Consider the following 67,787-nt stretch of genomic DNA (forward strand, 5'->3'; position numbering starts at 1 on the left):
ACAGAGCGGCCGAGCCTCGAGGCCGGCCCTGCGGCTGCGGCCGGTGTGCGGTGAGAACGTGGCCGAGCAGACCCGGCGGCCACGCACTCGGCAGCCACGCGCCAGGGGCTCCCGCCGGCATCGCCTCCGGTGCTGCGCTCCGCGACGGCTCGAAGCCCGGCTCCCCGGCTGGCCGGCAGCGGAGGAAAGCCGCTCGGCGTTCAAGCAGGACGCACGCGTTTTCACCGAGCCGGCCTCGACGGAGCCCTCCCCGCGGGAGGGTCTCACCGGCAGAGCCGTTTCCCTGCCGGAGCCTCTGCGGTCCGTCCGTCCGTTCCCGCGTGTGCTGTGGAGATGGATGCTAACACGATTGTATGGTCCTCACCCATGTCTCAGGGCTCACTGCTCTGCAGCTTCTCAATATTATCTCACTCAGAGGCACTGAAAACACGTAGTGTGGGCTCTACCTTATTTTCAACGACGGAGACGTGAGGGTTTTTAAAATAACTACAAAATCCAGCTGAAACCAGTCTGGCTCCGTGGATAGAGCGTCGGCCTGCGGACTGAAGGGTCCCGGGTTCAATTCCAGTCAAGGGCACGTACCTTGGTTGCGGGCACATCCCCAGTAGAGGGCGTGCAGGAGGCAACTGATCGATGATTCTCTCTCATCGAAGTTTCTAACTCTCTCTCTCTCTCCCTTCCTCTCTGTAAGAAATTAATAAAATATATTTTTTTAAAAATAAAATAACTACAAAATCCATACTTTTAACTCGGGGGCTGGCCTGCACGTAGGACATCCATTCTTGCTGTTTAAATTGTTGAATGTGCGTGAACCACTCTGGGTATGGGTGCCTTGTTGTGTGTTTCTTTAGTACAAACTGTTCATAACTGTCATTACAAACGGTTCCTTCGCTGGTCTGGAGAGTCACACATTTTAACGGGGAGAAAACCATCGCCTCAGGGGATGCTGGTGTCCGAGGCGCTGCTAGTGCTGCCAGCCGGGCTTTGTCCGGGGCGTTGGGTGTGAACCAGGATGCTGCGGGGTTTCCCCAACCACAGCCCGCCCATCGGAGGGGGAGGACTTCAGCGTCAGAGTCTTCCCCGCCCTCTGTCCCCGACGCAACCACGCCTGACCCCGAGGCTGGGCTGGCTGGTGGCACCCGGAGCGGAGGTGCGGGGGGGGGGGGGGGGGGGGGGGTGTGTCACCGCTCTGCAGCCTCGTCCCCGCAGGGTCCTAATGCTGAGGGGAAAGGTTTGCCTTTAAAAGAAGAGATCCCGCCGAGACCGGTTTGGCTCAGTGGATAGAGTGTCCGCCTGCGGACTGAAGGGTCCCGGGTTCAATTCCGGTCAAGGGCATGTACCTTGGTTGCCGGCACATCCCCAGTGAGGGGTGTGCAGGAGGCAGCTGATCGATGACTCTCTCTCCTTGATGTTTCTAACTCTCTATCCCTCTCTCTTCCTCTCTGTAAAAAATCAACAAAATATATTTTTTTCAAATTAAAAAAAAAATTGAAAGTAAATAAAAGAAGAGATCCCCTGGGGTGGATTGGAAGCCGAGGATGTGGGGTGCCCCAGCGCTGTCTGCAGCAGCGGCACTCCGGCCCCCTGTGGTCCTCTCCTTGGGGAGGGCTGTCCAGGGCACCATCCCTGTTGGGTTGGTGGGAACGCCCCCTCCCCCCCCATCGGCGAGGAGCTGCCCTGGGAGCGGTGGCAGGAGGGGCAGGCTCCATGGGGAGGGCGGGGCTGCTCCCGGTTCCGACAGGCTGGTCCCGGCACGCAGCCCCCACCCCGGGAGAGCCAAGGCGCTGGGCCAGGCCGGGGCAGACCCCCTCACACAGAGCCTGGGGCGCGTGCTCATGCCCATGGGCTGCTGCCTTCAGCAGGCCTGCTTCCCACACACTTTCTGTGAAGCCCGGGAGCAGGCAGACACGCCGGAGCTATAAATACCATCAGCGGCCCAGACACGGCCACGTCTGGAGCTCCCGGTGCCGCGAGGCCGCCCCCCCCCCCCCCCCCCCCGTCTGCTGCTGCGGGGGAGCCGGGCGGGAAGGAGAGCCCCAGAGCCGCGGGTGGCGGCGGCAGGGTGACTCAGGCTCCGAGGCGCCTGGGAAGGTGCCCGCCCCGGGCCCCGGACCCCGGGCCCCGCCCTGCCGTCTATCCGGCCTCCCTCCTGCCAGGAGCCGGCGTGTGGATGGTCCTGTGGTCCCTTCCCGGAAAGGACACACGTGCCTCCATCCCCGGCGTCCGTGTTTCTGCTTCTGTGCACACGGACGTGCCAGCGGCGTGCGTTCGCTCCTGGCGTGGTCACAGGGAGAAAGGGATCCGGCATCCGACAGGACGCGGCCCACGGGAGGCTGCGCGGCCTGCCCGGGTGCGCCGGCCTCCGGGCCAGAGGGCGGACACGGGCCCGGGAAGGAGCCTGAACGCGGTGTGAGGGGAACGGGAGAGGCCCGGGGCGCAGTGTGAGATGCAGGGCTTCCTCCCTGCCTTCCCGAGCCGGCTTGCCCTTCGCCAGGACTGCCTGACCTTGACCCTGGCTCCCGGACAAGAGGCCATCGGCAGATTGTTAATTAAAATGTTCTTTTTAAAAATATATATTTAAAAAAAATAAAAAATAAAAAATATATTTTATTGATTTTTTTACAGAGAGGAAGGGAGAGGGAGAGAGTCCCAGAAACATCAATGAGAGAGAAACATCGACCAGCTGCCTCCTGCACACCCCCTACTGGGGATGTGCCCGCAACCAAGGTCCATGCCCTTGACCGGAATTGAACCTGGGATCTTTCAGTCCGTAGGCCAACGCTCTATCCACTGAGCCACACCAGTTTCAGCTTAAAATGCTCTTAACGTTCCCCGAGAATGACAGCAGAGCAGACCGCGGGCTGAGGAGGATGCGGCCGGCAGGAGGAAGCCGCCGTGACCAGCGCCTGACTTTCCGAGTCACCGGCTCGGGAGGCGCTGACTCAGAAGGGAGAACGAGGGGGTTTGCATCCGTGATCCCGTGCTCCCGGCATGTGATCCCCGGAGGACTGGCCGGGAGCACGCGTGTTCTGCGTTCACAGCCGCGTTGCTCTTCGGCAGCACCGAGGGCGTCTCCTTTGGCGGCTGGCGTGGCTGCCGCTGAGCGTGCGGCCACAGACCCCAGCGTCCTGTTCCTGGAGCGGATGGGAGGTCGGTGTGATGCTCTCCCCACCCCCTGCGCTCTCTCTGCCCGGCCCCCACCTTTCCTTCCCGGTGCCTCTCCGTCTGTCCGCGGTGCCGCCGTGTGCTCCTCTCCCGCTGCCCTCCTGGGACACGGGTCCCTCCACGTGTGTTTCATGTGGAAGGAACTCGCCGACCACACGGGGCAGCGACGAGACTGGCAAAGGCCTCGTGGGAAGTGACAGGGACAAACATCACCAACGAAAGCATCCTGGGTCCCCTTCAATAAGGACTTTGGTTAATAACATTTAAAAAAATATATGTTTATTGATTTCAGAGAGGAGGGGAGAGGGAGAGAGAGAAACATCCATGAGGAGAGGGAATCATCGACCTGCCGGCTGCCTCCTGTACATCTCGCCCCGGGGATGAAGCCCACAACCCGGGCTTGTGCCCGGACCGGGAATCGAACCAGGGTGTCCTGGTTCACAGGTCAACGCTCAGCCCCTGGGCCACACCGACTGGGCCGGTTAATACAATTTTTGTTTCAAGTGTCGGTTTAAGAAGCCAGGGGACTCTGAGCGGTGAGAGTAAGAGAGACATCTCTGAATTCCCCAGGGACTCTGCATGTGTACTTTACAATGAACACGTGTGCCCTCTGTACGCAGAGGAAAAACATTTTTTAAAGCTAAATAGTGTTCAAATCATCTTAAGGTTTCTACGGGAAATGTATAGGCAATGACAAGGAATCCAGATAAACAGACTGGCTTGCTGACATCACCCCCCTGCTCCACTTCCCCCTCCCCCACCCCACATCAGGCTGGAGCCGCTGGAAGCGGTGAGTGGGCGATTAAATGGCCGTCTTGATGGTGTGTGGTGCGCACTGGGAGGATAACTCATAGTTTTCCGTCCACTCACCACCGCGCAGCACGTGTAAGAGCCACGCTCGCGAGGTGACTTCGGTGGTTCTGCTGGAGACACCCTTAGGTGCGTTCACCAGGAAAGCTTAGGCCAGCTGCCCGGACTGCAGACGGACGGACAGGCGCAGGTGCGGGGAGACGCATCCGAGTCCGAACCAGGAGAAAGCGTTTACATCATCGCAGGACAGGAGCCTGGGCGTCCGAAAGGACGGAAGGAATAGCATTTGGTGTGAGTTAGGAACTCTTTACCATCAAAAACAGATCCCACTCACTAAACGTAACTTTAAAAAACACATATTTTTATTAATTTCAGAGAGGAAGGGAGAGGGAGAAAGAGAGAAGCATCAGTGATGAGAGAGGATTTGGAGAGGAAGGGAGAGGGGAGAGAGAGAAGCATCAATGAGGAGAGAGAACCAGTGAATGGCAGGTGTGCCAGGTGAGGGGACAGAACTCGGAAGAGGATGGAGAGGAGCAGAGCCCTGCGATGGGGCGAGTCAGAGGTCCGCTCTGCAGAGATGGGGTGGGAGCCAGACCTGGGGAGCTTCGAAGGGGGGAGGGGGGAGTGAGGGAGTGGGGGAGCGGGTGGGCCCTCAGGACCAGGGGTGGGGCTCCCACCTGTGTGGGGGAAGGCAGAGACCTCGCTTCGGGGTTCCGAGGAAGGGGCTAGAGCTGGCCTGCCTTTGCAGTATTTTGCGAAGTGACCGTTGCAGGTGAGGGCTCTGCATCAGCTGCGAGGGTGATGCTGAATGATAAGTGAACCATAGCACCCAGCCAGGGTGGCTCAGTGGTTGAGTGCCGACCTTGTTGGACTACCCAGTGCAGGGGCCTCTCTCATCATCGATGTTTCTATCTCTGTCCCTCCCTCTCCCTTCCTCTCTGAAATCAATTAAAATATTTTTAAAAAACAGTAAATTAACCATAGCAAGAAAAAAACCAAAACATAGCAAGAAGACAGGCATTGACCGTGGGGAGAATCTTGTCAAAACACAGCTATTGCCCTGACCGGTGTGGCTCAGTGGACAGAGCATCGGCCCGCGGACTGAAAGGTCCCAGGTTCGATCCAGGTCAAGGGCATGGACCTTGGTTTCTGGCACATCCCCAGTGGGAGGTGTGCAAGGGGCAGCTGATCCATGTTTCTAACTCTCTCTCCCTCTCCTTTCCTCTCTGTAAAAAAATCAATAAAAAATATATTTTTAAAAGGCCACAGCTAGCCAAAACCGGTGTGGCTCAGTGGTAGAGCGTCGGTCTGCGGACTGAAAGGTCCCAGGTTCGATTCCGGTCAAGGGCATGTACCTTGGTTGTGGGCACATCCCCCATGGGGGGTGTGCAAGAGGCAGCTGGTTGATGTTTCTCTCTCATCAATAACGTTTCTAGCTCCCTATCCCTCTCCCTTCCTCTTTGTAAAAAATCAATAAAATATATTTTATTAAAAAAAAAAAGTCTCAGCTATTCCGAGGCCAGAGGAAGGGGCGAATAAAATATATTTTATATAAAAAAAGTCTCAGCTATTCCGAGGCCAGAGGAAGGGGCGAATAAAATATATTTCATATAAAAAAAAAGCCACAGCTATTCCGAGGCCAGAGGAAGGGGCGAGGGCGGCGGGGCCAGGACACGCCCAGGCGCCCAGCAGCTGGCTCTCGCGCACGCGCACTGCCGCGCCCTCCGCCCGCCCGGGGCGTGGCCACCGGAAGCCCCGCCCCGCGGTCACGTGAGCTGTCAGTTCGGGCGGACGGGCAATGGCCGCCGGGCGTGTGAAGGGCGCCGCGCTCCCGCCGTCTCCCGTCTGCTGACCGCGCCGCGGGCTGCCTTCCCGGGCTGCCCCCCGGAGCCGCTGGGCCGGCGGCCATTCGGTCAGTGAGGCGGGCGGGCGGGCGGCCTCGGTGCGGGGCGAGCGGCGGGCTGGGCGGGGAGGGGCCGCGGGGAGCCGGGCGGTCGGTTCGGGCGGTCGGTTCGGACGCGGCGCCGCTTGTTCCTGGGGACGGAGTCGGGGTTCCTGCCGGCGGCGCTGTCACCCCCCACCCCCGGGCCCTCCGAGCCCAGGCCCCCGGACCCAGGCCCGCCGAACCGCCTCGGAACCGCCTCGGAACCGCCTCGGAACGCCCCGGGCCCCGGGCGCCCTGCAGCCCTCCCCGCGGCCGCCAGGGGCGCCGGCTCCGGTGCCGCCCGCCCGCCCGCCGGCCCCGCGCCCCCCGCGCCCGGGGTGGCCAGGCCGCGCCCTCACCCGGAGGCCGGTCCCTCCGTCCGCTCCCGCCCGGGGCGGAGGCCGGGCTGTGTCCGCTCCCGCCCGGGGCGGAGGCCGGGCTGTGTCCGCTGGAGGCCGGGGCGGAGGCCGGGCTGTGTCCGCTGGAGGCCGGGGCGGAGGCCGGGCTGTGTCCGCTGGAGGCCGGGGCGGAGGCCGGGGCTGTGCCCGCTCCCGCCCGGGGCGGAGGCCGGGCTGTGTCCGCTCCCGCCGGGGCGGAGGCCGGGCTGTGTCCGCTGGAGGCCGGGGCGGAGGCCGGGGCTGTGCCCGCTCCCGCCCGGGCGGAGGCCGGGGCTGTGCCCGCTCCCGCCCGGGCGGAGGCCGGGCTGTGTCTGAGGCGCCGCCGGGCGGCCGGCGAGCAGAGGCCGGTGCGCCCTTTGTTCTCGGCCCGGCGCTGGGTCTGAAACAAAGACCGGGCCGCTGACGGCCAGGGGGGCGGGACCGGGCCGCGGGGACCAGGCCGATGACGGGGGCAGGGCGGCGCGGGAGGGAACGGAAAGGCCTGTGCGGGGTCCTGGACCGCAGTCCGGGGACAGGGGAGGAACCAGTGCTGTGGGCAGTAGATGACCGTGCCCGTCTGCACATGTGCCAGGCACAGCGTCAGCCCCTTTCATCACTGAACTGTGCCGTTATTTAAAGATGGGGATCCCCGGACCCCGCGGCCAAGAATCCAGCCCCGGGTGACAGAACAGCAGGCAGGGAGCTCGCAGTGAGACCCCGGCGGGCGGCGGCTGGGCCGGGGCCTGGCTCTGGGCCTGGCTCGGCCTGGCTCTGTGCTTTGGAAGAGAGAGCATTGCCGGAAGGTGGGCCAGGGCCCTGCTTCTGTCCGCTCAGACCTGGTTTCCAAGCGGCTTTTGTCCCGCATGGCGGTCAGAGCCGCCGCCTCTGGTGCTGGTGTCCTGGGAGGTCATGTTCCCGCAGGGCGGGCCGTCCCCGCGAGGGCCGCTGTAGGCAGGCACCCCGATGCCAGGGGCGAGGCGGCCCTCCCTCAAAGCTGTGGCGGAGGGGAGTGGGTGAGGAGGATGGAGGGTGGGGTGGGGTGAGCTGAGGTGTGGGCAGCCTGGAGCGTCCCTGCCTTGTGTGGCGTGAGTGGGGCCAAGCAGGCTCCGGGAGGGGGGCGGCCTGGGGCCTGCTGTCCAGGCTGCACTGGGTGGGCTCTGGAGGAGGCGGGGCATAAGCAAAGGCCTGGAGCGAGCAGGCGCGGGGAGATGGGTGTGGCTGGAGCGGGTGTGTGGCTGAGCGTGGGGAAGCGGGTTTGGGTGGAGGGGAGAGGAGGTGGAGGGAAGGTGAGGGGCCAGACTGGGAAGGACCTGCATCCCTCCCACCGTCATCAAGACCCTCACCGCTCTGCGCAGAGCGAAGCCCGCCCTAGAACCGCGGCGCCGCCTCTTTACGGCGCTTTGGAGGCCTCAGGGGTTCGGGTCCGAGAGGCACTGTGAGAGCACAGCCACGGTCTCTGCTCCCGGCGGGAATAACGGGCTGATGGAAGGGTTTTCCACTCCTCAGGCTCAGTGTGGCACTGGACTGGAGGGAAGGACGGGAGAGGGGACGCGGGGGGGGACTCATGCTGACTCAGGTGACAGGCGTTGCAGGACAGGCGCCTCGACCACAACAGTCTCCGCTTTGCTGGAAGCAGTGCCCGCACCATGTGACCTGTGATGCCTCCCAGCCTGTGGCCGTGACTGTGACTGTGTGACTGTGACTGTGTGACTGACTGTGTGACTGACTGGCTGTGGCCGTGACTGACTGTGATTGTGTGACTGTGGCCATGACCGTTACCGTGATTGTGACTGTGTGACTGTGGCCGTAGCCATGACTGACTGTGACTGTGTGACTGTGTGACGGTGACTGTGACCCTGGCCGGGACCGTGTGACCGTGGGACTGTGGTGGATTGGTTGCGGGCTGGCACCTGACCCCATCTGAGTAGCCAGACCTTTTCTGGGAGGTGGAGTTGGGGACAAATCCTCACTCCCTCTGGTTGTAGAGAGCGATGGACTCGGGCTGGGCAGCTGCTGCAGCCATATCCCCGCTTGTGTAGGCGCTGGTCTGTACGAAGGGGGTTCGGCCGATAGAGGGAGAATTCTGCGGACACGTGCAGTCTGGGCGCCCGCCTTTCCCACGGCGTGGTGAGGGGAAGGGAGCCAGTGCCTGCTTGCTGAAGTCTGCGCCTGGCACGGCCAGGAGTGCTAGTTAAGTGCAGATGGAAGGCTGGCGCTGAGGGGTGGATGGCTGATGGCGGACACAGGAGGCCAATGGCAGAGAAATGGCACCTGCTGGGCCCTGAGAGGAGGTGCTGCGTGGAGCGGTGTGAGCGCCGTGTGCAGAGTGAGGGCGTGGCCTGCCACGCGAGCAGGGGTGCAGCCGGGCCGAGGGGCCGCTGGAGCGTCAGCCTGGCAGGCTTGGGGGGGTGGGCGCTGGTAAAAGGGAGAGGGAGGGAGAGCCAGGCCTGGGAGCCTGACAGGCGTTAGATGTGATCCTGTAAGAATGGGAGTAAATGGAGGCCTGGATGTGGTGATGACTGTTAACAAAGTCTCTTACTGGCTTCCAACTAGGAGATTAGGAATTAAAGGTCCTAAAGAAAGTAACACTGACATTGATGTCATTTCTGTATTTAAAAATAATTTTTAAAAATGTAAATCTATATAATTGAGATGCTGTATAGATAGTTTTCTTAGTTAATTTTTTCTCCTAGTTAATGTATCACAAGCATTTTTCTGTCAGGACATACTTTGGGACCATTTTGATGACTGTATTTTTTCCACTGTGCGGATATATCATAATTTATGGAATCCCCATCTCTAAGATTTTTGTACTCACGACTAAAATTGTGATGTATTTAAAATCTTTCTCCATGTGTCTGTGTTTCTAGAATTGATTCTTAAAGTTACTGGATCAAGTAACATAACCTTTATTGATGATTATTTAAAAGTAAGGTATCACTCAGGTATAATTTACATAGACTATAATTCACGTTTTAGTGTCAAGCTTTGAATTTTGGCAAAGCCATATAGTGGTGTGATTACCACCACAGTGAGGACACCCGACAGTCTGCTCCCCGGATTCTCCTAGACCCCATGGTAGTCATCCCCTCGCCCCTTTAAGCCGACCACTTCGGATCCGGTTTTGTCTGTCTCGTGTTCCCTTTCTAGAATGTCATGGAAATGGAATCATGCAGTGCAGGACCTCCTGTCTCTGGCCCCAGAGAGAGGCTTCCATCCCACACGCACCCCACATTCTCCCCATCCCAAGGCCCCCAAAGTCTCAGCGCACTGCAGGCTCAACTCCGCGTCCAAAGCCTCATCTTCAGCTTAAACGTTCCGTTCCCACCCCCTACCTCAGGCGGGGTGAGGCTCTGGGTGTGCAGTCCGTCCCGTGGCCGCTTCCTGCCCACCTGTGACCTGTGACCTCGAGGCGCAGTGCGGTGGGCTGGGAGCCGGCGCAGAGCCCTGTCCGAGCGGGACGGTTGTCCCCAGTCCCGAACAGGTTTCTTCTCTGAGCAGAGCAAACGCTTTCATTTTGGTGAGCTCTGATTTCTCAATTTTCTTTTTTTAATAAAACACGCTTTAGTGTTATATCGAAAAAAAATCTTTGCTTAATCCACAATAGCCTGTTTTCTCCTGGACGTTTTGTGCTTTTGGTGTGACATGTAGGCCCACTTTGCATTAGTGTGTGTCTTTGGTGTAAGGCACGAATGAGCTGCGGTTTGTTTGTTTATTCGCCTTTGAGAGTCCGGTTGAATAAAAGGAAGTTCCTGCACTTTGGAGCTTGTGTTCTGGTCGTGCTGAGTGGCAGTAAACGCACCCTGTTGTGTGGTGATGGTGGCAAGTGCCACGGAGAACAGAGTCGGGCGGGTGGGGGGCCGGGACCGCTGTGCAGTAAGTGTGAGGTCCCTGTTTTACCGGGCATGGGCAGCCGGTTCTGGTGAGGGGAGTGAGGCTGGGGGGCGGCCGTGTGGGTCTGGGCAGTGCTGTCCGCCCACGAGGTGAGATGGCGAGGGGGGAGGAGACGAGGTCAGAGTGGAGCTCCAGGCCACGCAGGCCGAAGGCAACGGGCAGGGCCGCCTTGTTGCTCTGAGGGGCCGCTGGAGGGCTGGGAGCACCGAGGGGGTCGTCGGGCTCAGCGCGGCTCAGGTGGCTCTTCAGCAGCGGCTCCGCTCAGCACGGCAGGGAGCTGGCTCCGCTGGTCACAGACCCCAGACCTGTGCCGGCTCTGAGCGACGGCAGGCCGCTGCGGCACACGGCCTGCAGGTGCTTCTGGCGCAGCCGTGCTGCTCCGGGCCCGGGTCCTGTGGGTGGCTGTGGGGAGGCGACGTGGGCGCAGGTCACGGCTGCTGGCCCAGGGGTGGGGATGGTGGCGAGGAGCCATCGGGCCTGAGATCTGTGCTCGGTGGGACCAGGAGGGTGTGCTCGGGGAGGGGCGCAGCGGAGAGGCTGAGGGAGACCTAGGCAGGCCCGGGCCTGGAAGAAGGAGCTGGAGCTGCCTGGACTGAGGCGGGAGGACGGCAGGGGAGCCGGGGAGCGCTTCCTTCACCGGGAAGACGGGTGGGTCTGGAGTTGGGAGCCGGGGGGGGGGGGGGGGGGTTGAGTTGGATTGAGGGGAGCGTGAGCCTTGGAAAGCCGGGGCGGGCATTTCGCCAGCTGAGCGGGCGCTCTGCCGTCCGTCCGTCCGTCCGTCCGTCCTGCCGTGGAGGGGATCTGCACAAGCCGAGGCGCTGTTTTTCTGATCACAGGTTCTGTGTGTGTATCTGTCTGCTCACACAGGTACTGGGATAGACACCACACTTCCTGCCAACATGTCGGTTCTGATATCGCAGAGTGTGATCAATTACGTGGAGGAGGAAAACATCCCCGCCTTGAAAGCTCTTCTGGAGAAATGCAAAGACGTGGACGAGAGAAACGAGGTGAGGCCGCGGATGCCCGTGTGCAGGCCGTGTGCCCGTGTGCAGGCCGTGTGCCCGTCAAGGCGTGCTAGGAAGCAAGATGGTTCCTCCCTCGGTGACACTGACTTCAAATAATGACCATTTCTGGTAGTTAACGTACTTCCAACCCCATGTTTTTGGAATGCATTTGAACTTACATACATTATTGTGCATTGATGTCAGTTGGCCGGTTAGCTCAGTTGGTTAGAGCGTGGTGCTAACATTATTGTGCATTGAATTTAGATTTATGATTGCCTTTTTTTGCAGACGGAATAATCAATATTCAGGAAGTCTGAAATCTGAAATCTGAAGGGCTTCTAGGACGCTTCAGAAAGCTTCTATAAATAGATGAGCCAAACAGAATTAGGACTCTGAAATGGAGCCCCAGTTACCTTTCTGAGTTGTCCATGCCATACGCCTTGGGATTTTAAAGGCCCTGTACCATTAAGAGAGAGTTAAGTTCTATAATATTTAAGAAGACAGGGAAGTATACACTTACCATTTCATTGATGTATAGTAGATATTTCTAGTCAACAGTAGACTGGGGAATATAAATAGTGTTGATCTTAGCTCATCATGAACAGCTGCAACACTTTATGGGCCCATAGACTTTCTGTATGAATTCTTAATGGCCAAGTATGTACTCGTTTTATAAAACATAGTAATAAAAATAATTCTGCGTCTAAAACTGTATTTTCCATGTAGCATAATTTTTTTTTTTTTTTTGCCAGTGGATAAGATCAAAGTTATTGTAGTTTTCACATATACATGTGTGTGTGTATGTGTGAGCCTTTCTCCCTTTAGTCCTGACAGTACACCTAACGTGTTATTAGAGCCACGTTGTGTATCATAATGTAACTCAGTGTTAGAGTTTGGTTCATTGATGCCCTGAGATTTTTGTGACATTGTGGCAGTTACTTTCAGAGGCTAGCACTAACCATATTTACAGATTCTGAGTGACATTGCAGGACTGCTAACAGGCTAGTCATGCTGTGGTAAAGAAAAGCTTTGTCCTCTCTCTGATTTTCACATCGTCAGTAAATGGAAAACTTAAGACTTCCAAGGTGTTTGTGAGTTACAGACACCCTGTTCACAGAGCTGGCGTCTCGCTGTGGAAGGAGAGCATGTGCTCAGGCCTCTCGGCCCTTCACAGCCTCCACCAGCGCGTGTCCTCTCTGTCCCCAGTGCGGCCAGACCCCGCTGATGATCGCTGCCGAGCAGGGCAACCTGGAGATCGTGAAGGAGCTGATCAAGAATGGAGCCAACTGCAACCTGGAAGACCTGGTACCTACCGCACGCGTGCATGCACGGGCGTCTCTCTTTTCCTTAGCTGGCTGTTTGCTGGGTGAAATGATTCCAGACTAATAGGTGACCAATTACACTGTCTGTTACATAGCAACTTCGCCTAATCGCTGTTAATTTTTTAAAAAGGGAGAGAAATTTTTACTTTGAATGCAAGTTCTCAGCTCTCCGTGTTGTCATATGTAGAAGGCACTGTGAATAGGGAGCACACACACATGAAATCAAACGCCTGCCTGAGAAGTAGCCACGTGTGAGTCATTATCAGTTATTTCTCCTAGCACTAGCTGCTGTTATAAACGTCATGACATGATTCCAGCTGGAGATGCAGAGCCTTCTGACCCCACTTCTGGGGGTGATCACTGTTCCAGAGGCTCTCCTTTCTCTTGCTGTTTCCCAGGAATTATTTTTTTAGGGTTACGTACCTACATCTGTTTATTTTATTTTATATTTTTATTGATTTCAGAGAAGAAGGGAGAGGGAAAGATAGAAACATCAATGATGAGAGAGAATCATTGATCGGCTGCCTCCTGCCGGGGGTCGAGCCACATCCTAGACATATGCCTTGGCCAGAATCAAACCTGGGACCCTTCAGTCGCAGGCTGATGCTCTATCCACTGAGAAAAACTGGCTAGGATTACATCTGTGTGGGTTTTTTTTAATAGATTATTTTCAGTTGATGATTTTTATTGGCCATTTGAGTTAAATTACACACATTAATAAAAGTTAGGATAGGATACTTATAGCCTTTCCTTAAAAAGTAAAGGAGAATAGTGATTTCTTTATCGCACGGTTTCTAAACTCATCATGGATCGCTTTAGTTTGCCCGTCTGCGAGCGTGACCTTAAGCCTCTTCACGGTCTTTAATTGCCTTCAGAGCGACGGCTGGTAGCCACAGGAGTAGCTGAGGTTTTGCTAGGCATCTCCTCTCCTTAGAAAGCCAGGGTGTGATTAGACGTCTGGGGAAAAGACTGAGCCAGCAGTTGTGGAGCCGTTCTGCACGCTGCGGTGGTACAGGCAGACGGACACTCCCTCCCCCCTCCCCGCTGGGCCCTCAGAGCCGCGTCAGAGTCCGTGGTACACGGCGCCTGGCGTGACCCTGTGCTGATGCGCAGCCACCTCTCCGGGGCCTCGTTTTGTCCGCGTTTTGAGTGCCACTTGGGTTTGAAGCGGGAAACGTGTCTTGTGTTCCAGGACAACTGGACGGCGCTCATATCGGCCGCCAAGGAAGGGCACCTGCACGTCGTGGACGAGCTGCTGAAGTGCGGGGCGAACCTGGAGCACCGCGACATGGTGGGCGCGGCCCCTGTGACGGACCGTTCCCCGTGACGGACCCGTGGGAGAGCGCTGGCGGGTGGCTCAGCTGTCTGAGGCTGTCACTGGAGGGACCTCAGAATGTTTAAGCCCGGGTGGTGTTAAATCCACCTCTCTTAGATGTCCTCTGTCACCATCTCCAGTTCATGGTAGAGGTTAAAATTCAGAAATATTGTTAAAAATACTCACTGCCGTTTAGTATGTCAGGGTTTTAGAACTTGGGAGAGAATTTTTCCCTTAAGAGGAGTTTTAAGAGGGACATAGTACGTTTTAAAAATGTTTTCAGTTGTTTAGTCATAATTTTCAGAATTACGTTTATAAACTTAATTTAAAGTGTAATTGTGTTCGGACATGCCATCTATACATTATAAGCTCAATAAGATGTGAATCTTAATTATCTTAGCTCTTATTTGATCTTGGCATCTGCTTAAAGCATAAGGGTTAAGAAAGGGTTGGCTTATTTCTGCAGAATTTTTGGTCTTTTGGGAAGTTCACCGTGATACTAGAGGAGCGAAGGGAGCCGCTCTGCCCTCATAAAGAAAGCGTGGTGTTTGCCGTGCTGCTTCGGTGCAGGTGGTCTGAGCTTTTAAGAATCTGCAGCCTCCCACCTCGCCCTCCCTGCTGCGTTCTAGAGGGTTCCTGTGAGCAGTGCCCGGGGCTGGGGAATGAGCCCGAGGGCGCGCCCTGGGCCCAGGCCCTCAGCGATGAGCAGGCAGGCTGAGTTTGGAACCCACGTCTGCAAGGGAGTCAGGAAGAGCGCGGACACACCATGAGCGTGCAGAGTTCAGTCAGACTGTAACAGATGGTCTCCCAAGCCCTCAGGTTCTCCATGCTTCTCATTCCCCCGAGTAATGATCACCACGCCTTTCAACGTGCAAAGGTCTCTGTAAACCTTTACACAGAGATCGGGGAACAGGACCGTGTCTCCCTCAGTATCGGGGGGGCCCGGGGAGGGGGGGTGGCAGTAGCCGCCGAGCTTCGAGGGAAGGCGTGGTCCTGGACTTGGTAGGAGAGGAGCTCCCTGGGGTGGGACCGTCAGCGTATGATGTCAGGAAGTCCATGGGGTTCTTTCCTGAGAGACCTTCAGTGGCTGCCCTCCCACAACTTGTGCTGAAGGCGGTCGGTTCCAGACTTTTCACTTTGCAAACTTGGACATGGTTTTCTCCAGATAAAATTTTTATCTCGTAGTCTTGCATAGGATGACATCGTATAAATTAAAGTGGGCATGGAATTAAAACAATGTGGGCAGGCATTTTAGAGATTAAAGATTGGCGATGTGAGACTTGCCTGAATCCAGCTCTGTAATTCCTGTCCTTGCTGTGCTGGAGACCACCCAGCATCGTGCCCCTCCTCCTCTCTCCAGGGCGGATGGACGGCGCTGATGTGGGCCTGTTACAAGGGCCGGACTGACGTGGTGGAGCTGCTGCTCTCGCACGGAGCCAACCCGAACGTCACCGGCCTGGTAAGCAAGCGCACCGCGTCTGCCGGCCGGGAGGGTGCCGGAGGGCAGCGGACGCTGAGTGACTGGGCTGCAGGGCGGCAGAGTGATCCGGGTCTGCTAAAGAGAAGCAGAAGAGGGGAACTCGAGCTCATGAGAAGTTCATTCCCAAGCTCAGCTGTGGCTTACTTTGTATCAACATTGAACTTCCATGTGAATGACAGCCATCTGACATGGGAAGGAGTCCCGAAATGCCTGAGCCCTCCTGCCTGTGTTCTGTGGGCCTGGATCTCGATCTACGTTTTTTTTTTTAAAGAAAAAAGACATTTTTCTGTGTCTTACAGATGCGATATATTCGTTACTACTTTGTGTGTGACTTGATCTCAGATTGCAGATTAAACTTTTATTGATGGTATATCAAATAGTGTACACTTAACTCGCTCCCAGTTTTGTCCCCTTTGCCTCAATAAAGTTGAAACAAAGAACTTTTATTCAAGTTAGTGGAAGGATTACGTAAGAAAAGTTGCACATGCCTGTTGGCCAGATAATCCGTTAAATGTGCCGAAACAGAATAAGTGCGCTCAGGGCATATATTTATTTAAGGCGGGCTGCGTCTTAGTGCCAATTATGTTAGAGTGCTGTGTGTTTTTAAAGCAGAGAATGGTCTGAAACCTGATTTTAAAAATATTACTTCATATTATCCATTTATTATTTACTTTTCTTAGCAAACGTGTGTTGTCACATCTGCCTAAAGGTTTTCTTTTCCTCTCTCCCTGCCATTCCCCCCGCCCCCTCTGTCTCCCCCCTGCCCACCCACCTTCCGCCAACAGTACAGCGTCTACCCCATCATCTGGGCAGCGGGCAGAGGCCACGCGGACATAGTGCAGCTGCTGCTGCAGAACGGCGCCAAGGTCAACTGCTCCGACAAGGTAGGTCAGCCGCCCCTCGGGCTGCCCATGTGGTGTCCCTCCGGGTGTGAGTCACAGGGCTCCCCGGTCTCAGGCTGCTCGGACGCGGGAGGAGATCACTGGGCACGCTTCCAGAGGAAATAAGGGAAAGAGGCCCGCAGTACCCGCAGAGCCGTTAGGTTCCTGGGGAGAGGGCCAGGCTTTGGGAAAAGGGAGACTTTCTGAGGCGGTCCAAGCACCACATGCAGGAACCCTGCGCAGTGAGAGCCCTGCGGAGTGGGTGAGGGCTGGGGGGAGGGCAGGAGGTGGGTGTGGAGCAGATGGTCCGGGGTAGGCCGCTCTGGAAGAGAGGAGTGCCAGAGGAGGAGTGCTCAGTCGCAGCACTCTGAAGATGTCCAAGAATTTGGAACTGAGGAAGTTCACTATTCCTCTTCCATCCATGGGTGGCCTGGACCACTGCCCGCCCTCCCTCTGCAGGCTCCTCCCCCCACGGGCATGGCGCCAGGGCTGCCGTCAGAGCCTGCCCCAAGGAGGGCCGGCTGCCGCTTGTAGCTGTGGTTCCTGGGGTGTCTGATGTGACCACGAGTGGTACCTCCGCTCAGTGGCCACCGGCCGCATAGCTGCCTAGACTGAAATCGGCTAAAGTAGGTGAAACGAAATAGTCCCACCTGCCCAGCTCAGGCCTCAGGACCGTAGGGGACGGGCGGCTGCTGTGGGCTCTGCAGAGTGATGGGCGTTTCCACAGCACAGCACCCGGGCGCAGTCAGAGGCTCGTGCGGCCTGCGGGCTCCTGGAGCTGAAGGTCCCTGTGGTGGTCCTGGCCTGGCCGGCGCCGCGCTCCCCAAGGCAGAGCATGGCTGGCTCCTGCCGGGTTATGTCCGATGCCTTCTGCATCGTGTTCCAGCCAGAGGGTGTGAGTGCCGCTCCGAGGCTGCAGCTTACCTTCCGGGGCAGAGCGGATGGGGGCGTGGGTGAGAGCTGGACTGAGCCAGGCTGCGGTTCAGGGTCCCACTCCACCTCCTAGTTAATAGCTTTAATTAATGGTGACGTGGAGCCCACCACTGCGTCTGGGCCTCGTTGCTGATCGGGGAAACGCGACATTGCCACTTGCACTTGTTCGCATGACCTGACCCGAGCCCACGGGCTTACACATGAGGTCGGGAGAACGTGTCTGGCACTTCCTGATACGGTTTCCCCTGGAGGCACACTGTGAACTTTAAACTGTGCTTCACACGATGTGGAAGCAGTGGGGGCTTGTGGGAAATCAGAGCGTATGACTATGATGGGAAACTCAGTCGCTCATTATAAAAGGTAAAGCTGGTTAAAGATACTTCACGCAGCGGTTAATCCCCTAGCCTGGATAAATAAAGGGGGTTATGGTTTAGCTGCAATGAAAATTGCGATGCTGTCCGCAGTAACCTAGGAACACTGCAGTCTGACGCTCACCCCACTGCAGGCTCGCTCCCTGAGCGCGCCATGACGTTGGCCTGTCTCTGCCCTGCAGTACGGAACCACCCCTTTGGTCTGGGCCGCGCGCAAGGGCCACCTGGACTGCGTGAAGCACCTGCTGGCCATGGGAGCCGACGTGGACCAGGAAGGCGCGGTGCGTACCCCCCGTTCTCGCCGCCGTTCACGCCTGTTTGCCGTTTTCAGAGTCTTTTCCTCTTAGCCCCCGAGACACAGCCTACGTCCTCCCTGACTCTTAGAGAACCAGCGTCCTTTTTTTTATTTTTTCTTATTAAATATATCTTATTGATTTTTTACAGAGAGGAAGGGAGAGAGAGAGAGAGCTAGAAACGTCGATGAGAGAGAAACATCGACCAGCTGCCTCTTGCACACCCCCTACCGGAGATGTGCCTGCAACCAAGGTACATGCCCTTGCCCGGAATCGAACCTGGGACCCTTCAGTCCGCAGGCCGACGCTCTATCCACTGAGCCACACCGGCTCCGGCACCAGCGTCCTTTCTGTGAGGCTGATCAGAGGTTACATTACAGATATTTTGTGAGTTTTGCTCTGAAGGATCTGCTGCTAATGCCCATAAAATGTGTGTTGGTGATTTCCTGTTATAAACTAGATGTGCAGTTTTTGTTGTTTTTTTTGTTTTCTTTTTTAACTTTTTGTTTTTTGTTTTTAATATATTTTATTGATTTTTTACAGAGAGGAGGAGAGAGGGATAGAGAGCTAGAAATGTCGATGAGAGAGAAACATTGACCAGCTGCCTCTTGCACACCCCCTATCGGGGATGTGCCCACAACCAAGGTACATGCCCTTGACCGGAATCGAACCCGGGACCTTTCAGTCCTCAGACCGACACTCTACCACTGAGCCAAACCGGTTTCGGCAAGATGTGCAGTTTTTTTTAGAACCTCTAGAATAGGGGTGTCGAACTAAATCAGAGAAGGGGCCAAAATCTAAAATCCAGCCTAAATCGCGGGCCGAATGGTTTACTGAACAGTCATAAACTGTCATTGTGATGGAAATGCAGCGGAGTGCAGTGATGACAGCGCTGTGAGGGCCACACTGCAAGGCCTGGCGGGACGGATTTGGCCCGCGGGCCTTGTGTTTGACACATGTGCTCTAGAATCAGAGTCTTTGAGAATGGGCTTTCTAGATCTCTGTAAAAAGGAAGAATATACTTTTAAAGAAATAGTCTGTAGTTATTCAGTCTTTGTTGTCAGTTTTCCCCCCGTAGATTTTGTTATAAACAGTTCTTCGTTTGAAGTCGGAGAGGCCTTATTGGGATGATTTAGTTTAGAACGTGTTTCACTGTGGGTCATCCTGCCAGCTGTGCTCTCTCCATCGCCTGTGGGAGAGTGTGTTCACGGTGGACGGCCGCGGCCGGTCCCACTGAGGGCGCTGACTGAATGGGATCCTGTGGGCTCGGAGGACGAGCTTTTTCCCAAAGCAGGAAGCACGCCTCCTGGCACGTGGTTATTTCTGTTGACGCTTTGTTGTCAGAAACAGCCGTTAGGCCACCTTCTGGAAACACGGGTGTGTTCCTGTGGCAGAATCACGTTTTCTGGGAGACACTCACTTCTCGGCGGGTTTCTGCTTAGAACTCCATGACCGCCCTCATCGTGGCTGTGAAAGGCGGCTACACCCAGTCCGTGAAGGAGATCTTGAAGAGGAACCCCAACGTGAACCTGACGGACAAGGACGGGAACACCGCGCTGATGATCGCGTCCAAGGAGGGCCACACGGACATCGTGCAGGACCTGCTGGACGCCGGCACCTACGTGAACATCCCCGACAGGGTAGGCGCCGGCGCCGGCACGCGAGGGGCCTCCCGCCTCACCCCTGAGCCGCCGCCTGCTCCGGGGCTCCCTCTGGGCGTGGCCGTCAGTTCCTCCGAGCCCTCCCGCAGAGAGAGGCCTCTGCAGGGGCGGCGTGCTGTACGTGCTGACCTAACCTCAGCGTGCCCGCCGCCTCACCCCCCGTGGTCCTGTCTGCAGAGCGGGGACACCGTGCTGATCGGCGCCGTCAGAGGCGGCCACGTGGAGATCGTCCGCGCGCTGCTCCAGAAGTACGCCGACATCGACATCCGGGGGCAGGTGCGTGCGGCCGCGGGGGCGGGGGGCGGCGAGGGTCCCATGCTTCCCGCCACGCTGTGGGTGCGCCTCCCACTGCTGTCCGGCAGGAAGGTTCCTCATGTGTGCAGTAGCATGAAAAGCATGTGTCTCGCAATCAGCGATCACTGACTTTGTATCCATAGGACAATAAAACTGCTCTGTACTGGGCTGTGGAGAAAGGAAACGCGACCATGGTGAGAGACATCCTGCAGTGCAATCCCGACACGGAAATATGCACCAAGGTAGGCCGGCCTCCGCCCCCGCCAGCCCGTCAGGCCTGCGTGCTTGACGCTGGAAGGACACTGATGTCACCAGGGACTCTCACCCGGCTTTGAGGAGGGCTGTGATCCCGTCGGGTTGTGTGTCACAGGAAGGCGCAGTGTTTCTGGCGTTAGTTAAATACGTCCAGAAAACGCAGAGTCAGCGGGGACAGTCGTCCCCCAGAATTGGCTCCTGCCCGCGTGTGGGGCACACACATGTCCTCCGAGGCCCTGCGAGCGGGCATGGCTGCCAGAGCGGGCGCTGCGGGCTGTCACTCACACCAGGCGAGACCGTGGCACGGAGCGCCTCAGCTGAGTGACATGTGAGAACTCTTATTGACACGGCCATTCGTCTCCGGGCGGACGGCACCTTTCTGAGGCAGAGATGCCGCCCTCCGCCCAGGGCGGAAGGTCCCTGACCTCCGTTCTTCTCTTTGACACATTTTCCCTGACTTCGGGGAGGAAGGGAAAGTCGGCCGCAGTGCGGGCAGTAACGGGCCCATCGCACACGCGGCCGAGTGACAGCGGGTTATCCTGACACGGAAGACTGGTTGTGACAGGCAGAGCACGTGCTGGTTTTTACGGCTGTTTCCTGGGGAACATTAATGTAGAGTGCTGCCGGAGTCCCATGACGGAGCTCCTACAGATGTGTGATGTGACCTTCCCACGTAGGAGGGAGCTGTCCGGTGACCCCTTCCTCTGTGCCCGCAGGACGGCGAGACGCCGCTGATAAAGGCCACCAAGATGCGGAACATCGAGGTGGTGGAGCTGCTGCTGGACAAGGGGGCCAAGGTGTCTGCCGTGGACAGGGTGAGCGCGGGGGCTGGGGGGCGGCAGCTGGTGGGCGTGTGCGGAAGAGATCGCCTGTGAGGCACCTGGGGGGTGGGGGGGTGATGCCAGGCGGACAGCTTCCTGGCGGGCCCCAGGCTGCGGGCCAGGAGGCCGTGGGGGCAGACTCCAGGGCCCGGAGAGGAAGTCTCGGAGAAGGCGGCCTGGCGTCCCGGAGGGAGGGGTTCCCCTCACCTCGCCGCCGTGCTCCCTGCTCATGGCGGACGGGCGGCAGCAGGGGTGTGGGGAGACAGACAGGAGCAGGGGTGAAGCAGTGGACACTAGCTGAGGAAGCGGCTGGCACCCGTGGACAGAAATGCCGGGTGCGGGGTGGTTACTCGCCTGGGGCGGGAGTGGTCCCTTGGGGGGTGGGGGGAGCTGCTGCTTTGCTTGTGACCCCAGCGGCGGAGGAGAAGGGGGGCAGACCGTACGGGGCGGGGGTGGGGGGGCAGGAGGAGCCTCTGCTTCCTTGTGACCCCCTCCCCCCGCGGAGGAGACAGGCAGGTCCGGGGGGGGGGGGGGCAGGAGGAGCTGCTGCTTTTCCTCGTGACCCCGCGGAGGAGAAGGGGGACACACCATTTTGGGGGGTGGGGGCAAGAGCGGGAAGTTCCCGCGCTGGGTCTGGGCAGGGCGCAGGCGGCCTTGGCAGTGGTTTTTGGAAGGTGAGGGCTGTTCCTCTGGGCGCCTCCCGCTCCCCCGCAGAAAGGAGACACTCCCCTGCACATCGCCATCCGCGGGAGGAGCCGGAAGCTGGCGGAGATGCTCCTGAGGAACCCCAAGGACGGCCGGCTGCTCTACCGGCCCAACAAGGCGGGCGAGACGCCCTACAACATCGACTGCAGCCACCAGAAGAGCATCCTGACACAGATCTTCGGGGCCAGTGAGTGCGGGTGGTCCCTGCGGCCGGCATTGGGGCACTGGTTTGAAAAGTGTTTGTGTTAGCATCCTGGGCGGGTTCTGTGATGTGTTAATTACGGTAACTTCACGGACAGCTGCTTTTCGTAGTCTTTAACATTGTTTCTTACCTACTTCCACATGTCTTTGCTTTTCTGTTTTTAAAATATTCTCTTGGGTTTTGATGAGAAGTGCCTTAAAGTGATGGGTGAGCCTGGGGAGAGCTGATGCCTGTCAGTCCGGGGGCCGGGTGTCTCCGGTGGGCGGAGCCGCTCGACGTGTGCAGCTGTCACACACATGTTTGTCACACACATGTTTGTCACACACGTTTGTCCCGGGCGCACCGTGCTCCGCACTCCGCATCTCAGACTGGGTGCGCCTGGCGGCGTCGGGGCAGGAATTCCGCATTGCGCCACAAGTGGGAGCGTTTTTCCTCTCCTGGTTGTACAGGATCATGCTGCGTCCTACACTCAGCAGGCATCCTGAGGTCTATAAAACGTGGCATTAATTTAAGAGCATCGGAACCTGTCTTTACACAGGTCTAACCATTTAAAATGGGTTTTTACTGATTAAATAAACGATAGATACCAAGTGATGCTTCCTTCTAACATCTCTCTCACGTAAGGCCCTGGTGTTTATCCTTACAGGACACCTGTCGCCCACGGAGACGGACGGCGACATGCTGGGCTACGACCTGTACAGCAGTGCGCTGGCGGACATCCTCAGCGAGCCGACCATGCAGCCGCCCATCTGCGTGGGGCTGTACGCGCAGTGGGGCAGCGGCAAGTCCTTCCTGCTCAGGAAGCTGGAGGGTCAGTGTTCCCGTCCGTGCACGGCGAGGCTCTCGCGGGCCGTGTCAGTTTTGTGAAGAGTTTTGTGTGCGGGCACCTGTGCAGCTTGCTAGGAAGAATGAGTTATTTGCGCTCCCCTGGGCTCAGCACACCTTTAGGAACTGTGACTCTCAAATGTGGCTGGCAGGAGAGGGCTGAGGAGGGTTCAGGGAGGAGTGGATGAGGTGTTACTTGTGAAGACACAGCAGAGTATGAGTGGTTTTCCATTCACATCCGGAGACAGCAGTTGTTGCTGGTATAATACAAACCACAAAACACAAACACGACAACACCGTGACCGAGGAAGCGCCTGACAGGGATGTGCGTCTCCCCCGGGAGGCAGAGGGGCTGGTAGGTGTGTAGATGTGGAGCGAGGAGCTGGTGCCTAAAGCGGGACTAACGCGGTCTGCCCCCCTCCAGATGAGATGAAGACGTTCGCGGGGCAGCAGATCGAGCCGCTCTTCCAGTTCTCGTGGCTGGTGGTGTTCCTGACGCTGCTGCTGTGCGGGGGCCTGGGCCTGCTGTTCGCCTTCACCGTGGACCTGACCCTCGGCGTGGCCGTGGCGCTGAGCGGCCTGGCCCTGCTGTACATCTTCTTCACCGTCATTTACTTCGGCGGCCGGAGGGAAGGCGAGAGCTGGAACTGGGCCTGGGCGCTCAGCACCAGGCTGGCCCGGCACATCGGCTACCTGGAGCTGCTCCTCAAGCTGATGTTCGTGAACCCGCCCGAGCTGCCGGAGCAGACCACCAAGGCCCTGCCCGTGCGGTGAGTCCCTGCGACCCGGACGGGGCACGGCGAGGCGCCGTCTCTCCCGGCTCGCTTCCGGAACGTGGGCCCTGGGACTTTCCCACGAGCAGTGAGACCAGCGCCTGCCCCGGTCCGGGACAGGGAACACGCCATGTCCATCTCCTTTGCACACCCAGTCAGAGCGCCTGCCCTGAGGAAGCCTGCTGAACTTGGGTTTGGCAGGCTTCATGTGTGTGCCCATTCTCCCGTGACGCCTGCCCTCCGGGGGACACTCGTGGAGAGGGTGTGGCCCCGGGCGGGCGCGGGGCCTCCTGTGCTGGCTGTGACCCGGGCAGCTCGCTCTGCTCCCTCCGCTGCTCGGTCCGCACCTGTGGGCACGTGCCCCCTGCCTGTCTGGTTGTTAGTAATGGCAGGTGGGAAGCTCTGGGGAGACAGTGCAGGAGGGTGAGAACAGGTGGGAGGGGGCGCAGGCGGGAGGGGGCATAGATGGGAGGGGGCGCAGGGTGAGGGGCACAGGCGGGCGGGGGCGCAGGCACAGGGCGGGGCTGCAGGGAAGCAGTGGAAACGGCTGAAGCAGGAGGAATCAGTGGAAATGAGCAGGAGCACTCAGTGAGCACTGAGGAAGGAGTCCCTGTGACTGTGAGATAGCAACGTGCAGTCGTAGATGAACACAAACAGGCCAAAGCCACCAACTACCGCGGCTGTGACATGAGAGAAAGGGAGCCATACGCCACGGTTTATGTACAAGGGAAGGATGTAAAAGTCGGAAAGGAAACGTGGAGAGTAGAATGAAGTAACTGGGGAAATGTTTTTCAGGAAAGAAAACATTCTAAACTAACAGAGGGTGTTATTTTGACAAGTTAGGTCACCGCACCCAGCCTCAGCGGGCGCAGGGCGCGGTGGGTGAGGGGGCCCAGGCGGCGCGCAGCGGGCTTGTCTGCTGGGGGAGGAGCGTTCCTGGGGGAGGGCGGGGCGGGGCGGGGCGGGGGGTGCACATGCTGCTCACCAGGCATTAACACGCAGCAACCCCCGTTCCTCAGAGCAGCGCCGATGGAATCTGTTATGGCTTGTTTTTAAGTCTCTGGTCGAGGTTTAGCTGTAAGTGAGACATGGTAAAGCCTGCGTTTCCAATGGCATTAAATTCCCAGGGACGACGTTTCCGCTGGCTCTGGTCTCCCGGTTGGTGCTTAGGAGCCTTCTGGAAGTGCAGCTCTGCATCCTGATGTGGGGCCGCCTTCTCGTTGCCCAGGAGACCTGCCACACGTGTGCGGGCAGCCCTGGCTGGGCTCTCCAGCCCGTCCCCTCTGCTTCCTGTCAGAGCTGCCCCTGCAGCGTGGCTGCGCTCCATTTGAATTGTCTCCACAGAGAAGTGCGTGAGGTGCTGGGAGCGGGAGACGCCGAGTTTCTGGTTCTTTCCCTCCTTGGATTCATAGACAGCCGCCCGGGAGAGGCGTGAGGACCGGTCAGGGCCTGACCCAGGCCTCGAGCGCGCAGGGTCTGGGGACTGAGACGGGCTTCTTCCCGCAGGTTCCTGTTCACGGACTACAACCGCCTGTCCAGCGTCGGCGGGGAGACGTCCATGGCGGAGATGATCGCCACCCTCTCGGACGCGTGCGAGAGGGAGTTTGGCTTCTTGGCGACCAGGCTTTTCCGAGTGTTCAAGACGGAGGACTCGCAGGGTAGGCTGCCTCCTGCTGCTGGCGCTGCCTTGCGTGGGGCCGGGAAGGGAGGCAGCGGGAAGCCGCCCTCAGAGCCCCCGGCTCCCTGTGCCGGCGGGGCGTGCGGGTCTCGGCGTGAGGCCGTCAGCCCGCCGCTGTCTCGCAGGTAAGAGGAAGTGGAAGAAGACGTGCTGCCTCCCGTCCTTCGTCATCTTCCTGTTCGTGCTGGGCTGCGTGGTGGCGGGCGTCACGCTCCTGGCCATCTTCCGAGTGGACGCGAAGCACCTGACGGTGAACGCCGTCCTCATCGCCATCGCCGCCGTCGTGGGGCTGGCCCTGCTGCTCAACTGCCGCACCTGGTGGCAGGTGCTGGACTCGCTGCTCAACTCGCAGCGGAAGCGGCTGCACAGTGCGGCCTCGCGGCTGCACAAGCTGAAGAGCGAGGGCTTCATGAAGGTGCGCCGGGCGGTGGGGGCCGGGCGCGGGCGCGGGGGACGGCCGTGTGCGGCCGGGCCTGTCCTCGGGCCGCGGGGTGCGCTCCCGGGCCCGCGCTGTGTGGCTCCGGCTCCCGCCCCGGTTTCCCCGGGGAGGGCCTGGTGGTAACGAGCGCGGCTTTGTAACTAGAAACCACAGGAGCGGGCGAACGGGTGCCTTCACGGTGTCCCTCCTCCTCGTGGCGCGGGCCTCGGCCTGTGGGCCAGCAGCTGGGCCGGCGGAGCGGGCACCGAGGGCATGTCCCGTCAGGAGCCGCTGGGCGGGTCACTGAGGTTTTCACTCCGAGGCCTGCGGAGCGTGATCTGGGCAGCAGCCACTCAGCCTGACAATCCCTCCTCACAGGCTGTCCGGGCCTCCTGGGCGGGGCCTCGCTCCGGGGCCAGGGCCTGAGGCTGAGGGAGCCGCTGTGTCCTCCGCGGGGGCTTCTGTGAGGCGCTCGGAACGCACCGCCCTCAGCGCACCTGCCTGTCTGTCTCTGCAGGTTCTCAAGTGCGAGGTGGAGCTGATGGCCAGGATGGCCAAGACCATCGACAGCTTCACGCAGAACCAGACCCGGCTGGTGGTCATCATCGACGGGCTGGACGCCTGCGAGCAGGACAAAGTGCTGCAGATGCTGGACACGGTGCGTTTGAAATGGAAATAACCGTCGTCGTGCAGGAACAGCGGGTGCATGCTGGTAGACAGGTGTAGATGCGGGAAGGTGCTGGCGGAGTGAGGGGGGAGTGGGGGGCTGGTGGTCCCGCGGGCGCAGCGTGTGTGCAGACGTGGGGCTGAGAGGAGCAGCGCACAGTCCGCCGTGTTTGTGGAAGTCGCACACCGCGCCTCTGAGGTGCGTGCTGAGCCACAGCCTGGGCCGGCTGAGACCGGAGCCCGTGCCTCTCGCGTGTTCCCGAGCGCCTCCCGCGTGCTGAGCCCCTCGCCTCAGGCCACAGCGTCCCGGGGGCGTCACTGCCCGATGGTGCAAACCGGATGGAGACTTCAGTAGCAGCGGTGTTCAGACAGAGTAATGCTTGGACAAAAAACAGTTTTTAAAATTTTTTTATCGATTTCAGAAGGGAGTGATAAGGGATCGAGAGAAACATCAGTGAGGAGAGAGAATCACTGATCGGCTGCATCCTACACCCTCCCTACTGGGAATCGGGCTGCAACCCAGGCCTGTGCCCTTGTCCGGAATCGAACCCAGGACCTCTCAGTTTGCAGGCAGACACTCTATCCGCTGGGCCACACTGGCTGGGGCTGAAAAACAGTTTTAAGAAATACCCAGTCACCAGAGGGAGCACTTGTCTGTGGGCTGGTGACTTAGTTTGTGCGTCCACGTTCCTCCTCCCGCAGGTCCGGGTGCTGTTCTCCAAAGGGCCCTTCATCGCCATCTTTGCGAGCGACCCGCACATCATCATCAAGGCCATCAACCAGAACCTCAACAGCGTGCTGCGCGACTCCAACATCAACGGCCATGACTACATGCGCAACATCGTGCACCTGCCCGTGTTCCTCAACAGCCGGGGCCTGAGCGGCGCCAAGAAGTACCTGGTCACCGCCACCAACGGGGACATCCCCTGCCCCGACAGCACAGGTGCGCGCAGCCCTGAGTGCGCGGAGTCCTGAGTGCGTGCAGCCCTGTGTGCGGAGTCCTGTGTGTGTGCAGTCCTGTGTGTGCGGAGCCCTGTGTGCGGAGTCCTGAGTGTGCGCAGCCCTGTGTGCGGAGTCCTGTGTGTGTGCAGCCCTGAGTGTGCGCAGCCCTGAGTGCACGGAGTCCTGAGTGTGCACAGCCCTGAGTGTGCGCAGCCCTGTGTGCGCGGAGCCCTGTGTGCGCGCAGCCCTGAGTGTGCGCAGCCCTGAGTGCACGGAGTCCTGAGTGTGCACAGCCCTGAGTGTGCGCAGCCCTGTGTGCGCGGAGCCCTGTGTGCGCGGAGCCCTGTGTGCGCGCAGCCCTGTGTGCGCGCAGCCCTGTGTGCGGAGTCCTGTGAGTGTGCAGTCCTGTGTGCGCGGAGCCCTGTGTGTGCGCAGCCCTGTGTGCGTGCAGCCCTGTGTGCGCGCAGCTCTGTGTGCGCGGAGCCCTGTGTGCGCGGAGCCCTGTGTGCGCAGCCCTGAGTGTGCGCAGCCCTGAGTGCGGAGCCCTGTGTGCGCGCAGCCATGAGTGCGCGCAGCCCTGAGTGCGCGGAGTCTTGAGTGTGCACAGCCCTGTGTGTGCGCAGCCCTGAGTGTGCGCAGCCCTGAGTGCGTGCAGCCCTGTGTGCGGAGTCCTGTGTGTGTGCAGTCCTGTGTGTGCGGAGCCCTGTGTGCGCGCAGCCCTGAGTGTGCGCAGCCCTGAGTGCACGGAGTCCTGAGTGTGCACAGCCCTGAGTGTGCGCAGCCCTGTGTGCACGGAGCCCTGTGTGCGCGGAGCCCTGTGTGCGCGCAGCCCTGTGTGCGCGCAGCCCTGTGTGCGGAGTCCTGTGAGTGTGCAGTCCTGTGTGCGCGGAGCCCTGTGTGTGCGCAGCCCTGTGTGCGTGCAGCCCTGTGTGCGCGCAGCTCTGTGTGCGCGGAGCCCTGTGTGCGCGGAGCCCTGTGTGCGCAGCCCTGAGTGTGCGCAGCCCTGAGTGCGGAGCCCTGTGTGCGCGCAGCCATGAGTGCGCGCAGCCCTGAGTGCGCGGAGTCTTGAGTGTGCACAGCCCTGTGTGCGCGCAGCCCTGTGTGCGCGCAGCCCTGAGTGCGCGCAGCCCTGTGTGCGCGCAGCCCTGAGTGCGCGCAGCCCTGAGTGCGCGCAGCCCTGTGTGCGCGCAGCCCTGTGTGCGCGCAGCCCTGTGTGCGCGCAGCCCTGTGTGCGCGCAGCCCTGAGTGCGCGCAGCCCTGAGTGCGCGCAGCCCTGAGTGCGCGCAGCCCTGTGTGCGCGCAGCCCTGAGTGCGCGCAGCCCTGTGTGCGCGCAGCCCTGTGTGCGCGCAGCCCTGTGTGTGCACAGCCCTGAGTGTGCACAGCCCTGAGTGTGCACAGCCCTGAGTGTGCACAGCCCTGAGTGTGCACAGCCCTGTGTGTGTGCAGCCCTGTGTGCGGCCCACCTTCACCTCAAGGGCTGCGGCGGCCGCTCCCCCTCAGCGTCCCGCGCGGAGCACCTGCTGACGGCGCTCTCGGGGACTCCCTCAGGGACACAGGAGGACGCTGACAGAAGAGTCTCCCAGATCAGCCTCGGAGACATGGCCAAGCTTGGCAGCAAGACAGCCCTCAACAGACGGGTAAGACGCGTCTCTGTGAGCCCGCGCTGTTCTGTTCCTCAAACAAGACTGAGCCGGTGGCACGGAACCGCCTTCTGTAAACTGGGCACCGAGCTCGCCACTGCGTTATCCCTGGTGCCTTCCCGCCAGCGGCGTTGAGGGCATGTCTGCCTACAGCTCAGTGACTGACGCAGGAGTCCCTGTCCCTCCCAGCCGTCCTCAGCCCCACGCCGCCCAGACCCAGACCAGAGCCCTCGGCGGTCCAGGTGCCCGGGGCACCACAGCTGGAGGGAGACCTTCCCTCCCGACACACTGGTGCCCCTGTCCTGCCCACCCCCAGACTCCTCGTGTGGGGCAGGGGCAGGCACTGCAGGCCGCTGGGCACAGAGCGCTGAGCTTGGCGAGGTTGGGCTGGCGCCGACTGGCACTGTTCTGTGAGGTTTTGTTTGGCTTTCCGTTTGCTGCCATTATATTGGGCATTTAAACATGTCTTCAGTGACGTTTTGACATTCTCATTTTGTGCCTCTACCCTGTGCAAACGTGGATGCTGATTAGTGTGAAGAGTGACAGGCGATGAGGCTAAGTCACGAGCAGGGTCTGACTCCTGGGAAACGCGGAGCCCGTGAAGCCCAGCACGGAGTTATGGCTTCGTTATTTCCGAGTCCCTGAAAGCCCCGCGCTCCTTGGTGGAATGTTCTCGCGTGGGATCTCATCTCCGAGGCACCGAGCTCGCTCGGCTGCTCAGGCAGGAAGCTCCTTCCCTCGCAGCCGCCAGGGCCTGGGGCCGCCGCCATGTTCTCTCCAAGGCCTGAGCCGCCGTGGCTGCCCGTGGCTCCGGCTGGTGCGCTCCCGCCCTCGGCCTGCAGGGTGAGGTTTGTCGCTGTTGAGCGGAAGCCTGTGTTAGCGACTCCGGCAGCTCATCCTCCCGCCCGCTGCGTTCCTCAGGACACGTACCGCCGGCGGCAGATGCAGCGCACCGTCACCCGGCAGATGTCCTTCGACCTGACGAAGCTGCTGGTGACGGAGGACTGGTTCAGTGACATCAGCCCTCAGACCATGCGGAGGCTCCTCAACATCGTCTCCGTGACAGGTGACCCCTCTCCCTGCCTCCCGGGGACCGAGCCGGTGTGAGCGTTGCTGAGGCCGGTTTTATGTGCATTAGGGTGTGGAGGAAAACCAAAGCGAGTTTGACAACAAAAACCAGCCGTCAGCTGTGCACTGTTACTTCAAAACGTGACAATGGAAGGAACCTCTGAGTTCACCTCCCGTTGAACTGGTGGGAGGTGCAGGCCTGGCCCTGGCCCAGCGCAGACCCTTCCGCGGAGGGGGAGCCCGGCCGCGGTGCTGCAGTGCGCGTGGCTGGGCAGGCGGCCGGGGGTGAGGCCGAGGGGGTGAGGCAGGGAGAACGGGGGGAGGGGAGCCTGTATAGCAGTTACAGGGGAAGGGGGAATTCACTTGAGCTGGAACAACTGGATATAAACTGATAACGATCAAGTAAAACGGATAATGTTCAAAATTAAAAAGCAAAAATATCTGCGGTTCTGAATCCCACAAAAGCGGGGATAAATGACGAGGCAGCGAACAAGGCGTGGGCTAGAAGTTTGAGGATGGCGGCTGCCCCCGTAAGCTCTCCCGGGCCCAGTCCTGAGCGGGGCTCCCAGAGAACCCAGCAGACGGGGCTAGGGGAGAGCGTGTCCTGTGGCCAGTTACAGCCACCCGGTCCGCATTCCCATCAGCACCACAGCCCAGCAGTGAGGGGGGCGCACTCCCCCTAGGAGAGCGAGAGGACCGCACGCTGTGTGCTCCGGGCCAGCAGGCTCTGGGCACTGCAGGAGGATGGGCCGCTGCAGGAGCAGTGCGTGTCTCACGCGGTTCTGAGAGGCTGCTGCTGCGGGGGGGGGGTCAGTGCGGCGCCGGGGGACGTCACAGAAGTCACGGTACAGCTAAACAATTTGTGTGATTCTAGGAGCTTCCCGTGGAGCTCTTTGGACTGCAGAGGCTCTATGTGTATATATTTATATGTACACACACTAGAGGCCCTTGGTCTGGCCTGCGGGGTTTGGGCCGAAACATCCCCCGAGGGGTCCCAGATTGCACGAAGGCAGTTCTCGGGTGATGCACCCCGGAATCGGGCTCCCTTCTCTCTGGTTCCGGTGCATCACCCGAGAATGGCAGCTGCCAAGTCACCGCAGGCTCTGCAGCGTCTGCGTTGAGCATCTGCCCCCTGGTGGTCAGTGCACATCATAGCTACCGGTCAGACGGTCAGATGGTTGCTTAGGCTTTTATACATATTAGTATATAGACTTACATTTAGTTAGTTTGAATATGTTGTGTATAGTAAGTGGTAAATTTTAAAGATTTAGGGATGTTAAGTGATTTGTGACTATGCTCAGTGTTTTGCTTAGCATGACATCACATGTCAATTAATTCACAAATGTTCTTGTGCTCCTTGAAGGGCGGCTGCTGAGAGCCAATCAGATTAGCTTTAACTGGGACCGCCTGGCCAGCTGGATCAACCTCACTGAGCAGTGGCCGTACCGCACGTCCTGGCTCATCCTGTACTTGGAGGAGACGGAGGGCATTCCGGACCAGATGACCCTGAAGACCATCTACGAGAGGTATGGAATCTCCCTACGTTTAACTCGGCTTTACATTGCGCTGACTTTTCAGAAACAAGCTAAGGCGGAGAGCACAATGAATACAAAGTCCTGGAGTTCTGTATAAAATGCGCACGTCCACATTCAGTGGACGATTCTCACTGATTCCTTTACTCCAGGAGCTGTGTTCACACCGTGTGTATGCCCATCACAGTCATGTATAGCTTCCTTTTCACTGACACCGAATGTGAGAAACGTGTGCTTAACAGTCCTGGTGGCTTTACGTACTCATATCTATGAAATGCAGTGCCTAAGACGTTATTTGTTTCCAGTTTACTTTTTATTCCTAGTGACGTTTTCCAAGTCATTGATACAAGTGTTTCTCAGCTTTATATCTGAAGGGTTTTAGAAACTCTGAATACTGATGGGAGCAGATTCTTTGCGTCCTACATAAGAAAAGGCTAATATGCAGATGACCGAATGGTAGAATGACCAGTCACTATGATGTGCGCTGACCACCAGGGGGCAGACACTCAATGCAGGAGCTGCCCCCAGGCAGTCAGTGTGCTCTCCCAGGGGGAGGCCGCTCAGCAGAAGCCGGGCTCACTGTTGGCGAGCACAGTGGCGGTGGTGGGAGCCTCTCCCATCTCCGTGGCAGCGCTAAGGATGTCAGCTTAGGCTCACTAAGCCATCCGTCAGACATCGCCTGAGGGCTCCCGGACTTCGAGAGGGCACAGGCCAGGCTGAGGGAACCCCCCCAAGTGCATGAATTTTGTGCACCGGGCCTCTAGTTAAGTAATAAAGGAACTTACTGTTCTTTTACATTCAGTCATTTTCTTCACTTGGTGTGGGCTCAGTGTGAGCTCTTACTGAGCTTCGCCTTCTGTGTTTGGGGCCCAGGAGGGGGTGCGGGGTGGGGGACAGATGTGAGCAGCACCTGATGCCCTGAGGTGGACCCTTTGAGGTCTGTCACACAGGCATCCTCTGTTCTCACAATGGAGCATCCAGGAGTTTGTGTTCTGCCAGGAGGTAAAGCACATTTGCACTTCAGAAACCACTGGAGGAAGCAGCCACTTGGGGCTCAGCCAGCCAATCAGGACGTGTGGTCGGGATCAGATCAGCCAATCAGGACGTGTGGTCAGGATAGGCTACCGGTTCTTTCAGGGACAGAAAACTTTCGCTGAAATTGCTGTCCTTGCCGATGGAGGATTGCCTGCCCTCTGAAAGCTCCCACCCTGATTTTCATCTGAGCACGTCAAGCTCTGTGACATCCTAACGTTCAAGGACATTTCCCAAAAATGACATTTTTAATTAAAATATGTCTTTAGGACAGAGAGATGTATTATTTATATTCAAAGAGAATAGTACTTTTTTCATTCTGTGAAAAGAACACTTGCCAAAGAAATGCTTTTAGGAAGTATCTTTATTCTACAAGGAAAACATGTAGTGAATTTTTATAGGGGAATTTTGTTCAAGTAAATGGAGAATATTGATATTGGAGGCATAATGAGGTGGGGAGACTGTTTGCCACTTACTTATCCTGTAGCCCTCAGCCCGCGGTGGGCTTGCCGCCTGTGGACGGGTTGGGTTCAGGGTGATTTTGAAATGCCCCCCCCCTTTTTTTTTTCTTTTAAGAAATAGATGTCCACACCAAAACCAGTGTGGCTCAGTGGATAGAGCGTTGGCCTGCAGACTGAAGGGTCACAGGTTCGATTCCGATCAAGGGCATGTATCTTGGTTGTGGGCAAATCCCCAGTCAGGGGTGTGCATTAGGCAGCTGATCAATGTTTCTAACTATCCCTCTCTCTTCCTCTCTGTAAAAAATCAATAATATATATTAAAAAAAAGAAAGAAATAGATGTCTTATATACCTACTAATACTTAATAATGATTTGTAGATACTTTAAGGAAGAGAAAATACAATGTAGTAAATATCTTGGAGAATTCATGAAGAACTTGACTCAAAAGAACTAAATTTAAGATGATTTGAATGAAAAACTATGGGAAGAGAATTTGATCAACATATTGAAAAATCATGTTGGAATATGTTAGAATAATATCGATGACTTTCTAATTAGCTGGAGTTGAGTTCTTTGATGCCATTGTCCTTTAAATAAGAAAAAGTTTTATTTACAGCAGACAAAAAGCAGCAGTATATAATTGATATTCATTTATTTTATTAAAGAAATCTGACTTGGTAAAAACAATCAGAAAATAGTGTTTTTAACGCTAGTAGTAAAATTTTTTTAATCTATAAAAAGCCTCATTTACTTTTATAGCAATTTGATGACACAGCTGCTTGCTTTATTCTCTGAAAAAGAAAATGTTGGCTCTTAGTGTTTGGTAAAATTGCTTTGTTAAATTATTTTCTAAATTGTTCAACTTTTAACAAATGACATTTGATATAACACTGAAAAGCAATTTCAGCTAATTAAGTAGATCCCTCTATAAACCATTGGAACATTAAGATGACATACTGTTCATTCAAGATTATTTTAATTGGTACAATTATTGTAATTTCCTTGCAATTATGTGTTGAGCTAAAAGCTTTTGTCTAGATCATTTGAGGGGTGTTTTTTTGTTAACATATATTTAGTAAGAAGAAAGGGAGTAAAATTAAAACTGTAGATTAAGATCTTCTGTCTTCTTTTTATTATAATGTTTTAGACAGCCACTGAAATATTTTAGCTATAAAACTTTATTTCTCATATTTTCTAGAAAGCATTGATAGAGGTTTTGAAAAGATCAACGTTAAGCGTTTTCATGAAGATAACGTTTAACATTTTTGTTTTGACACTGCTTGAGAAGTCCTGCAGGATGCTGTGGTCAGAACAGTTTTGTGATAAGGATGATGCCAGCCTTAATTTGCATGCTGCAGACTCATTTCTAAACACAGTCAGATGCGTTCCCAGAGAGCCTGGGGACGGGAGCCATCTTTCATTTCATTGAACAGACATTATAGAAGCCTTTATATCAAACCCAGTATCTTTATTTATTTGTTCATTTGTTTGTTTTATATTTTTGTTAATCCTCACCTGGGGATATTTTTTCCATTGACTTTTCAGGAAGAGTGGAAGGGAGGGAGGGACAGGGAGAGTGGGGGAAGAGAGAGGTGGGTAGGTAGGTAGGTAGGTAGAAAGAATCAGTTGCCTCCCACATCCCCCAACCAGGGCCGGGAATGGAATCTGCAGCCCTTTGGTGCTCAGGCTGAGCGACGCCAGTCGGGAGCTTGGTGTTTTAAATTATCTAAGCAGTGCGGTTTCCATACTTGGAGATATTTTCACAACAGAACATCGCATCATGGTGTTTCTGCCTGGTGCTCAGCGGAGTTCTAAGCTTAACTCTGTCGCTTCTCGGCACCTCCCGCCTCCAGCTCTCACTCACTCACTCACCACCTCCTGCTCCCTTGTGTTCCGGGCGATTGTTACCTGACCCCCAGCCCCGGCTGTGGCCCCGATTATGCACCAGTTTGTTTCTCTGCATGTGGACTTACAGTGTGAACTGGAACAGCGTGAGATGTTAGATTTGTGAAAAGTTCTCTGCTTTTGGCACCAGGCATGTCCTGTACTGACGGTTCCCCCGTGGTTTAGGCTCTACAGATGCTCATTCCCCGCACGGCTTCTGCAGGCCATCGGTGTCTGTCTGCCTCCGGGGCAGCGTGCCTGCCCGTAGGTGTGGGTGTTGTCGGCACTCGGCGCTCGTTAGATGGCTGTCTGTGTGGTTACTGCTCCATCTTCTCTCCGAAAACACGCTTGCCCTTAACGTGTTTATAGTGCAGATGCTTCTTTCCAGAGTCCCCTGCTTTGTCGACGCCTTCATCTTTTTACGAAGAAGGCCTGTTCTTTGCAAAATCCTGAAAGTGTCCTTGGCTGCAGTAGCTTCGGATGGAGACCGTAGGAACCCAGCTGTGATGCCTCCCCGAAACAGCTGGCGCGTCTGCTTGCTCCAGCCTCGACACCACCTTTATGGGTGCCACGTGCTGCTGTTCTTCCCTAGGCCACTTCTCAGCCGCTTCTCAGTCGCTTTCCTCTGCTCTTCCGAGGGTAGAATCGATTTTTAAAATACATTCTCACTCACACTTGTCACCATGCCATTTTTAGTATTTAATGCTAGTGCAGAACAAAGGAGGGGTTTTAAATGCTCCAAAGTGTGTGCTTCTAACTCCAGCATGGGAAACTCAAGTGCATTAACTAAGGCTGTTTGAAAACGGAAATAGCAAAATCAGTTTCTCTAACATATATATTTTAATGGGTAAAAAGTCATTACCCTTGCAGACTTATAGTTTATCTTATAATACTGTAAGAGTATTATGCATGTTTACATTTTAAAAATAAATCTCATTATTGCCGAAACCGGTTTGGCTCAATGGATAGAGCGTCGGCTTGGGGACTGAAGGGTCCCAGATTCGATTCCAGTCAAGGGCATGTATCTTGGTTGCGGGCATATCCCCAGTAGGGGGTGTGCAAGAGGCAGCTGGTTGATGACTCTCTCTCATCGATGTTTCTATCTCTATATCTCTCTTCCTTCCTCTCTGTACAAAATCAATAAAATATATTAAAAAAAAAATAAAATAAAAATAAATCTCATTATTGAAGAATTCACCAAAACATTAATATGCTTCAGAGATCAGGTGGAGGCTGATTTCCCCTGAACGGATGCTTTTCAGCGGAGGCCTGTGATCTCAGCATCTCAAGTAAAAGTGTTTTTACATTGTTCCCGACCTGAGAGCTAACAAAGGTCACTACAACAAAAACACAGCTAATGAGAGGCTAGGTGAGGTGAGGTGCTGATGTCAAACCCGCTGAGGGGCCTGTTAGTAATATCCATAAGGTCCACAAGGTGGCAGTGTTCCCCCAGAAACAGCCAAGCCCTGCGCTTTGCTCTCCCTCACTGCACAAAGGCCAGGGAACGCTGAGTTGAATGAGTCTTTCCAGTTCTCAAGTTCAATATCCGTTTCTTGTTCTTTTCAAGATGGCCCCGCAGGCCGCCGATGAGCCCTGAGAATCATGCTTGCAGGCTGACGGATAGTCGCCTGACCCTCGATTGTTGTAAAGCTCAGTTGTGCCTTTTCTTCTAAAACCCTTTTCCATTTGCATTTGGGAAAGGATGGAGATGAAGAGAGGAGGTTTTTATTGGTCCTTTTAAAAATATATATTTTATCGATTTTTTACAGAGAGGAAGAGAGTTAGAAACATCGATGAGAGAGAAACATCTATCAGCTGCCTCCTGCACACTCCCTACTGGGGATGTGCCCGCAACCAAGGTACATGCCCTTGACCGGAATCGAACCTGGAACCTTTCAGTCCGCAGGCCGACGCTCTACCACTGAGCCAAACCGGTTTCGGCGGTTTTTATTGGTCTTAACACATTTGTATTTATTTACTTTTAAAAATATTAAATCCTAAGCATTGTAGGATTTGGGTCCTGTGCTTAGTAAAACTAGGTCTTTAAGACAGCCTGAGAACGAAGGGTTTGCTTTAGTCTGAGACATTCCTGGGTACACTTTGAGGGCAGTGCCCATTCTCTGCCAGTTCCTCAGCGTGGTATGCAGAGCATCTGCTTTCTCTGAACGATTCATGTAAAGCTCCTCAAGACTTCTTAAAGGCACAGCATCGTGAACACTCATCGCTTGGCAGCCCCTGTGGCACTGTTGGCGCCACCCAAGCCGCTGTGGAAGTGGGTCTTGCCTCTTAAGAGCTGTTGTCGGGGTGTCTGACCGTGGTGTGAGCCTCGCGGCGCTGTGAGGGCGGCTCTGCCTCGTCCTGCGGGCCCTGCTCCAGGCGGGCTCGGAGCGTTTGCCTCTGCCTCTTCACTGGCCCCCGGCACCGGCCTGGGGGGTGTTGTTTGCATCCGACTCGCTCCTGCCTGAGCACTTGCCAGCAGTGAGGCCGCCTCGGGCGGTGGTTCCCCCTGGAGACCTTTCAAATGAAATCCTTTGCAGAATCCCAGCAAGTAAAGCAGAGAGCCTTGTGCCCATCGCTGTCCCAAGCAGCTCCGTGGGCGTGTGCTGCACGCTCCTTCCTTCCTGTGTCCTGGCCACGAGTTGCTGGCAGAGGCAGGCCACGCGGACCCACCGGTGTCCTGACGGCCGTGCAGCTGTGCCGCCTGCTTTTCCTTTGACAAGATTTCGTGGCGGCAGAGTGTGTACCGTGACTTAGTTTTCTGCGGAGTTTGCCTTCCTGGTGGGGACGTGAGTGACCTTTCTCGTCTCTTTCCTGCTGAAGAATCTCAAAGAACATCCCGACGACCAAGGACGTGGAGCCGCTGCTGGAGATCGACGGGGACGTCAGGAACTTCGAGGTGTTCCTGGCCTCGCGGACGCCCGTGCTGGTGGCGCGCGACGTGAAGACCTTTCTGCCCTGCACCGTGAACCTGGACCCCAAGCTGCGGGAGATCATTGCCGGTGGGTGCCGCCCTCAGAGTGCCCGCCGTCCACGCGCCCGCCTCCCCCTCCCCGCGAACGCCCAGCACGCCGGACCCCGTCTCCGCGGAGGGCGCGCCGGACCCCATCTCCGCGGAGGGCGGGCCGGCGGGTGCGGGGCCGGAAGGAAGCGCCGCTCCTTAGCTCCGTCTGTGCCCCCCGCCCCGCCCCGGCTCGGCAGTCATTCTGTTCATGGGCCTCCGGGCCGCCCTGTGCTGTCTCCCCTCTTCCGTCCCCCGGCTCCCTGGGGAGACGGCGCCTTCGTCCTGAGCGGGGACGCGGGAGGGCAGGGCAGGACGTGGTGGGGTGATCACGTTGTGCTGGGGCACCTCTGCGTACAGGTGCGCACACGGCATCCGGTCCCCAGGCCGACGCTCCCCCACGGAGCCAGCGAAGGAGCAGGCGCGGGTGACTGACCACTAACGTCCGTCTCTTCCTCTGGGACCCCTTACCTTCCAGATGTCCGCGCTGCCCGGGAGCAGATCAACATCGGCGGCCTGGCCTACCCCCCGCTGCCCTTGCACGAAGCCGCCCCCCGGCCCGCGTCCGGCTACAGCCAGCCCCCGTCCGTCTGCTCCTCGACCACCTCCTTCAACGGCCCCTTCGCCGGGGGCGTGGTGTCCCCCCAGCCGCACAGCAGCTACTACAGCGGGATGACGGGGCCCCAGCACCCCTTCTACAACCGGGTGAGCAGGCGGGAGCACCAGGCGTTCCTGCTGAGGGGGCTGGATTACTTAGAAGCTGTCCTTTAGCTTTAAAACTAGGAAAAGGTTACGTTTAAATTTAATGTATATGCTATTTTAAACTTGGAGGACGCTGCATGTTAGTGGGTCTCAGGTCAGGCGAGGCTGTGCGCTCTCAGCCGGAGGGAAGGAGCCCGCGCTGTGCCCGTCAGCCAGGCTGGACGGTTCCGTCTGCATGTGCTTCCCGTGGGCTGGACACCGTGTGGTCGGAGACGCTGCAGGGGGTCAGCGACTGTGCTTCGTGTGCGGTGTAGCTTTTTTTATTTTTTATTTTTATTGATTGTTTACAGAGAGCAAGGGAGAGGAATAGAGAGTTAGAAACATAGATGAGAGAGAAACACCGATCAGCTGCCTCCTGCATCATCCACCACTGGGGATGTGCCCGCAACCAAGGTACATGCCCTTGGCCGGAATCGAACCTGGGGCCCTTTAGTCCACAGGCTGATGCTCTATCCACTGAGCCGAACCAGCTAGGGCTGCAGTGTAGCTTTTAAATGGAGACGGTAATAGGAATCCTGCCTGTGGGACTGACGCCTTGGCCGAATTAACGCCTCAGCCGTTACAGTCTCATTTCGGTCTCGGCACGGGTCGCTGTGACTCAGGGGCCCGGGAGCCTCCTGCTGGAGAGAGGGAGCGCAGCTGAGTGCCCGGTGCCCGGCCCGTCACGTCAGCTCCGTTGTCTCCTGCTTCAGTCCAGTCCAGAAACAGCTGGTCTTCTGGCCACACTCAGCCCACGTGAGCGAGGAAGCGGGCTAGGACCAGCATTTAAATTAAATTAAATTTGTTAACAGCGTTGGCCCCGTGGGTCACTGGCCGCCCATCCCGGCTGCTCGGAGTGCGGGGCGAAGGGGTGCCCGCTGCCCGCCTGGCGCTCGGCAGGCGGTGCGGGCACTTCCGGCCCAGCCGCTGACATGGAGTCAGAACGGCTCCGCTGACCATTTGGGGACAGTTGAGCTTTTGAGACCATGAACTTATTTTTCAAAAATTACCACACCATCCAGGCTGAGACCTGTGTTCACCCATTTCACGTGAAGAACATCATGTGATATTTTAATAACGTTTTATTATTTCTAAAACATTTACAGTTCTCTCACAGTTTTAAGTCTAGTTACTTTTTTGTAGTTATTTGAGGTTTGTAATCAGGAAGTAAAAGCAGAATAATTTTCTTAAAACGGCAGGAGTGAGAAAGGTGTCATTGTAGGACACTGAAGCGGGGGAACCCTAATCTTGGCCTTTGCCCATGCAGTCTGGCAGCTCCCGCTAACAAGGAGCTCGTCAGGGTAAACGCTGAGAGTGACAGCTCCCGCCGGGACTCTGGCTTCCCCTCTGAGGTCTGTGCAGGCTGTTGTCACACAGACTACACATCTGGTCTTACCTAAGCTAACCTTTTATTTATTTTTATTTATTTACTTTTGGTAAAGAATAGTTTTCTATTAAGATTCCATTCTGCTTTTTTATAAGAGATTATGTTAATATTTATAAATCATTTAGAACCTAACACTTGGTAATTAGCCCATAAAATTACTAATATAAAGAGACACTCGTGTGTTAAATTATAAGGTGTAAGACTTTAGTTGCTTTAAAAAAAGCTTTTAGTAAGTCAGTGTAATAATTTAATATGTCAAGTTTGGGGTTTGATATCTGGTAGAATATGAGAAAGGCTTTTTTCTTTCGTTTGTCATTTGCATTAAAGTCTGTGTTTTGTTGTTTAGTTTCATTTGATAAGTCTCATTACCCTTTGATTTCCGTGATTGTTTATCCCGTTCTTTTGTTACGTGTTTTTTCCATAGCCATTCTTTGCCCCCTACTTTTACTCGCCACGGTATTACCCTGGCGGTTCCCAACATCTCATCTCACGTCCAACAGTAAAATCGAGTTTGTCCAGAGATCAAACCAATGGCCTAGTAAGTATAAAAAGGGGTAACTAAAGTATTACTCTGCTAAGAACCATCTAGAACATTAGAGTGGGTTATTTCCTTTCTGTAGAAAGAGAATGCAGCTTACTTTGTAAACAGCTTCAGGAAACCTCAGCTGTTACCAACGTGAGCGTATGTGTTTTCCTTTCTGTGGACTCTGTGAAGGGCCGCCCGGCGGCCGCGGGGGGAAGGCTGAGAAGCTGACAGCGCGTGTCTGCTTACAGTGCGCGTTTGTCACCGCGTTACACAGGCCTTCACTCCTGCTGGTTCCCAGTGTCTTTAAAGGACACGCATAGGTGGCATCTGTATGTATGTGAGCCCTTTTGTGTAAAAATCAGGTGATACATGGAAAGAACATGTTAAGTTTAATGGCAGAAATTAAATAGGAAAAGGAAGTTATTCAAATGTAGCTACTTTTTAATCTAATCCAAAGCAGCCCATTTTTGCTAACATTAGGTGCCCCTGCTGGTCAGGTTCGTTAAGTAACCTAAAGAAAGAAGGAAGTCCCTGTGGACAGATCATACAACCCGGGGGCAGAGGCGTAGGACCCAGCCTTCCCTGGACGGGACGTGTGTCACTGCAGGTGCCGCGGCCCTAACCCGTGTCCTCCTCCCGCGCCCTCACCACCTCTGTTCTGTGTTGCTAGGAGGTCATCAAGGAGGACGCAGCTGAGGGGCTCCCCTCGCCCACCAGCCCCTCGAGGGTAATGGCGTGTGTGTGGCGTGGCAGCGCCTCGCTCGGCCCACTAACTGCATCCGCGTGTGGCCGCTAATGACCGGGCGTGACGGGCAGCGCGGTGCCGGTGCCGTGTCGTCCACTCCCCGGGCCGGGCAGTGCTGGGGTGGTGATCCCTCTGCTGGCTCTCCTGAGCCTCCGCATGGAGAATAACTGAAAATAGGGCACATCCCCTCCTCGTCCGGTCAAGGGCATGTGCACGTCCCCTCCCCCCGAGGCTGCGAAAGGAAAGGCCGGGTGTCAGCGGCGCCCCCGAGAGGAAGCCGCTGTGCGTCTCATTGCTCAGCTTCTCGCTCACAGACCTGCGTTTCCTCGATGAGCCTAGAAGCTTCCTTCGCTTCTGGCTGCTCACAGACGGGCCCGGGCTCCCCGCGGGGGCTCACCATGGGGAAGACGGTAGTCTTCTTACTGTCATTCAGTTAATGTTCCTGAGAGAGAGGAAACCCTTTGGTGTTCTCGAGGGCTCGGTGACCCTTGTAAAATCGTTGGCATTTCGCTGGAGCGCTGAGTGGCTCCCAGGAGAGGGTGCAGGAAGCCGTCCTCACCGCTCGGTGCCGGAGGAGCCCGCAGCCCGGTCACTGCCCGTCGCAGGGGGACTGCTGTTCATCCAGGGCCTCCAGCGGGCAGGGCCTCCCCCCCCCCCGATGGACGGCAGACACTGAGGCACTGGTGGCCATACAGCCCTGGGGACACAGCTGTCCCCGCGCAGACGGGGTGTCCTCGGGGCCCCGGGGGCGGCAGCGAGGGCGCTGAGCCCGGGAGGTGCTGAGCTCGTCCGGAAAGGAGCCGGGGACGGGGTCCGGCACCCGAGTGGGCGCGGCCCCTGTGCAGTGAGATAACCGTCTGCCGCTTTCCTCACGTTAACGGTAGCTGACCTGCCTAGTGAGTACCGGGCCTTACCGAGCTGCTCTGCTTTTAGGAAACTAACGGCGGCCGTAGCTGTAGAGTGTGCGTAGCCCGGTCGCAGTAGACACGTTCACACCGACTAGAGCAGTGGTGGAAACGGGGGCAGCCGTCGGGGGACAGCCTGGGCCTCACGCTGAGCCAGTGGAGACGCGGCGGCCGGGAAGAGGGTTACCTCGTGGCCCCGTGGCTTCCGGTCCCGGGGGGACACTGTGTCTCTGATGGAGCCCCTCTCTGCTCGCTCAGCTGTCCCTCAGCAGAGCACCGGGTGACAGACTGTCATTGCAGACACGTGAGGAGCTTAGAGCAGGCACCAGGAGGGCAGACGTCAGGAGCTGGCCAGGCACAGCCTGTGAGCAAGGGCGGCCCGTCTACCACGAGGCCGGTGGGGGGTGTATCTTGTGAGGGGACTGCAGGAGGCCAGGGCTCGTAGTGGGGGCGGCGGAGGGGGTAGGTGCCGGCCGCTGTAGAGGAGCCAGCATGGGCCAGAGCGGACGGCCGCCAAGGAGCCTTGGACCGAGACTCCGAGTCCAGCTGGAGGGAAGCAGAGAAGCCCGCAGCCCAAGAGAGCGCCATTCAGATCGCTCATGAAGGGGTTAAAAGCGGAGGCCTTGGCTTCCCCGGACAGTCCCGGGCCCAGGGGGAGTAGAGCGATGGGCTCGGCCAGGCAGCCCGTTTCCACCACTGGCCTCGCCCGGCGCCGGGCGAGTGCGTGTCCCTGACGCTGTCTCTCTCGCCAGGCGCGGCCGTGGACGGGACAGCCGCCGACGCCGTGGGTAAGGGCGCCGCTCCCTCGGGGCTGGGCCGTCGCCACGGGAACGGGAGGCTGTAGTGAGGGCGCGGTTGGCATTTAGAGGACGGCTAAAACTTTGTGCCATGTTCACGGGAACGGTTGGCACTTAGAGGACGGCTAAAACTTTGTGCCATGTTCACGGGAACGGTTGGCATTTAGAGGACGGCTAAAACTTTGTGCCATGTTCACGGCAGCGGCTCAGCACTTGGTTTTTAAAACGTTGTCCTTACAGCACGGTGCTGAGCCCGCCGGCCGCTCGGAGCCACTGCTGCTCTCACGTGAGGGGAGGGGGTGACATGTCCCAGCGGGAGAGCCAATAGCGTTCCTCTGCTTGTCCCTCAGCAGCCCTGTCTCCCGCACACACACAGCCACTCCGCAAAGAGCCTTAGCACGGGGCTGACACCAAACCACCACGGTCGTCCCCCCCCCCCCCCCCCCCCCCCCCCCCGGTGCGGGTGACGGCGGCATCAGAGGCAGCGTCTGCGCCGTTGCCATCACCAGGGGGCCAGGGCTGTCGGCTCTGGGTGGTTGTGGCCCTTTTTTTTTTTTTTTTTTTTTTTTTTTTTTTTTAAATATATTTTATTGATTTTGTATAGAGAGGAAGGGAGAGAGATAGAGAGTTAGAAACATCGATGAGAGAGAGTCATCGATCAGCTGCCTCTTGCACACCCCCTACTGGGGATATGCCCGCAACCAAGGTACATGCCCTTGACCGGAATCGAACCCGGGACCCTTCAGTCCCCAAGCCGACACTCTATCCATTGAGCCAAACCGGTCTTGGCGGTTGTGGCCCTTTTAAGAACCTTCACCTTCACCCTCATCAGGACGGAAACACAACTCATGGCCCGAGTCTGATTGGAAGGAGATTTTAAAAACTCCCATCTCCCCACCGAGCCACAGCCAGTGCGGCTCCGGTACACCATGGTCAGGGTTCGCTTCCGCTCAGGGCACAGGCCCAGGGTGTGGGCTCCATCCCCAGTAGGGGGCGTGCTGGAGGCAGCCAATTGTTCCTCTCTCACCAAGGTTTCTCTCTCTGTCTCCCTTTCTCTCTCTCAAATCAATAAAAACATATTTAAAAACAACAACACAGCAGAACCCTCTCCGTCACCAGAATGGTTATGTGGATCCTAGTTTGCAGGGGTTCTTACCCTCCATGCTGCCTTGAGCTGGAGGCTGCAAAGGCCTTACTTTTAAATGGTGTTTTTAGTGCGTCTACATGTGCTTCACGCCCAATGAAACAACACAGATTTGGAAAAGTGTGGTTTTGAACATTAACTATAGTGTAGCTAGAAAATATTTCATTTTATGACATCATCATGTGGATTCCAAGTATTTAGATCTTGTTAAATTGGTCTGCAATAAGTCATTGCATTTTTAAATCGTAATGTTTAACAATTAACTTTAAACCTGGAGGCAGTAGGATTATTGACTTTTCAGAACAAATTTGACTTACCTGGCTTTTTTGTTGTTGAATGGACGGCCAATAATTTCTTCTTCCGGTAGAACATACATTTTAACGAGAGTGCAACTTAAAAACTGCCAGGCGTGTTCATGAGATGGGCCTGCGGGGGTGGGTGGGTGGGTGCCCCCCGCTGGTGCTGCGTGGAGGTGAGTGTGAGAGTGAGAAAGGGACAGGTGCTGCTGTGCGTGTCCTATGTGTGTGTGTTACACACGTGCCCTTCATTCTGTCTCACTCCTTCCCTGAAGCCGTGTGCCTGCGGGTTTAACACGCAGAGACGGTACCGACACCTCTGAGATCTCCTCCCATGAGGCTGCTGGAGCAGCCTGGCGCCTGCCTGCTGGGCGTGCGCGCCCGTGCCCCTCCGCTTCCTGCCCCTTCCCCGGGTGGGTGTGCCAGGGCTTGGTCCCCGCCTCCCCCGATGACACCAGTGCCCCTCGAGGCGGTTCCAGTCCGTTTGTGAACGCCCGTGGGCCCGGGGGAGTCCCAGGCGGTGTGCGCTCTGACACTTACACAGCAGTTTCAGCAAACCAACGTCCTCTGCGTTCCAGTTTTCGTGCTAGGAAGTTTTTTAAGAAGGAAGTGTGATGTGTGCTGAAACGATCTGTTCTTGACTTGTCACAGGCCGTTTCCAAGTGAGAACGCGTGATGAGCTTTAGTGTTGCCGTTCTGCGCCCAGTAATCGAGTCAGGTTTTAGTGTTTACCCGATAAGTCATCACGTTTGCTTTTTCCTTATCGCGCTTGTTCTGTTTCTCCTTCCTCCGTGAGATTCACGGGCACCAGCTAGTTTTATGACAGCGGCCATCGTAGAAAACCTGCGGTAACGCCGCCGCCTCTGTCCCCAGAAGCACGCTGACGTTCAGTCCGCTGCACCTCCCTCTCCCCAGAGCTCAGCGCAGAAGCCGAGCCAGACTGGCTTTGGTGGGTTACAGGGCAGCTCATTTCACCAAAGAAGCAGATCCTCTGCCATGGACGCCCTTCTCGGTGAACGCCGGGGACTGGTTTTGGTTCTCTGGAGGAGACCGTGTCGTCACGGGCTGTTTACTCTCACGTGTGAAGAGGGATGCCTTCTGGTTACGTGGTATAGATCAGCGTAAGGGAAGTGTAACCGGAGATGGCCCAGGTCCGACTGCTGAGCTGTCTGAGGAGGGACAGCACTGGCGCCCTGAGGGCACCCGGCCCCTGGCTTACATCAGGCTCAGCCCTGCCCCGGCGCTCGGAGTGCACCCTCTGGGGGCCTGGCGTGCCCAGGCTGCCCTCCTGCAGAGGCTGCCAGGCCGTGGAGTGGGGAGAGCTGCTGAGGACGGGGACAGCGGGACCCGCCCCCCACGCTCCCTGCTTGTCCTGTAGTGACACTGTTAGTGAGTGCTGGTGTGTCTCCCTGAGCTCCGGCTGTGCCCGCCTCTCCCCTCCGTTAACACGTTCTCCCGCGTGTTCCAGGGCGCGGGCCCGGCCCCCGGCGTGGGGGCGCTGAGCGCCATGACCGTGGATGCCGTGTGCGAGCGGCTGAAGCAGATCGAGGGGCTGGAGCCGAGCATGCTGCCGCAGTACTGCGCCACCATCCGCAAGGTGAGCCGGCCCTGCCTGCCCGGGGGAGAGCCTGTGCATGCAGCCATGCCCGAGGTGGGGAGGGGGGGACCTGTGCACGCAGCTCTGAGTTGTGCTCTCGGTCCCCCCGGCAGCCGCAGTGCATGCTGGGATGGGGCAGGGTTGGCGGGAGGGGGTATGGACAGAGCCCGAGGCCGGCCCCGCCTGGTCCCGGAAGAGGTGGGTCACTGAGCGAGGACGCCGACACGCTCTCAGCCTGTGGTGTGGGACGGCCTGGCCGGCCCTGGGCCGTGTGAGCTGCGCGCCCCGAGCCTCACCTCCCCCCGCCCGTCCCCAGGCCAACGTCAACGGCCGTGTGCTGGCGCAGTGCGACCTCGAGGAGCTGAAGAAGGAGATGAGCATGAACTTCGGGGACTGGCACCTGTTCCGGAGTGCGGTGAGGCTGTGCTCCCGGCGTCCGGGCAGCAGGGCCGGGCGGAGGGCCTGTGCGTCCTGAAAGGCAGGGAGCATGCGTGTGGGCACCTGCCGAGGCGTGTCCTGCGGGCAGGCACCCAGCCCGATGCCGCCCTCGGCCTCCCCTCCCCTCCGCCTGCCTCTGCTCCGCCCAAGCTCAGGCCGTGGCCTCCGTCCGTCCTGGGCAGGCCTGCACGCCCCTCACAGCGGAGTCCTGTGTCTCCTCAGCAAACACTGCGCTCGGTGTCCGCCCCCCCCCCCCGCGGCCCTCATCCCAGCGTCCCGGACACGGCCCCCACCCGCCTCCGGCCAGGATCCGCCCAGCAGGCTCAGAGCCCCGGCCCTGGCTGCTCCCTCAGCCGTCCCCTCCCGCTGGCCCCTGCTCCTGAGGCTCGGACTGGGCCCCACGCTCCCTGGGGTCCTGTGTGCCCCCCCCTCCCCCCCGCAGTGGCTCCTGATCACAGCTGGTCTCTCCGCGGGAGCACCGCCCAGCCCGGTCCTCACACTCCCCGCTGCCCTTTGTTTTGTCCTTCGGTTAAAACAGCCACGGGACGGTCAGATGTGAGCATGACACGCATGTGATTGTGCCCGTTCCTCCTCCGTGTGCACGAGGGGGACAGGACACACACACGCGTGGGCATGCGCTTACGGAGTGTCTGCTCAGTCCAGAGGATAACTTGCTTTTATGTCTAAGTGACCTCTGATGCTGCTGCCTGCGGCCTGGCAGGGTGTGCGGGGCCTCCAGAAGGTTCTGGAGGTGGATGTCTCAGGGGCGCTTTCCCCGCAGGTGCTGGAGCTGCGGAGCGCGGAGCACCAGGCGGCCGCGGAGGACCTGCGGCTGCTCAACGAGAACAACAGCGGCCCCGCGGCCCCGGGGGAGCCGGCCCGCAGGGCCCCCCACGAGCTGCCGCACACCGAGCTCCCGGGCCAGGCCCCCTACACCCTCAACTTCAGCTTCGAGGAGCTCAACACGCTGGGCCTGGAGGAGGGCGCCCCGCGGCACAGCAACCTCAGCTGGCAGGTGCGCCCGCCCGCGGCTCGGGCTGGGAGGGAGGGAGAGAGGGAGGGAGTAAGGCCGTGGTCAGCGATGGGGGCTGCGGGCCGTGCTGCCCGAGGGAGAAGCTCGGTGGCTGGACGGGGCGAGCGCAGACAGGAAAGCGGGGTGGGGGGGATCGAACCCTGACCTTGTGGTTCATAGCTCGCTGCTCCACCGCCGAGGCCTGCGGGCTGGCTGCCCCGCCCCTCTTGCTCACTAATGCTGACGTTATTTTCTGTCTTCGCAGTCGCAGCCGCGCAGAACGCCCAGCCTGTCGAGCCTCAACTCGCAGGACTCCAGCATCGAGATCTCCAAGCTGACGGACAAGGTGCAGGCGGAGTACCGGGACGCCTACAGGGAGTACATCGCGCAGATGTCGCAGCTAGAAGGGGGGCCGGGCTCCACGGCCGTCAGCGGCAGGTCCTCCCCGCACAGCACGTGCTACCTGGGCCCCAGCGCCTCGGGGGGCTCCCTGCACGCGGCCCTGGAGCCGGACAAGGCCAAGGACGGCGAGCCGAGGCCGGAGGACGGGCGGAAGCCGTTCCTGCTGAAGCGGGCCGACGTCCTGGACTACTCCTCGTCCGGGATCTCCACCAGCGACGCCTCCCCGCTGGACCCCATCACCGAGGAGGACGAGCGGTCCGACCAGGCCGCCAGCAAGCTGCTCCCGGGCCGCAAGTCCTCCGAGCGGCCCAGCCTCTTCCAGACGGACCTGAAGCTCAAGGGCGGCGGCCTGCGCTACCAGAAGCTCCCCAGCGACGAGGACGAGTCCGGCCCCGAGGAGTCCGACCACACGCCCCTGCTGCGCGAGGACAAGGACCGGAAGGCCGAGGGCCGGGCGGAGCGGGCGGCCCGGTCGCCCGAGCGCGGCGCCGAGCCCCTGCGCTCCTTCATCAAGGCCAAGGAGTACCTGTCGGACGCGCTGCTGGACAAGAAGGACTCGTCCGACTCGGGCGTGCGCTCCAGCGAGAGCTCCCCCAGCCACTCGCTGCTCAACGAGGCGGGCGACGCGCGGCTGGACAAGGCCGACCTCATCGAGCTGGGGGAGGACGGCCCCCGCGGGCCGCCGCGCAGCCTGAGCGGCCTGCCCGAGCCCGGCCTGGCCCGCATGTCCATCTGCTCCGAGGACAAGCCGAGCCCGTCCGAGTGCAGCCTGGTGGCCAGCAGCCCCGAGGAGGCCTGGCCCGCCGGCCCCAAGGCCTTCAACCTCAACCGCACGCCCAGCACCGTGACCCTCAACAACAACAGCGCCCCGGCCGGCAGGCCCACCCAGGGCCTCGACGAGAGGGAGGGGCCCCGGGACACGGGCCCCGTCCCGCTGCGGCCCAGCCCCAGCGCCACCGCCCTGCACAACGAGAACCTGCGGGGCCCGGCGCCCAAGCGGGGCCCCCGGGCCAGCTACGCCCGGCTCTCCAAGGAGGCCTCCGAGCTGCTGGCCGCGGCCGCCGACAGCGCCGGCTTCGGGGAGGAGCGGGAGAGCATCCTGTAGGGAGCCCGCGGGCGGCACCCGAGGCCGGGGCAGCGGACCGGGCTGTAGGGCGAGGGCACCCTTTCATTCCCGTGTGTCTGTTGTGTGTGTACAGTGAGCGCAAGGCCGTGGGCAGAGGCCGCTGCCGCCTCAGGCTGCCCGCTGCCTTTGTAGCTAGAAGAGTAGAGGCTTCCAGACTTCCTGCTGTTTTACCTTCCATCGGCACCAACCCCATGAAAACGTCTGAGAGGGTCCGAGGGTAAGGACGGCTCAGGTATCTCACATACAAAGGCTGTAATTCGCCAAGAAAACAGCGCCCTGGGGAGCGCTCGCAGACTGAGGCAGGCTCGAGCCCAGTTCGCTTTTAGGGTAAGAGAGGAGAACTGACAGGTACGGAGCAGCCAGAGACTGGAGGCAAACTGAGACCCAGTCAGGCCACTTATCCAAGGGTTTTAAGCCTAAGTGGGAAATGGAGGATAAAGGGGCTTTGAGAGGGTCCACAGTCCCTGGGCTCCTCCCTCCGGCCCGGACCGCCATCGCTCTGGAACCGTGAAGCGTGTGCCGGTTTCCCCGCCGGCCCCGGCAGCAAGGAGAACCTGGCTCCTCGGGGGCGGGGCCCTCCAGGCGTGGGGTTCAGATGTGATTGTAGCGTGAGTGCCTAGTGCAGTGTCCCTCCGATGGCTTCCTTCACGACCTTCGTTCCTGTGCAGATAGGTTATTAGCTTGACGTAGTTGCTGTTTAGGATCTCCCTGCCTGAGGCTCAAGTGTCTAACGTTTTCACAGCGTGTTATTTTGCGCGGCCTACCCGTGTTCTGACCAGTCAGGCGGGACGGATGGAGGACCTCGGATCCGGAACCGCTGGCTTTGGGATGTGTGTGTGAGCGTGCGGTGCTGTGCAGTCCGTGATTATCTCCGAGGCAACCCCTCCCTCCAGTGAGCGGACGCGCCCCGCACACGCAGTGTCTGTGCTGCTGTGAGCCACACCCTGGTCCTCGGTGTACAAAACGCTAGAAAAATAAAAGAGATTGCATGCGACGCTGGCTCGGAGTTCTTATTCGTACGGCAATGACGGTGCCCGTTCTGTGTGTCCGGAGCCTGTTAGGGACGTCCGGGCAGTTCTGAGCCGCCCCACAGGCCCCGGAGCTGGGCCCGTGCGCATCTGCTGCTGCGAGAAGTCGGTTGTCCGGGTCCTGGGGGCTCTCAGTTATTCGAATGAACTCTCTGGAAGTTTGCTTTTCCACACGTCACAGAGTCAGCAAACCAGTCACACCGTCACCCATGGGATCTGTGAGTCTGTGTGTGTGTGAGTGTGTGTGTGTATAACGTGTGGGTCGGCCTGGCTCTCACATGGCTCTTGCCCAGCGCCTTCTGTTGCTGCACGTCCAGGATCACTCAGAGCTGAGCCCATCCTCTGGGAGTGTGTGGTGTATCTCACCCACATGAGCTTCCTGTAGTGACAGTAATTCTAACTGCCCAGCCTGGTACGTTTAGAACCTTGTTTGCTAAAGTCGTCATCTTAAATTGGCCACTCTTCAGACTGCATGTTACAGACTGCAGTAAAATCTATTTTAATCATCTTTTCCTTACAAACGCCTTTAGAAAAATAGTTTTTGAATGAAATTAAATATTTTTCCTTCTGGCTAAAAAACTGCATTTAAATAGTTTTAATATTACATAATCTTTGGTAATAACAGGAATGCTCAGCCTATTTAGAAGTTTCCCAGATTTGAAAGCCCTGAATTCCTGAAAAACTGACTAAATCAACGTAACTCCCAGGAAAAGCGAGGACTAGGGGGCTGTTTCCTTACCGCAGGGACCAGTGGCTTAGAGGGAATGTGCAGCCAGATCCCCCCTGCAGTCCAGGCCCGGCCCTCCGGCCACCCAGGCTCAGGCGGCGGGCGGCGGGCAGCAGGCAGCAGGGGGGAGAAGGCGGGCATTTGCTCGGGGTGAAGTGGCTAACGGAAACGATCGCACCTTTAATTCCTCTTCCCTGCCTCTGCGCTGTAGGTAGAGACCATCGACCCGCAGTGAACTGGCTACCTCAGCTCTGCTGCCCAGGGCCGCCTCAGCTCATCTCGGCCAGAAAGAGATCTGTGTGCCATGGGCCACACTGGGCGGACTCCTGGCTCTCGCTCCCGAAAGGCTGAGGGTCCTTGGTTGAGGCTAATGAGCTGGAGATGGAACGGAGAATCCTCTCTAATAAAGAGGGATGTGCTAATTGGCCATCACTCCGTACAAAGATGGCTGCACCCACAGCTGAGGCCAAGTTCCCATAAGGAGCCTTTCTGAGCCGTCAGCAGACCTGAGACTGTGCCCTCCCCTGCCCCTGTGAGGCTCGGCGGGGGCCTCAGGCCACGGCCCTGCCTGGTGGGACTTGAAGTGGGACCTCAGGTGAGCTGCCCGTCCTGGTGCCGCCACCAGGTGAGGCTTGACTTCAGGCTGTGCCCCCCACCCTAGCAGACTGCACCCCTGCCCGGCAGCGCTTGACGGGGGACTTCAGGGGGGGGCCCCAGGCCATGCCCCCTGTCCTGGTGCCGGACCACGGGACCTGAGGCCATGCCCCCTGCCCAGTGGGACTTGACGAGGGCGGGACTGGCCAGGCCTGGATCTAGCCCAATGGGGGAGGGGCGGGGGTCTGGGTCTCACAGGATTTTGAGGTGCATGTGGGTGGGTGGGGATTTGACTCCGGGTCCCGTGGTGAGTCCGAGACTCTGATAGGAGGAAGGTTTTCATATACATTTTACTAATTTTGTTTCATCTCTGACACTTCTATTACAAAGGGCAAATAGCAATATTAAAATATTTCCTCTAATCCTCTTTTAATGGGCAACAATTTCGTGCACTGGCCTCATAACTGTGAACGTTTCCTGCCTAGGAAGACCTGCCGCCCGAGGGCCAGAGGACCTGCAGAGGACCCGGTGTGAGGAACCTCCCCGCAGGGGAGCCAGCGCCGAACACAGCCGGCACCCTGAGAGCTCACCTCCCGTTTTAAGGAATAGAGTGAGGCTGGAAGCCTCTGGATTAATGGCTGGAAATCCGCCACTGTCCCCCACAGAGCCCACGCTGTGCAGGCAGCATTGCTAGTGAAGCCCAGTGCTGGTTAACTCAGAGCTGCTGCCTGGGGCCTGGTTAAGCCTGGTTAGTTAGACCCTACTGCCCGGGCCGGGTTACCTCAGCCCTCCTGCCTCGGCCCTGGTTAAGTCAGTTCAGCTGCCTGGAGTCTCATTAACTCATCTCCCAAGGCCTGGTTAACTCGGCTCAGCGGCCTGGGCCTGGTTAACTCGGCTCGGCGGCCTCGTGGCCAGGGCATCCCACCTTGGCACCGAGAGCACAACACGGTCTGGAAGGGGCCTGGGCGGCAGCAGGAGGGGCTCCACCCTGAACTCCCATCACTGTGGCGTGAAGAGAGCAAAGAATCACAAGAGTAAAGAGTCAGTAGAGAAGGGAGAGCAACCATTTGCAGACCAATAGTAGAATGATTCTTTAAAGGGTCTTTTCAATGCTTTTATTCGTTTCAGAGAGAGGAATGGAGAGGGAAAGAGAGAAACATCCATGATGAGAGAGAATCATTGATCGGCTGCCTTCTGCATACCCTGCACTAGGGATGGAGCCTGCAAACTGGTCATGTGCCCTGACCAAGAGTCAACCTGGCTCACAGGTCAATGCTCAACCACTGAGCCACCCGGCCAGGGCTATTAGGACTTAGTTGTTTCGTTTTTTTGGATTTTCACAGAGCTGATCGGTGTTTCTCTCCCATTGATGTTTCTATCTCTCTCCCTCCCTTCATCTCTGTCAAACACTGATCAGATCTCGGACAAATAAGACTTTAACAAAGAACGCAGAGCTGCACACGCCTTGTTCAAGTGAAGCAGCTGCTCCACATAACGGAGACTGCCTGGCTCACGGTCTCTTTCTCTCGGCCCCTGCCGGTGCCTCCTCACCGTCCCCTCCGGGGCAGCCAGGGCCTGGATCTCATCTGCCCGGAGCCCGGTCCTCCACTGGCCGAGCTTCCGCCACAGGCTCCTCGCCAGCAGGAGGGGAGGACACTGCTGCCGGCCGGCCGGCCCACACGCCCCAGCAGGCTGTGCTTCTTGGTTGTTAACTCTGAGTTGGTTCCGGTTAAAAACCGTGCGGGGGAGCCCAAGCCCAGAGTGGGAAGCACGTGTGTGAGTGCGTGGCCTGCGGCCTCCTCTCGGGGCTTCTGGGCACGTGTTTCCTGAAACGGTGGTGATTGTCTTCAGAATCCCAGTTCCCGGCTCGCCCGTCGCCCCGGCTGTGTTCCCGGGAGTGTACAGGCTGCAGGTTGTTACACTTAACGCAAATTAAACTGCTTTTATTTTTAAAGCAACCACTTTCTTTTGGAGTTTTGTTGTTCTTCCTCTTGCTTTCACCTGGTTCTGTTCACTCTCTGTGTCTTTAGTTGTCTTGTTGTCCTGTGTCCTCCGGTTTTACCAGAGACCTTGCTGGGGTGAGGCCAGGCTGGTGAGGCCAGGCCAGACTGGTGAGGCCAGGCTGGTGAGGCCAGGCTGGTGAGGCCAGGCTGGGTGAGGCCAGGCTGGTGAGGCCAGGCGGGTGAGGCCAGGCTGGGTGAGGCCAGGCTAGTGAGGCCAGGCTGGTGAGGCCAGATGGGTGAGGCCAGGCGGGTGAGGCCAGGCCAGGCTGGTAAGGCCAGGCTGGGTGAGGCCAGGGGGCACTAGGCAGTATGTGTGTGTATGTGTGGGGGACGCAGGCACCATGTCCCACCCGCAGGGTCCACCCCAAACCGCACTGACCAGGAGGCTCACCTGTGCGCACAGGTCCTCCCGGCCAGCCCCGCCCCGCCCCTCACCCTTCGCCTTTGTGGCCCCAAAGGCTTTTCTGTGTGACCTGGGCGTCTTCCCAGAGGTCGCCTATGTGAAGGCCCGGGAGGGCGACCCCAGCCCTGTGCCCGAGGCCATGGGGGGGCTGGCCTCTCAGTCCTCTGTGTGGCCGTGTGAAGATGCCAGCCCATCGGGGACTGTGACTGCAGAGTCAGAGTCAGATGGCATTTAGGCCGCCCGGTGTGGCTCTGCAGCTGAGCCTGGGCTGCTGATCCCCAGTGGGGGTGTGAGGAGGCAGCTGATCCGTGTTTCTCTCCCATCGATGTTTCTAGCTCTCTGTCCCTCTTCCTTCCTCTCTGTAAAAAAATCAATGATTTTTTTTCCTTTTTTTTTTTTTAAAAAGCCCTGGCTGGTTTGGCTCAGTGGATAGAGCGTCGGCCTGCGGACTAAAGGGTCCCTGCTGGATTCCCGGTTAAGGCACGTGTCTGGGTTGTGGGCTCGATCCCCAGTAGGGGGCGTGGAGGAAGCAGCCGATCAGTGATTCTCTCATCACTAATGTTCCTCTCCCTTCCTCTCTTAAATCAATTTTTTAACAAATGTCCCAGGCACAGCAGCTACGGCGCCAGCGGGTGTTCCTCTGAGCCGAGTCGGGGTGCACTGATGTTGCTCTTCAGTGACTTAGGGGGCCGCTCTGACCTCTGCCGCCACCTGCTTTCCTTGTAGCTGTATTTGCTCACAACCACTGGCTCCCGCTTTAAGGCAGGGGCGGGACTCCAGAAGGGCTATTGCCACGTGACTGTATTTATAGAGAAAACCACCTTTTTGCTTTAAACATCAAACATAGCTGTTTCTACTGAATACTTTGGAACAATGTTCAAGTTTGGGTTATAAATTTATTGACTTTAATGTCCTTTATCCCATTATTACTACTTTTTAAAATAATTATTGTTGAAAGTATTATATATGTCCCGCTTTTCCCCCCTCCAGCCCACCCCCTTTTCCCCTAGCACCCCGCTGTCTGTGTCCGTGGGCGATGCATATCTGCATGCAAGGTTTTTGGTTGATCACCTCCCCCCCTTCCCTCCGAGATCCCGCACTCTGTTCCAGCTTCCATGTCTGAATCCTCTCCGTTCCTCAGTTTACGTTGCTCATTAGATTCCACATGTGAGTGAGACCATGTGATGCGTGTCTTTCTCCGACTGGCTGATTGTGCTTAGCATGATGCTCTCCAGGCCCCTCCGTGCCTCTTTTGGCTGCTGTGTAGCATTCCACAGGATAAAAGTACCACAGCTTTTACCCGCTCCTCTGCTGATGGCACCTGGGCTGTTTCCAGATCTTCGCTGTTGTAAGTTGTGCCGCTGTGAACACAGGGGTGCACATATTCGTTCTGGCTGGTGTTTTGGGGTTTCTTAGGATGTAGTCCTAGAAGTGGGTCACTGGGTCAAATGGTGGGTCAAGTTCACATTTAACGTTTTGAGGAAACTCCGTCCTGTTCTCCATAACGGCCGCACTGGGCTGCACTCGCACTTTTCTCTGCCTGGTGACGGGAGCCCTTCTATGGGTGTGAGGTGATACCTCTCTGTCGCCTTAGTTTGCATTTCCCTGATGACCAGTGGCTTCGAGCATTTTTCCACATGTATGTCCTCCTTAGAGAAGTGTCTGTTTCCGTCCTTTGCCCATTTTTAAATTGGGTTGTCTGTCTTCCTTTTGTTAAGTGGTTTGCGTTCTCTATACATTTGGGGATTAACCCTTTGTCCGATGGGAAGGGTGAGCCTCGAGGCCACAGACCCTGAGCCCAGACCTCCCAGGAAGCCACACTGGTCCCCACCGCAGGCTGCCAGGAGCCACCGTTTGCGGGGCGCGGGGAGCGGGCGCGGGGAGTTACACCCCGGGCGGAGCCTGTGAGCTCTCCTCCCTCAGCCTGGGCCGGAGAGGGAGGCTGAGGGGAAGCCCGCACCCCAGGAGCTCCTTCCTGCAGGAGGACGCCTGTGGGACGATCCCCCGGCCGCGGGCGGGCGGGCGGGCGCACACCGGGCTCCGCACACGGGCCCAGCCTTCCGCCAGGACAGTCTACCTGGATCCACTCGCCGCTGGGGGTTAAATTTACAACTGAAATGTCTCCCTCCTCCCAGTGTCTTACTTTGGGGTCACGCTTCCAGGCGGCACGTCGGTGAGCTTTTCCTCAGGCTTCGGCGAGATCTGGTAAATGGGACATGGAGTGGCCTTTCCCGGCCGGCTGGCCAGGCCTCGGAGGATTCTCCTGGCTCCTGAGACGGAGAACTCGGGAGGGACGTGGGTGTTCGGGAACTTTCCCCCAGAGCGGGGAGGGGACTGAGGAACCTCTTCTCTGTAATGGGCACGGCACTGGTGGCAGGCGGGAGAGTGCTCACAGCCGAGACCGCACTCCGCAGGTCTGCCCTCTCCTGCGGTGCCGGCCGAGGCGGGAGGGTCTGTCAGTCACACCTGGGGCAGGGCCTTGTTATCGACACTCGTTCTCAAACGTCAGATTGCTGGGCGTTTCCGTTTCTAACTTTACACCTGCTCCTCCTTTCTCTCCCCCTGAATCTGGGTTCGTAGTAATGTTAGCACAACTGCCTCTTTGCTCACCTGACGTGCATTTAGCAGTTTAAAAGCAACCATGTTGCCCTGACCGCTTTGGCTCAGTGGATGGAGCGTCGGCCTGCGGACTGGAGGGTCCCGGGTTTGATTCCGGTCAAGGGCATGTCCAGTAGGGGGTGTGCAGGAGGCAGCTGATGGATGTTCCTCTCTCATCGATGTTTCTGACTTCCTCTCCCTCTCCCTTCCTCTCTGTGAAAAATCAATACAATATATTAAAAAATAAAAATAAAAACCATGTTAACAAGGTTACCCCAACATGGCAGCTGGACAGGACTCACGCCTGGGTTCTCCCGTCTCGTCTGCTGGTGTGTCTGTCCTTCTGCCGACGCCACCCTGCTTCCATCCGTGTCGGTTGCAGTGACATTTGAAATCAAGAAATGGGAGGCCTCAGGTTTTATTTCCGTATTGTTTTGGCTATTTGGGGTCCCCTGAGATTCCATATACATTTCCGAGTGGATTTTTCTGTGGCTGCACATCCTGACAGGGGCTGCGCCGGGTCTGCAGGTCACGTGGCGGGCGGACACCATAACCGTGTTCCGGCCCCCAGTTCCCTCCTCTCGTTTCCGTGGGGACGTCCCGTGTGCCCGCCTCCTTGGCTCCTTCCTCCGCTTGTACTCCCGCCGACGCTGCTGTGAATGGACGGTCTCCTCGACTCCCTTTTCCGGTGGTTCGCTGTGGGCGCACACATCGCCTCTCAGCTGGGCTTAACCGCTGCTTTAGTTTTCCATATTAGTAGCTACAGCTTGTTCTTCTCTATGTTTTCAATTAGTTCTTTGATTTTTAAAATCACTTTGGTCATCCTTGTTTGTAGCCTTTCTAGTTCTTTCATTTCCAATCTTTCTCTTCGTCTCTACTGAGTCTCTCACGGAAAGTTGTTTTTTATTGTTTTTTAAAAATGTGCAGTTTTGGCCAACACCGGTTTGGCTCAGTGGGTGGAGCGTCGGCTGAGGATCGAAGGGTCCCAGGTTCGAGTCCGGTCAAGGGCATGTACCCTGGTTGCGGGCACATCCCCAGTGGGGGGGGGTGCAGGAGGCAGCTGTTTCTAGCTCTCTGTCCCTCTCCCTTCCTCTCTGTAAGAAAATCAATAAACTATATATATTTTTTTAAAGTATTTTTTCCCACAGGCCACTGAGTGTGAGGATTGTGTGTGCGCTGTCGGGGGTTCTCTCGCAGGGGGTGCTGGGCTTGCCAGCCCCGGGTGTTCACGTTGATGTGGGCCTGTGGCTGCGGGTTTCCAGGGAGAGCTTCCCATCCGGGCTGGCGAGCGATGGCGTCTCGTTTGCCCCACTTGGTGGCCACCTCCCCACTCCTGCTTTTCGTGGCCGCAGACACACACACACACACACACACACACCCCGCAGCTCCCGGGGGCCAGCGCCCTGCCCACTCCGGCCCCCAGGGGTCCCAGCCACTCCTGGACTTTTCTGTTTCCGTAAAAATAAAACATGAATCAATGGGACATTGACAGGGACTGCACTGGGTCTGCAGATTGCTTTGGATGGTGTTTATGCTTTAACAATATTAAATTATTTATCCTTTAACAACTGTTTCAGTGATGTCTCTCCTGGCGTTCTGCAGGCTCAGGCGGGCTGCTCGGACCCTCAGGAATCCTCCGTCCCTGCTCCACCCGGCCCCTCTCTGTGGGCGGCCGGCTCCGCCCTCCGCCGCTCTGCAGAGGGGAGGGCACCGGCCGCCTGCCCCAGGCCGGCCGAGGGGCCGTGTCGGGAACTGGAAGGAGAGTAAACTGACCTGCCCGCGCCCCGTCGCCGAGGTTGGGCCGACCTTGACTCGGAGCCCAGATAAGGACGGACAGCGCCAGGTCAGGTGGAACATTAGCCACAGGCCCGCGCCCTTGTCCTGAGGACGCCCCACAGGAAGGCCGGGCGCCCCGGCAGCAAACAGCCCAGCCCTCCCCACGCCCCCCCCCCACACACACACCTGCAAGGACGCAGTAAAACTCAGCAAGCAGACCGCCCGCCCTGCCCTGCCCACCAGCCCCCGCCACCTCCCAGCAGCAGCCGGGGCGTCCTGCCCTGACCACCCCCCCCTGGCGTGGCCGGCAGGTGGGGAGTGAAGTCACAGGGGTTCAGGGACAGAGGGGCCTGGCTCTCCTTCGGCCAAGGTGCAGGGGGAGCAGGTGCAGGCACTGAACCCAGCCCCCACCCTCACCCCCAGCAGGGGCAGGTGGGGAGAGGGGGACGGGGGAGGAGGGGAGACACAGGGCCGGAGGAAGGGCTGGGCGCGGTGGGAGGGTGACCCATCCTCCTGGAGGCGCTGCCCCCGCCCGCTAGCAGCTCCCGGCCAGCAGGGGGCGCCCGGCCTCCACCGCCGCCCGATGGGGCGCCGTCCCCCCCCCCCACCCCCGCCGCTGCAGGTGGGTGACCCTCCGCCCGGATTGGGGGGGAGGAAGGGGGGGGAGTACGGGGTCGGGGCCGGGACTGGCCCGCAGCACAGCGCCCAGGCCAGGCGGCCGGAGGGGGGGCGGCGGGGTGACCAGCCGTCCCGGGGGCGGAGCCCGCCTCCAGGGTACGATTATCAAGGACGCCCGGTGCTGCCCGATCCCAGCGCGGGCTCAGCCGGGCACCAGGCACAGGGGCCCCAACACCTGCTGGGCTGGGGGGTCCCAGAGGAGCCTCCCCCTGCACCCCCACCTCAGACAGGCCTCTCAGCCCTACCACCCCCCCGCCCCCACCCCCCTTCACTCCCAAACCCACCCCCACCCCACCCCCCTTCATCCTGCCCCCCTCCTTCACCCCCAAACCCGCCGTGGGCAGCTGAGAACCGGTGTGAAGGCCTGTGGGAGCCAGAGCAGCTCCACACCCGCCCGCCCCCCTCCCCCTCCCGGGCGCCCGCCTGGAGCAGCCGAGGGTGACGGGCAGCTCGGCGGCCTGCGGGCCGGGCTGGGACGGCCCTGCCTCCGGGGCCGGGGCCAGTGGAGGAGGCGCACAAGTCCGGGCAGGGCCCCGGGGCCTCCCTGCCCTTGCTCTCCTGTGCGGACTCCTGTGCCGCCGTGCTAGCTCTTCAGGGAGCAGCTTCTTCCTTCCTCCCTCCGCTCCACACACCTGCTCAGGTGGCCCCTCCTGAGGCCCCTGGCCCCCCCCCACACCCCATCTCACCCCGGCCAGAGGAGGGCTCCCCCACACCCGCTCGAGGCAGAGGACGGTGGGAGGGGGAGACGGGAGAGGAAGAGCAGCTGAGAAACCATGGGCCGGGGGCTGCTCAGACCGTTTGCTGTCGGCGTTACCGTCTACAGGACGTGAGCGTGTGGATCGGGTTCAGTGATAACAGGAGACAAACATCGCAGCTCTGTCCCCAGACAAAGCAGGCAGCCACCCTCCAATAGACACACTTGGTTTATTTGTTTCGTATAAAAGGGTTAAGTGTACAACCAAACTTTTATAAAAAGTTTAGCATGAGTGAGTACATCACTCCACATTGTCTGCAGAAAGGACATCTCTGCCGCCCCCGGCCGACTCCGGGGAGAGAGAGATATAGATAGATAGATAGATATATTTACGTATAAATATACACACAGCGTTGAGTATGCCTGTGTCAAAAAGGCAAATTTCTGACCCAAAGACGTCGCTGCAGTCACTGGAGGCCGGGTCCTCTGGCAGTCCTGCTCGGCCTTTGAGAAAAAAGGCAGCCTGCTGACCAGCCACAGCGCCCTGGGGTGTTAAAGACGAGAGTCCGCTCCCCCTGGCGGGAGAGTGACCGGGAAACCTCCCGACTTCAGAAAGGCCACCACCGTCTTTCTCATAAATAACCGGGCCCACCCCGGGCTGAGCCCCCAGGCTTGGGTCCATGTTTGAAAAGAGGCCCGTTCACCCCGCTGTCCTCCCGGAGAGAGGCCAAAAAGGAGGTTCCTGTGGATCTGCTGTTGTGCAAAGCGGAGGGGAAAGTCCTGGCCACCTGCAAGAGATTGAGAGAATGAGTGAGGCGGAGGGAGGGAGGAGGGAGGGAGAAGGGAGAGGCGGGCGGTGAGCAGGGTGCCGGGGCGGGCGCCAGGAGGAAGCCGCAGTTTGAACATTTACCCAGACCCGGGGATTGGGCAAACCCGGCGCCCAGATGCTCGCACACACCCGGCCGGCCCCACGCGCAAACTAAACAGAAAACAGCAGAGGCCCCGCGGCTCCCGCCCATCTCCTGCCGGGATCTCGGCCGCAGGCGCCTGTCTGCCGCGGGAACAATTATGTGATTGGAAACAGCCTCTCCGCAGATAGGAAGTCCGGGGGCGCGGGGCGGCCGGGGGCCTGGCCGAGCCCACAGGCCCGGTGCTGGAGCAGGAGGATCCCTGCGGAATCCGGACGATAAGGTTCACGGCTCGGAGGTCAGTACCTCGCGGCACGGCCGCCCGGGGGCAGCCAGGGCATTCCAGCCCGGCAGCAGCCTCACACGCTCTGCTCTCCCCGACCACCGCATAGCAAGTCCTTTTATTTTTAGTTTTTTTTTTTTTTTTTTTAAGGAAAGTGCCCTGTGATCCTGAGTCACCGGCACCAGAAGCTCCTGCATGCATCGCAGGGCACACACATGCACATTTTTACAGGCGCACACGCATGACAAAGTACGCCTCGCACACGCATGGACAAAACACTCCGGGAGCCGCGAGCTCACACTCACCGTCCTCAGCCACAGAGCGCCTTGCTGTCGGTGGACGTGAACTCGGCGGGGAACTCGGAGGCCTGGAGAGAAAGGGGGTGAAGGCGGACGTTAGGCAAGCTCGGGAGCCAGGGCCCTCTCCCTCTCCCTCTCCCTCAGTTCCTAGAACAGCGAGTCCCATCCAACACGTTTAGGCTACAATTCAGCTCAAAGACAGGCGTCCGCATGTCAGAGCTCCCCGGCCCTGTCTCCCCGGCCGCATCTCAGCGCGTTTCTACGAAAGTGAAGTTACTGAGCTCGTCCCCTCAGTCCCCGGCTCCAACAGCGGGTCCGCCAGGGCCGCCCAGCCCATCGCCCGGCGGGCAGCGGGCCCCGGGCGGAGCGGGAGGCCCGGGCGGCCTACCTGCAGGGACAGGACGCTGATGTCCGTGTTGAGCGCGGTCAGCGGCGTCCGGGCCGCGCTCGGGCCGGGCCGCGGGCGGTGCAGGCTGGCGACGGCCGGGTGCGCGTCCAGGGCGAGCTGCAGGTCCAGGATGTAGTCGATGACGTGCTGCAGGATTTCCATCTTGCTCACCTTGCGGTCCTGCGGGATGCTGGGCACCAGCTCCTTGAGCTTGGAGTAGCAGTCGTTCATGTTGTAGAGCAGGCTCAGCGGGTCGTCCACCGGCGTCTTGCTGCGGGCGATGCCCAGGCTGTGGTCCGAGAGGCCGCCCTTCCGCACGGACCGCACCGGGCTGAAGGCCTTCATGCTGGCCGGGGGCGGAGGGAGGCCGGGAGGGAGGGAGGGAGGGAGCTGCCCGGAGCTCAGGCCGCCGCCGCCGCCGGCTAAGTGCCCGCGCCGCGGCCGGATCCGCTGAGAATGAAGCGGGGCGCGCGGCGGGGCGGCTTTTATCTGCCTTCGCCGGGTCTCCGCGGTCCCGCGTCCCCATTGGTGGGAAGCGCCACGTCCATCAGGCCGAGCGGGTGCCTCCATTGGCTAATCTGTGCGAGGGGCGGGGCCTCGGCGCTTCCGCGTTTGCGGCCAATGGGTGTGGAGTGGGCGGGGCGGGCGCCAGCTGGGGCGGTAAATAGAGGACAGTGGGCGCCGGGCGGGACGGGGACCCGGGAATCCGAATGTGCATCTGGGTTCTCTCTCCCTCAGCGGCGAGGCCGGACCCGGCCGGGGTGTGCCCGGCCCCCGGAGCCCCCCGCAGCCCCCCGCAGCCCCGGGACCCCCGCGCCCGGGGCCAGCTCCGCCGCGGAGGGAGGGACGCGCTCCCCGCGGTGCGGGACGGCCGTTCGGACGGAAAGCGGGTCGCACAAAGGGAAAACGCACCACGTTTGCCGCGGACAAGGGCCGTTTGTGCAGCGGCTTCCGCTCTCAGATAAGGGACCGCTCTGTGGGGAGAACGAACACCCCGCGGGCACCCAGAGAAAGGCGGCTCCGGCGGGGCCCTGCCCGGGCGGCGGGGGGCTCCGTGCGAGCCCGGCGCAGCGTGGCCCGTGCCTGCGGGTGGGAGGCCGCGGGGGTCTCAGGCCGGAGCTCTGGGAGGCCGGGGCTCCGGGCCTTTCCAGGACCGGGAGGAACCGTCCCGAGGACCCCGCTGATCACCCCGCTGGTCACCCCGCTGATCTCCCCGCTGGTCACCCCGCTGGTCACCCCGCTGATCTCCCCGCTGGTCACCCCGCTGATCTCCCCGCTGATCACCCCGCTGACCACCCCGCTGGTCACCCCGCTGATCACCCCGTTGGTCACCCCCCTGGCCACCCCGCTGATCTCCCCGCTGATCACCCCGCTGGTCACCCCGCTGATCTCCCCGCTGACCTCCCCGCTGACCACCCCGCTGATCACCCCGCTGGTGGGCGTCATTAGGCCGTTCTGCAGGCGGAAGCCTATTCACACACCCCGCCCTGAGGCTGCGGTGTGCGGGCCCTGCGGCGCGGGAAGCCAGCGATGGAGTTAATTATGCGGGAAGAGCGATTTCTAGTGTCCCCTTCCGGCACCTGCGGCGTGTTTAAAGCTCCGGCATCTTCATATGATAATTTTTTTTAAAATGCTGTCCTGGGCGAGGTTTGGGATCTTTCAACACGAGTACCGAATGCAGCCTCAGGGTTTTGTTGTTTTCTGTAAATCCTTAAACTTATCCATGTCATCTGCATCTTTAAACAGTTTGGGGCTCTTGGCTAAACTACTTTTCCGTTAATTCACACATAATTCCAGCCCAGCCAAAGCCCGCAGCACGTCAGTGGTGTGTTCTGGACATCAGACTTCTCCAGAACTCGATCTGCGGGAAAGCCCCGAGCTCATCCTGTGGACGAGAACCGTGTTCACTTTTTTTTCTTGATCTCCACCTTCCTTTGCGTTTAACAAGAGGAAAGGGGGCAGGCCTGGAGGAAAACGCTCCGTAATCAGGAAACTATTTTCTCCGATTAATAATTAATTCCTCGGCTGCCAGGCCGGCCAAGTGCCCGCGCCCGGCCTGCTCCGGAGGGCGGCCCAGTGGGTGGTGCTGAGGTGGGTGCCGCTTGCAGGAAACCCAGGCTTCCTCCTGCGGGAGGCCTGGCTGGTTTCCTGGCTCGGCAGGGACGGAGGGAAAAACAAACCGGCTCCTGCGGGCCCCCACCCCGAGCGACCGAACCCCGAGGCCCGCGACCGAACCCCGAGTCCCGCCCCCCCCCCCAGCCCCAGCCTTTGGGGGGCTCCGTGCACCGTGCCTGTCGCAGTCGCGCTACGGGGAACAGACTCTGTTTTGACACCATCTGGTGCGGGATGTGACACTCGGACTGTTTTACAAGAAGAGCAACGTCAACACACACTGCCGGGCCCTCCATCGCCGCTGTGGGCCCTGGACACGCGGCTCCGGGGGCTCCGGGGGCGGACGCCTTCCCCGCTTTTCCAAGGACGCGGTCTGCCGCCTCCGTGCCGCCGGGGACCCCCACTGGCGATGCATGAGACGGCCTTCTCCGGGCCGGGCTTGCACCCCGATGCGGTAGAATTGGGGGGTTTTCTGGCTGTGGCCTCCTTCGTGGCCGTGCCAGCGTCCAGCCCCCGGGGTGGGTGTGTTAAATCCCACCCGGAGGGCCCGCCACCCGGTTCTACACCCAAAGGTCCCTGTTGGGGGACTGCGGCTGGGCACGCTCCTGGTTTAAAGACACCCCGGTTTCTGGGGGGGCTGCCCCAGCGGAATGAGCTGGAAAACCGCGTTTTCCTGGGGGCGGGGGTCCCGGTGGGTGACCGGGCCGAGCGGCGCGTCCGGGGCGCTGTGCGCGCTGCCCGCGGCCGCGCAGGGTCCCACGGTGCGGCTGCGGGAGCGCCCCGCCCGCGGGTCCGGGCGGGCGGTGTGAGGGCCCCGGTGGGGTGGGGTGCAGACAGCGCCCCCCACGCCCCCACGTAAAGCAGCACGCCGGCCCTGGGAGGCCCCCAACCGGCTGCGGGCCCTCCGCGGCCCGGGGTGTCCGCGCTGATCAGAAGCAGCCGGCGCCGCGGTGCCGGAGGCCGGGGGCGCCCCGGGTCCCCGCACATCTGCCCCCGCCTGTCCGCACAGCTGTGTCCACTCCGCCCTGACCCCGGGCCGCTGACAGCTGATGGATGGCGGCGGGCGCGGGCCGGGCCGCGGCGGGGCCGGAGCGGGGCCGGGCAGACTCGCTGGCGCCGGGCGGTGACGCCGCCCATTCCCGCCGCCCCGAGCCCTGTCCGCGCGGCGCCGCTCCGGCGGCTGCCATGGCGACGGCCCGTCACTCAGCGCGCCCGGCGGTCCCCGGAGCCCCCCCCCCCTGCCCCGGAGCCCAGCCCCCTGCGCGCCCCGCCTCCACCGGCCCCGCCGCCCCGCTCCGGCCCCGCCCCCTGCGCGCCCGCCGCCCCGCTCCGTCCCCGCCCCCTGCGCGCCCGCCGCCCGCACCTGCAGCCCCGCGGCCTGGTGTCCGGCGGTCCGGGGAGGAGGCGGCCCGGGGGCAGGAAAAGGGGGAGAGAAAAAGGGGGGGAGACACCGTCCTTCGGCCGGAGGAGGAGGAGGGGAACGCGGCTGAGCGGCGGCCGCAGCCAGAGACGCCGCTTTGTCTGCTTTCGCGGCCGCGGTCCCCGGGGCGGGCCGGGGGCCGGGGTGACCGCCCGGGCGGCGCGGTGCGTTATGGCCGGGGGTCCTGGGGGCCTGGCGGACACTGGGCTCCTGCAGACACCCCCTCCCCCGCTTCCTCCCGGCGTCCCCGGAGGCCGCGCTAACCACCAGGCTTTCCGGAACCGCACCTTCCCCGCCCGGGAGGCTGCGCCCCACCCGCCGGCCTCGCCCCCGCAGAGCACGGCGTCCTGCCCCGCGGAGCCGCCTCTCCCGCCGGAGGGGAGCAGCGCGGGTCCAGGCAGCGCGCCCCGGGCCCCGCGGCCGGAGCGGGGCGCACGGGCCGGTCCCTCCGGGGAGGGGCGGCCCCCGGGCTGTGTCCTCCGCCGGCCCCGGGGCGGCGCCCCCGCTGCTCCCCGGCGCCCGGCTGTGGTTTTCGAGGACCCGGCGCCGGCCCGGGCCCGGCGGACGCGGCTGTGCCTCCGGGTGTCTGACTCCGGCCGGAGGAGCCGGACCAGCCCGTTTGGACCGAGACCCGCCTGGATGGGGGGGGCCGAACCCCGGGAAGCAGGCGGGGGGGTGTTTGTTTACTGCCCTCGGGGTGTCCCTGAGACCCGCCTGCCCTCCCTGCGTCCGGACCCGCAGCCCCCTCCTCGCCTCAGGGCGGCACCCCTGTCCCCAGCCCGGTTCCGGCCCGGATCCCCGGTGGATCCCGGATGGAGGGGACTGTCCGGCCGCTCAGCCCGGCCCCGGGGTCGGAGGCCTCGGCCCCGCGCGCAGCGGCCAGGGGGGCGGGGGAGGCCCGCGGGCAGACGCTCAGCTCCGGGCGGGGAGGCCCCTGCGGCCTGTGGCCCCCGCAGCCGGTCTCCCGCCTGAGGCCGCGATCGGCAGAAGAGCATCCATCCGCCCCATAACGATAACGGCCGAGAACGGTCCTGCCGCCTCCCAGTCTGCACCCCCGGGCCGGCGGCTGGGCCTGCCCCCGACGGGGCGCCCGGTCCCGGAGGGGGACCCGGGCTGCTGACCCCCCTGCACGCCCCCAGGTCCCCCAGGCTGGCCAAGGCCCCGGGAGGGCCGGCCTGTCGCGATCCTGTAACCGGCCCCAAACAAACCGGGAGGCCCTAACCAGAACCACATGGTGCGTCTGGCCCAAACCGCGTTCGCGCCCGGGCCGTGTGGGTGCGGGAGCCAAACCCATGACCTCAGTGGGGAGGCGCCCTCCGCCCCACAGGCTGCCCTGGGCGCCCCGCTGCCGGCCCACACCCCCATCAGGGGCTGGAGGGGGGTGCTCCGTGGACACGTGTCCTCTCCGGTGGGCGGGGGGAGAGACTTTTGTTTTTAAAATCCTTTGACACCCTCGCCCTCCGGCTGGTGTGGCTCGGTGTTTGGGCCTGCGAACCCGGAGGTCACAGTTCCACTCAGGCCACATGCCCGGTGCGGGCTCAACCCCTGGGGGGGAGGGCGTGCAGGAGGCAGCCCACCCATGAATCTCTCTCATCACGGATGTTTCTGTGTCTCCCTCTCCTTTTCTCTCTGACATCAATAAATGTATATTTTTAAAACAAGTAAATAAAATAGTTGGATACCCTCCACTTTCCCCTACTCCGTTCTTCCAAGCTTTCACTCCCAGATTCTGCCCCCTCTCCCCCCCTCCCCACAGACCCTTACCTTCCCAGTTAGAAGTCCCTGGGGTCCTACAGCCCCAGCCACAAGCCTGTCACATGTGTGTGCAGGGCGGGGGCGGGGGCAGGAACCTAGGGCTGCACCCTTGGGGAGGGGGGACAGTCCCTGGGCGCCTGTGGTCAGCTCTGGGGGGGCAGGGGCGCCTGTGGTCAGCTCTGGGGGACGGGGGCGCCTGTGGTCAGCTCTGGGGGGGCAGGGGCGCCTGTGGTCAGCTCTGGGGGACGGGGGCGCCTGTGGTCAGCTCTGGGGGGGCAGGGGCACCTGTGGTCAGCTCTGGGGGACGGGGGCGCCTGTGGTCAGCTCTGGGGGACGGGGGCGCCTGTGGTCAGCTCTGGGGGGGCAGGGGCGCCTGTGGTCAGCTCTGGGGGGGCAGGGGCGCCTGTGGTTAGCTCTGGGAGGGCAGGGGCGCCTGTGGTCAGCTCTGGGGGGACGGGGGCACCTGTGGTCAGCTCTGGGGGATGGGCTCCTGTGGTCAGCTCTGGGGGACGGGCTCCTGTGGTCGCTCTGAAGGGGGTGGGGGTGTCCTGCCATCTTCCCGAGCAGCTGACCCCTGAAGCCAGGGGCCTGCTCCGTGCCAGGGCTGACGGCTGTGGGCCGGGAGGAAAGGCCGTGTGAGTTGTCATGTACTTTCTTCCAACCGCCCTGCTTCCCCGGAACCTGAAGGACAGAGACATTCCATTTCCAGGAAAAAGAGCAACTGTGGCCTCCTGGCAGGGCGGTTAACCATTCACCCTGGTGAGAATGGCTCGCCGTGACCTTCCTCCGGGTCAGGCGGGGCGGGAGCTGACCATCTCAGGGAGAGGGAGGCGCAGTGAGTGCCAGGTCCCTCTAGGGCCACAGTCCGAGGGCGGCACCAGGGGTGGGGCAGACCTGTGCCACCTTCACTTTTGGTGGGCATTGCTGGCTTCTTTAGTTTGAAATCTGCCCAGGCCTGCAGGCTGGCCTGCCAGAGCCAGGACTTCTCAAAACACCCCTTCTCACCTTCCTCCATGTTCACCCGGAGTGACTGAGCCCGACCCTTTATTGGCAAAAAGTCCAGGGAGACCAGAGGACTTTGTCGACCTTAGTGAACAGAAGACTCTCTCTCTCTCTCTCTCTCTCTCTCTCTCTCTCTCTCCCCCTCTCTCTCCCTCTCCTCCTCTTTCCCTCTCCCTCCTCTTCCTCTCTCTGGTGCGAGCTGGGTTCCGGGAGGTGTGCCCCCTGTGTGGGGCTGATGGCGTGTGGGAGCCCGCACACAGGTCACTGGGCTCTGATGAGCTCGGAGCGGAACGGAGCTGCCTGCCACTTGGAGCGGAAGCTTGGACCCCGGTCTGCGCTTGGGACCCCAGCGGCACCTTTTGCAGGACTGGCCTCTCT

The 67,787-nt window shown here is 59.3% G+C and overlaps 2 protein-coding genes across 6 annotated transcripts; one reads left to right on the forward strand and one right to left on the reverse strand.

Moving 5' to 3' along the window:
* Positions 1-5,744: 5,744 nt before the first annotated feature.
* KIDINS220 (kinase D interacting substrate 220) lies at positions 5,745-48,838 on the forward strand. Of its 4 annotated transcripts, XM_045581224.1 has the most exons (30): positions 5,745-5,887; positions 11,038-11,177; positions 12,381-12,479; positions 13,689-13,787; positions 15,172-15,270; positions 16,077-16,175; positions 17,659-17,757; positions 19,212-19,409; positions 19,608-19,706; positions 19,868-19,966; positions 20,696-20,794; positions 21,515-21,692; positions 22,354-22,518; positions 22,957-23,302; positions 24,812-24,963; positions 25,109-25,398; positions 25,919-26,059; positions 26,770-27,010; positions 28,559-28,647; positions 29,572-29,716; positions 31,082-31,244; positions 37,448-37,626; positions 38,104-38,330; positions 40,178-40,291; positions 40,950-41,006; positions 42,682-42,717; positions 45,635-45,763; positions 46,080-46,178; positions 46,983-47,216; positions 47,479-48,838. In XM_045581224.1, the coding sequence occupies exons 2-30, from the start codon at positions 11,070-11,072 to the stop codon at positions 48,718-48,720; spliced, it is 5,325 nt and encodes a 1,774-aa protein (XP_045437180.1). In that variant the 5' UTR covers positions 5,745-5,887; positions 11,038-11,069; the 3' UTR covers positions 48,721-48,838. The 4 variants fall into 4 exon arrangements, with proteins under 4 accessions (XP_045437180.1, XP_045437181.1, XP_036292389.1 ...); XM_045581225.1 differs by lacking the exon at positions 40,950-41,006; XM_036436496.2 differs by lacking the exons at positions 40,950-41,006; positions 42,682-42,717.
* Positions 48,839-59,455: 10,617 nt separating this feature from the next.
* Positions 59,456-61,524, reverse strand: ID2 (inhibitor of DNA binding 2). 2 transcript variants are annotated; one of them, XM_036436499.2, is made up of 3 exons: positions 61,121-61,524; positions 60,737-60,800; positions 59,456-60,023 (listed from the first exon to the last, which is right to left on the reverse strand). In XM_036436499.2, exons 1-2 carry the CDS (start codon positions 61,463-61,465, stop codon positions 60,744-60,746), a joined length of 402 nt encoding a protein of 133 aa, XP_036292392.1. In that variant the 5' UTR covers positions 61,466-61,524; the 3' UTR covers positions 59,456-60,023; positions 60,737-60,743. The 2 variants fall into 2 exon arrangements, with proteins under 2 accessions (XP_036292392.1, XP_045437182.1); XM_045581226.1 differs by having other exon boundaries at positions 59,456-60,030; positions 60,739-60,800; positions 61,121-61,523.
* Positions 61,525-67,787: the final 6,263 nt, after the last annotated feature.

This window comes from Pipistrellus kuhlii, unplaced genomic scaffold (assembly GCF_014108245.1).
Source record: "Pipistrellus kuhlii isolate mPipKuh1 unplaced genomic scaffold, mPipKuh1.p scaffold_m20_p_139, whole genome shotgun sequence".
NCBI classification, from domain to species: domain Eukaryota; kingdom Metazoa; phylum Chordata; class Mammalia; order Chiroptera; family Vespertilionidae; genus Pipistrellus; species Pipistrellus kuhlii.

What these genes read in the sequence shown, in the direction of transcription:
- ID2 (XM_036436499.2), bottom strand. Translation starts at nt 61,465, where the DNA reads ATGAAGGCCTTCAGCCCGGTGCGGTCCGTGCGGAAGGGCGGCCTCTCG. An exon ending in TCAGCGTCCTGTCCCTGCAG is followed by an intron (nt 60,801 to 61,120) that starts GTAGGCCGCCCG and finishes CTTTCTCTCCAG; the next exon opens with GCCTCCGAGTTCCCCGCCGA.
- KIDINS220 (XM_045581224.1), top strand. Translation starts at nt 11,070, where the DNA reads ATGTCGGTTCTGATATCGCAGAGTGTGATCAATTACGTGGAGGAGGAA. An exon ending in ACTGCAACCTGGAAGACCTG is followed by an intron (nt 12,480 to 13,688) that starts GTACCTACCGCA and finishes CTTGTGTTCCAG; the next exon opens with GACAACTGGACGGCGCTCAT. An exon ending in ACTGCGCCACCATCCGCAAG is followed by an intron (nt 45,764 to 46,079) that starts GTGAGCCGGCCC and finishes GCCCGTCCCCAG; the next exon opens with GCCAACGTCAACGGCCGTGT.